At 43.7% G+C, this 72,089-nt stretch overlaps 1 non-coding gene across 1 annotated transcript; it reads left to right on the top strand.

Moving 5' to 3' along the window:
- The first annotated feature begins 51,945 nt into the window (after positions 1-51,945).
- Trnak-cuu lies at positions 51,946-52,018 on the top strand. Its single transcript has one exon. It is a non-coding gene; the product is annotated as a tRNA-Lys (tRNA).
- Positions 52,019-72,089: the final 20,071 nt, after the last annotated feature.

The following is a 72,089-nucleotide window of genomic DNA, read 5'->3' as shown; positions in this document are numbered from 1 at the left end:
ATCAATTTCTAAAGCTCGAATGCGAGCTCTAAACAAGGTAGCCCATTTTACCAGATTCGCAGTTTTGAAGAGGTCCATTCTGTGTAAGAGAAAAATAATCAATCTTGTGCAAGTTAACTGCACTCGCGCTCTATAAATTTATTATAGGTTCTACACATATTTTCCAACTTAACGAGGACGTTGCGTATATCTGATGGCATTATTATAAGGAGATGAATATGCAGAAATATACAAATACCAGATCTATCCCAGAAAGCTTACATACGTTGAGCTCTTGAGCAATGCACATAACACATTTAAATATGTTTTCTGGTCCCAGATGCCACCCACTGACAAAATAGTTAATCTGGAATAAAAAGATAGGTTTCATTTTGAGTTATCTTAAACTAAATATTTCCGTTCACAAGTTACGTGCTTCACTATAGAAGTTCTAGCCTCAGCTTACTGCTTTGTTCAAGCGACCACTTGTTGAAAGAACACACTTGCTAAAACAAATATTTTTTCACCGTGCATTTCCTTTTAGTTTTAGTTCGTACAGTGGGAAGATATAGAAACATTATCAATGTCTGCTCTCAGTAATACTGCAACGCCCTCAGGTGCATTTACGAAAAAAATGCTAATTTAAGGTACGAGTAATGTGTTTCTTTCAACTTTATTGCATCGTCGTCTGAATTCTACTGGCAAACACTTTGATGCATGCGGGGTGAAATTTTGGCGGATATCCTAAAAATATCGTGCCGACATATTTAGACGTAATTTTGTCAATTTTACGACGTCCAGAGAAAATTATAAAAAAGAGAGAAAGAGGTGAAAAGAGAAAGAAAGAAAGACAACAGAGTAACGCTGATCAATATCGATTACCCAGGAATTTCTTCTAAGTCGCCCCGGCACTATTTCCGCTAATAAATAATAGCCACGACCAAATCCAAGCTGAATTCCTTTGCATGGGGACCCGAGTCTGATCTCATTAAAAGTGCAGGTCCTTGGCACCGCATTCTGAAAAAGGATCGTATATTTGGAGCGGGCGATCGCACCGATCCTACCAAGCCTTCAGCAATATTCTCATGCAATGCGGCCACCTCCATTTGCACGCCAGAGGGAATATCAATATATAAATACGTGACTACGGAACGTGCCCGGATTGGGAAAGAGGCTGTTTTCGCCCACCGAACTTCGAATTCCATCCACCTGCCTTCCGATGCTACCCTCTCTCTCTCTCCTTCAAAGGCAGATTTGTGTGCAGGATCGATGAGAGGAGAAAAGAAGAAGGGCAGAAAGAAAGGATCCCCGTGGACAGCCTGAGAGGACGTTTCCGCGGATTATTGCCCGTACGTGTTGATGCTAATGACCGTGGCGATTTTCCCGCTCGAGCATTAATATCCGCCGATAACACGAGGACGCCGTCCGACCCACGTCATCGCCGCGCGGCCGTTCGGCGAAGGTGGCTGCGCTTGACGCGTTGCCCGCCCCCCCGCTGCAATTAAGGGAGAGGCTTCGGGTATTTTTCGAGCCCGTACCGCTCGTTTCTAAGGCTCGGCTCTGGAATATACGGCGAGCGGTGCTAGGGAATTGGGAGATCGTTTGCGAGAGGTGTCGTCGTTCCGCGCGACGACAAGCCGAGTCCCCGTGGGCGATTGTGCATCGCACGGTCGAGACAATGGGTGTCGGCGTTGCCCAGAACGACCCGAGACGGGTTGAATGTCGAGGAAATTAGGGGCAGGAACTTCCCGAGTCGTGTCATTGTGCGTGTGCGAGGCGTTCTGTCGTTTCACTGGGCTCGGGTGCTAGGATGTGGACCGGCCGGCTTGGACAAAATGGCCTTGGGGGACGAAGGTGTTGAAATCCTCACTCCGGCTTTATGTGTGCACTGATTAAGGAGGAATTCTTCGTGTGATATGGGTGGCATGCAAGTGCATCATCCGTCAAGGTTCATGTTTCGTTCCTGCTGCGTGTTTCTGCCTTACAAAAGTTGATGCTTACAGCAAGTGCAAGAAAAAACAGGACGCGTACCATAGGCGCGAGGGTAGGCAAGTGTTAGTATTGTGATATACGAGTTAAGAATGTGCCAGAAGGTCATTCCACACCCTCATGACCGCCAACCTGCGCAATCAGATCGCCACGGAGGCGCAGGTCGCGCTGGCGTCACTCATCTCGTCTTGGTTGCTGGCTTTTCTGATTGGTCCACGGAACGATTCACTGCCGCGTCTTGTACGTGGTTTTGCTTAATTGGCGTATTATTGACCTGCATTCGAGTATCGTGGAATATTACTGGTCAAAGAAAAAAAACAAAAAAAAACTGAATACGTCTTCCTGGGGTCACCTGTGCCATCTCGATGGCAGTGAAGTTTTTTTTAATTATTTTTAATATGTTTTCCTTAGGTGATGCAAACTGGTTGATGCTGCCACAAAGCTCAAATGATTCAGTAATGCTGACACCTCAACGATTTTGGGAAAACAATGTGGCGGAACTTACTAATATAGAACACAGATATGTCAGAATAAATACAGCTCTTTATTCATGATTCATTACCAGCATGAAACACGCTGGTGGCAACACATGACCCTGGCACACAAAGGAAACCAAAAATGTAACTGATCAGGAGGAGGAGGAGAAGGGGAGGGTCCTCCGTAGCTCCCCACTTCCTCCCCCTTTCCCCTCCCACTCTTTCCCACCTCCTCCTTCCCTCATTCTCGTCCTCCCTCAACTCCTTCTGCCCTCTTCCTTCTCCCCTCCCTTTCCCCTCCTCGTCCTCCTCCTGCTCCCCTCCTCCTACTGCTCCTCCATGGCATCCCCTTCTGCTCCTGCGTACCCTCCCGTCACGGCATATTGCAAAATCAAAATACCTCTAGAGCTGCGCTCCGATTTCGCTTTACATAAATTTGTAAACCTCTTTATTTTTTTATTTATTTATGCATTAGTCTCTGAATGAAGTAACAGAACGGTTGTCCTCCATAACTTCATAATCCGTAATCGTAAACAACCTGGTCGTTATCCCAACGAGCTAGATGGGTAACCTCATGTGTCTGAATATGAAAAGCTCATGTACCAAACGCACGCCACGCCATCTCCAGAGCTTGGACTCCTCTTTGGAGTAGACAGGCCCTTGTTTTTTAGAACAGTAGGGTAAAAGCCCCAATTAAAGATTGTTAAAAAATCTAGCAAAATATGGGCAAAATGTTTACAAAATAGCAAAGAAACGAAAAGAGTTTCACATCTTGATCTGGCGGCATGGCTTTCCCATGAAAGCTTCAAGAGACACCGAAGTAAACTGCAGTACGATAAAAAATTCTGGCGAGTGAGTTATCATTAAACAGTATAAAGCAGATGTCTGCTTTCAAAACTGTTTTATCACGCAAAAAAACGCCCGTCATCTTTTATCGTTTGCTTCAAGGTTGCTCTCCTTGGTCTCTTTCGTCAGGTGCCTCCTTAGTTACCTTCTTTCCTACATTATAACGCCAAAACGCCAAAAATGGCTCTGATTATGAAAATAATCCCTGGAGAAGGGAAACAAGAGGGACAAAAAACAAACACAAAAAAAATGGCTCGTTTGTTTTGGGTGTACCTTTTTTTTTCGTGTCGCACTTTCGCAGTCTGTTAAAAAAATGTACTCGGCACAAGAGTGCATTTACATTATACATTCATGTGAAAACGCTAGAACAAAAATAAAAATAAGTATTATGATCCTGTATTAATCTTATCCTCTATCTAACGAGCTTTGTTCGGTGATGGGGATTCATGAAAGTGAACGCTTGTCTTTTAACGCATTTTCGCTCGTACGAACGAAACCTTTTATTGCTGCTATGCTCTTGACCTTTTTGTTTGATGGCACCACACCATCTAACCGCTGGCCCACCAGACTGCAATAAAACCTCTTGAAATATTTCGTGTTTTGTGTTTCCAACAACTACAAACAAGCAATATTTTCCACGTCTCTGTTATGACCGAGCTCTATAAACACACGCAAAACGTGGCGCATTGATTCAGGGCCTTAAAAGGCCATACGCGGGAGTGCCTTAACATCATGTTTACGGGCATTGCAAAGGCCATCGGCAAACCAGTGCATGCCGTTAGGACAGTGCGGTTTGCGAGTTGATTTTCTGCTTTAGTAAAGGCCTTTCATCTCCAGGACTTCTAGGTACGCGACGTAGAGGAGTATAATATTGATAAGCTTCCACAAATGTTTGACGCATTATTCGCCGTTTCTAAGTAATAAAACCTCCCTAAAACTGCTCATCGTTTTACCTACTGTCCTTGTGAAACTACGCGTTGCTGTTCAAGGTTCATTGGTTTCATTGTAATGACATTAATATTTGTGTTTCACGTAGTCTGGGAAACTTTATAAAGGAAAAACAAATTGAAGCCGTTTACAACTCCCTGTAACACCGAATTGAAGCTCAGCTCTTGAGTAAGAGGAGGAAAGGGTACTGAGGGGAGGGTATACCCCTCCTCCTCCGTCGTGATCCTGCCTGCTACTCCTCCTCCCCTCCTCCCCTCATCCTCCTCCTCCACCCCCTCCTTCTCCTTCTGGTTCTCCTCATCCTCCGGGGGTCACGTGACCCCCTCCCCTCCCCCGAGATCACGTGACCGCCGGACCCGGGCGGGGGGTCACGTAACCTTGCGGGTGTCACGTGACCTGGGGGGGGGGGGGGGTTACGTGACATGGGGGTCACATGTCGTGGGGGGTCACGTGACCTTACGGTTACGCCGACGCCGCTCAAGCCGGAAGCGGGCGCCTAAGAGCTGCGCTCTAAAAAAAGCTTCCTTGGCGTAGACGTAACTGCGCTTATAGCAGTCAGCAGGAACAAAATACGAACCATAAACATGAGCCAAATAAGCTTTTAAACTCTGCAAAAAATTAAAAACAAACACACCAAAGGTGATCTTCCTAGAGCGCAGCTCTTGTGCCCCCGTTTCCGGGTTAAGCGGCACCGGCGTCGGTGTCGGCGTAACCGCGCGTTGCATTATGGGACGTTTCCCCGCTAAAGTTAGTGGGGAAATTTTTCCACTACATTTAGGGGAGAAAAAATTCCGCTAACCCTAGCGGGGAAATGTTTCCGGTAAAACTACTGGGAAAATTTTTCCGCTAAATTTAGCGGAAAACATTCCCCGCTAAATTTAACGCAAAACATTTCCCGCTACATAGAACGGAGAATTTTTCTCTAAACTTTGGAAGAAATTTCGCGAAGAGTTTTCGCTAAATGGGAGGGGAGCAAAAGAGAAGGGGAGTGTACGTAGGGGGAGGAGGGGCAAACCCACCCCTCCGTACCCTCTCCTCCTCCTTCTTAAAGCTGCGCTCTAATTCGGCATTACATAGAATTGTAGACGTCTTCATTTTTCTTACTTAGCCATCACCCATCCATCTCCCTTTAAAATGTGTAAAAAGAAGAAAGTACAAAATGCCAACATTAACTAAACATAAAAATGCCAAAAAATGTATATTAAAAGATACTATGAACTTTTAAAATGTTTCTTAAGAGTGTATAATATTAGGCACATGTATGGACAAGTTGGATTTTCGCCCAATGCACATATCACTGCCGTTTGTCGTCCACTATAAGAAAACATTTTCAAAATTCTTCCTAAACATGTGGAGCATGCTACCCTGCTGAGCTCTGTCGACTGTTTGAGTATTCATTTAGTCACTCAGGATTTTTAGAATTTAGTCAGGAACCTATAGCGTTCTCTAACATTTGATTTAGAGCATATATGTAACTGACGGTGTATTCCGGATGATTATGCAGAGGCAGGTGGTAAAAAAACACGTGTTTCCTTATGTTTTCTTTCATAAGAAAAAAAGATTGTTTTCTGAATTCAAATCAAGACCATGCTTAAAGGATTATACCTCGTATCTCATACACGAGGTTTCTGTATGTTGAATAGCGTGGGCAGTAGTAGTATTCCTATTTGATAAATTATATTCCATATTTATTTTTCATGCTTCGACTCATCTTGACACAGATTAACCTGATGGCTATAAAGGCGAGCTTCGTGTATTTGATTGCATTGCGCGGCGCGAACGCTCGCGAAATGGGAGCAGCATCTAAAGTTCCCCGCTCAAGTTCGTAGCTTTTTCGATTAGTCTGCATGCGTTAGCGAGAGACAAGTTAGAGTCCAGATGCCCAAAGTATATCCGTATTACAGCATGATTCTTATATACTCTGTCTGTATGCGAACTACGGCTGTATCTGCGATAAAGTGTTTGCAAACACCGCACTGACTTTCTACTAAAACGTTGTACTTTTCAGATTCCTATAGTGTCTGTCTTCAAACGAGCGTCTCAGATAGCGACAAATGTATTTGATAGAGCTGTTTGTCCCGTTAAGATATGATTTTGGGTAGTTAGGTTTTTTCAGTAACTCAAATCACGGCCAGCATTGTAAGCTTCAGATGAGTCTCATCAAAGCCATTGGGCTTCCACTTCAAGCGTTTCATATACATTTGTTTTACATCCTCCACCACCCGAGTAAATATTTTGTGAAATGTGCAGAATTTTTCGCGCGCTATAGTTTATGTCCGAACAAAAAACTGTCTGGATTACTGTTCTTAGAGGTGAATGCAACTCCATGTACGCAGACTATTGCGTGACTTGAAGCCACCACGTGAATTTGGTATTCAGTTCGTTTATAAAAGTTGCCGGTTGTGCTATTGCCGGGCTTGTTAAACATTTATGAAACCCCACCGATTCGATGGGCAATGGAAATTGTTAGTGATAAAATATGCCTGCCATAAATTTCGCTGGTGCATATATTGCTCACTTGTCTAGGTTTATCTATTAATATTACATGATGTACGTGGCAAACGCTTTTGTCGGGAGGCAATGATCATCTCGTAATCGGTGTGCTCAGGGCCAGACATGGTTTCTTATTCACGAGCCCTCTTCTTTCTGTGGTCCAAAACAGCGAGTGAAATGCCAGAAATTCTGGAACAGACCCACAAGCAAACGCTATAACTGATTTTCGTATACAATCGTTGCATGCTTTGTTACCTGCATATTGGGATACTTTATCTCATCATATTTCAATTGGTTCATTTCATTGTAACATGCAAAGACGAGTTTACTGAATGGCAATGCTCTGACGGCAGATTTGTACTCAAGCGAGAGCTGGCGTGCTAATATTTGACTTCGCTTTCTTAAAAAAGAAAGATAGAAATATCTTGACAAAAAAAAAAAACAAAGACGAGTTAGAGGTGAGCTTTAGCGTATCTTTAGATTGTGAATTGGAATATCACAAGCATTCGGCCCGATCAATAGAAGCGAGAAAATCCGAAATATCAACCGCTGACTTTGACGTCATACCCAGAAGTTTCAACAGCGCCTAGCGCGTGCCGCTTTCGAGGGAACGGGTGTGGCGCTTTGGACTGCTTGGGTAAAGCTTTCGAAAACGCGGAACTGCTTAGATCTCTGTATATTACGTCGTGATTCCGTCCTTGCATCAAACGCGACGGCAGGTGTGGCTTCAGCGCTATTTCGAAAGTGCTTTCTTGCTAATTGGCGCATCAATCTGAAGTATAATTTTTATACTTGTAAACCTGGAGGCCGTAATCCTGAGGCAATGAAACGAACAGGAAACATCGTTTCCTGTTCATACACTTTTACAAGTAGAATATTTACATGAGCAGAAAATTAACCACCCTTTTTCAGATTTGCGCACAAGTTCTCCCGTGGGTGATGCATGATCTTCCTAAAAGCTCATATACACAAGGATACTTGTCTCTTCATTTTGATTGCATTTACAATGCTGGCTCTCGTACTCATTTGTTGTCCAGATGCGTACTGTTCGATTTGAGTTTTGCGAAATAGAAAGTAAGAAAACAATCTTTTTGGTGAACAGCAAAAACACTGTACTTCTTAGGAAGGAAGCAACAACCCCTCAGCGCTCTCAGCCGTTCATTTTCATGCGGAAATATAGCCCCAAAGAACAGCAAAGGATGTGAAACTTAAACTTCTGAGCTGCCGTCACCAACGGAAGCGGTAAGAAAGCGCGTGCAGAAAATCAAAACACATTAAAAAAATATTAAAAGACAAGTTCTCGGAAGAGATGGGTTTGAGAAACCGCCACGTGTCCTTCATTTGCATCCATTTGCATACCGAGCTCTCTCTGTTCCTGGTGCTCCTTCGATACCGGCGATATTCAAAACTCAGGGCTGAGTAAGTTTCATTCTCGTTGTTCTGTTTGCCTTCTCGAGCCCTCCATCGACCTAACGCGCATGCGCCACGGTGCGAGCCAGCCAAAGCTTTTGCAGACACGACGGGCGATTGTCGTAAATGACTAGAGCGTTTCAAGAAGCCGAGCACCTGATCATAGTGAAAATAGGACAGACATTAAAGTCGAATAAGTAATTAGATGACAGTTAGATAACTCGATAAACAGGTCTTGGGGATCTACTTTTGTCTCTTAAATTTTATTTCCCTTCGAGCCTAAGATTTTGGTATTTTTGCGTCGTTCTGAAAACTGATTTTCAAGTGAAGTATTAGAACATTACATGGTGATTCATGAAATATTAAAAACAAATTTGCATGAAACATGGCAGACCGGAAAGTGAACCATCTTGTTAAAAGTGCGATTTGGTCTTACTAATATCGTTACACAGCATGGATATCCATGATTTTCAATCACGTCTGGATATGGCAACCTTATACTGAGTAGTCCGCATTCGGCGGCTACTTTTAATATTAGAATTTGTCACATACGAACCATATCATTTTAAATCGCAATGAAAAGAAAGGTAATATCTCAAAATCGTTCGAAAAATATATTCTGGGGCATTTCTTTGCAAGGACGAAACTGAAAGCCGTTTTTGCGTCGCATTTTTATATCTCGAGTTTTTTTGCTACTAAGGACCAAGGCGATTGTTTTGCGTTTGGGCGATAATCCCAGGTCGGGTAATTGGGAGCTGCGCACAACAAATAATCCTTTTACAGAACATTTTATACTACATTAAAAGCAAAATGTGCAAATAACATTTTTTATGTTTGCAAGAACATCCAGAGCCTTGCTTCTTTGACGGTAATTTACCAGGAGCCGCAAATTATAACTTTTGTGACTTAAACCTTTATGTCTAATTTTATATAAAATTCAAGCATAAGCAAATACCCATTCAACACGTAAAATATGGTTAAAGGCAAAAATGTAATATCAGCTAAATACATGTTTTGAATATAAAAGGAAACTATAAATTTTAAAATTTTAACATAATCTTTTTGCAAAGGCCATTTTTAAATATCTTCACTTTTTGTGTGAATTGCCGTCGGAATGGTTAAAAATATCAAATGAAAATCAGGTGTGATATATGGTTTGGATCTATAAATCCGTACCTTCGAAAGGACTATATATCTGAAGTTATGTTTTTAGATGCATACCTAGTTTGTAGACATCTGTTTTCGCCAAATTTTTAATTATTTTCTGGCACTTACTCGGTTACCTTCAATTCAGCTTGTAATTAAGCGTGTTATATTATATCAAGGTTTTCATACACGAGTCAAGCTTGTATGTTTGAACATCGAAGAAATCGCATGTGAACAGAAAACGTTTTACTAAATTGAGTAAGGAAAATAAACTCTTCACAAATATTACCCTGGTAAAATCTCCTTCGGGATGCTATGGCACTCGGAACACAACAAGTATTATTACTGGCGCGCCAAGAATCTCAGCGCGATATTTAGCTCAGTCACAACGGCCGCTTTGCCACGAAAAACAAATGTAATGAGAAGCCGAAATCGTGTAACAATTTTTATCTTCGTTCCCTTTTTCTGTTGTTTTGTTCAGAGAAAAAAGTATCTTGCGCAGACCGTGGGAAAGTACAGTGTTTCCCGAATCTTAGGCCGTTATGATATGGTTCATTGTGGTCACTTTCTGGGCTATTGCGGGACCTACCAGCCGTGTCATTTCGATTTCCCATCGCAACCAAGGTTTGAAGGCATTCCAGCGGCTGCAGTGACCAATTTACCTTTGAGTAGCCGCCAATAGATCAATATTTGGGTAACCGAGGGGCGGCGTTATATTTGAAAAGCACTGCGCATTCAAATACATAAAATAGCTGATAAGGCTAGTTGATAAGAACGTGCATTGTGACCACAAGGAAACGTTAAAATTGGTTAAAGGCTCACACTTCAGGCTCCCCAAACTCCCACCATTCCCCAAACCAAATTTTTATTTTCAAATGAAAATGAAAACCCCTCTTTCGAGTTTTCGTCCAGAAGCCGCGTACCGAATGTTATTGACGAGTACGAAAGCAGCATTGTGCCACATGTGCCGCATCACTTTTCCTGAAGAATACTTCCAGGCTTCATGTGCGACTATCTAAAAAAATTCATCAGCACGTCCAGTTTATTTACGTCATGTCAGTCTGCCGTTGTGCAAGGAGGCTTGAAACTTGAGTGGTCTCCACCCGCCGCGACACGTATATGTGGCGATTCCGGCATGGCTTCCCAGCACGTACGGCTCACTACTTCGACACCAAGAAAAAGGAACGAAATGGTGTAAGGTTTGTCAAGAACATTCGGTCATGCCAATTATGGACCAAGGCTCAAAACAAGGGCGGGTTCTTGAGTGTCATGCTAAACATATAGCTAAGCAACGAGAGTAATCTTGTAACACGAGTTAGCGGCGCTTTCCGTTCACATAAAAAGTTCTGTACACTTGCGTTACCAAATACATTATAATATTGTATGAATTTCCCCCAAATCCATGAAAGGTTTCACCTAAAAAGAAAGAAAGAAACAGATACTAGTGTGTTGAAACAAGTCTACCTTTATACAACTCTTTGTGTACGTGGATTACCGAGTTTTAAAAGGCTGAAATTTTGTGCTAGTGCTGTCGGTACATTAAAATATTTCGTTTTACCCAATTACTACAGCCTTGAACATACAACTTTATAAAGAAAGTATCTGTATGTTTGTAATTCTTATAATAAAATTAAAAAAAATATTATTGAATTGTGACTTCAATATGTTCTTTTTTCAATTTAATAAATAGTACCTGTGTACACACACCCTCATATATTATACGCAACATCTCATCTAGGCATCAGTTTTAGTTTACCTAATTGTGTCTAAAATCGTAGCCAACAGAAACTCTGACAAGGTGCCAAGAATTGTTTAATTAATAAGCATACATATATGACGACACCAAGCTTCGGGTCTTTAAGTATAACTAGAAATATTTTGTCTTTTTAAACGTAGGGATCTATATGTCTAAACCGCATATTACATTAAATTATTATTAGACTTTCTTGACCATACCGAAGGCGCTTGAGAAAAAAAAATCATAAAAATAATTCCTTTTTTTAAGAATTACGACGTTTAAATTTCTACTTTTAGAGTTTCCTCTTGTTTAAAAGCATTTTTCGCTAAGTTAACCTAATAAGGTTACAGCGTCGTTGTGGTTATTGAATAGGTATTTGTTCATGCTTTCAATTGATGTATAATTTATGTCATGAGATTGATTGATGTAAATGGTATCATCCTAACCTTGTAAATTATCGCAAAGGGGCCAGGTTCTGGAATTATCTAAAAATATAAATAAATAAAACAATTATGAACATTTTGCGGTTTTAATGAGGTCCGAAAAGCCATGTAAAACGTTTCTTAGTAGTCGAGAAGGTACCCCAGCCTGGAGCAGCTCCCGAATACGGGACTCACAATCGCGCAACTCCCCCAACCGTCTTTGGTCCTTTAGAAGCCAAAAACCTCGAAAACTAAAAGTATAACTCCAAAACGGTTCTTAGTTTCGTTCTAGTGGAAAGCCTTCCCAGTACATAATGATCTTCAAAACATTTTAGACATTATTTTTATTTCGTGCCAGATTCGAAATGAAGAAGTACATAAATAAACCACCAATATTACGTTTCTTAGGTGCATTAGAAATAATAATCATTACAAGATACGAAGACTAGAAAAATGAAGAATAAAAATAAAGAAATTGGTTGCTAAAATTTCTTGTACAATAATCTTGTCAAACTGAGGCCGATTAAAATGTCCACGGTACGCAAATTGCCCGCCAAACAGTGATCAGTGATAGATTTTCATATTCTTTGGATACACGCGAAGCATTTCCGCGCTACCTGTTTCAAGTATCGCATGGAAAAAAAAAAGCTCCTTCCTGAACAGTTCCTTAAAAACTCCTTTCAAAATGTACATAACAAGATAGTGAGATATCTCCTCGGGTCTGTTTTGTTTTAATTACTTTTACCTCGCTCTTTAAAACTTTGCAGGATCGTAGCCTCTCACGCATCACTAATCTTCTTCCGCATCGAAATGTAACACCAGAGTTCATGCCTCTAGTGTTTGTAAGCTCAAGCTAAACAACACCTTTACGCGAACACATAATACACAAGCGGCAGGATACTGATACGGCAAACTGATAAAATATGCCACTCCCTAAAAAAACAAATTAAAAAAAAAACATGAAGGAATGACAAAAGGTTTCCGTTTGCTCAACACTGGCACAAATCCGAACAAGCACTAACGCATATGCTGCTTTACTGCGCACAGAGCCTCAGAAAGGGTAGTATAAAAGCTGAAGTAAGATATATATCTATATATACACACCCACGCTCGCACGCGCACGCACTCACACGCGCAAACACGCGTGCGATCCGGCAATTCTAAGAGGCATCGATTTTAAGATCGCATCAAACATTTACTTTACGGGGTCTGACGAACGAGGCAGTGCACTTTGCGTTGCCTCGTGAAGCTCGAGCCGTGGCCATATTCGAGAAGGCTAGCGAGCGACTGCACAAAAGCGTGCCGCTAAGCAATTCCGAGATCGGAATTCAAATGACAGCTTCCTCAATATTCCACGCGTGAGTCCATAAATGGACTGTTTGGGCAGCCCAGCGGAAACATAGGAATCGTAGTTATGCGTTGCGGAGCCTGGAAACTCCATCTATTATTGAAATCACGGCGTGAGGTTTTATTTGACTTCCGCTACCCGGAAAGGAATGCGAGCAATTTTGTGGTGAAACTGAAACTATTCGCGAGTCTGCCGTAGCGGGGAGCGTTTTTGGTTTGCTATAGCATCGTTTCTTACAATTTCGGAATATAGAGTAATTCCGTGGCCTTCCATGTTGGCTTTATGTAGTAAATTAGTAAATTATGTTATGTACGACTATTTTCATGGCACGGGAGGAAGGGCAACCACGTATTCTTTTATATTCTTATGGTAGAGATATCGCTGGGCTCGCTTCGCGCAGTACAACAGCATAACGTTACGTATAGATATACGTATCCGAAATTTAATATAAATTATTTTTGTGCATGTCCTTGCAAACTGCGTTTTATTTATGCATACGGTGGTCTATTTGAAATGCTTCTGTGAACAGACAGAGAAAGCTAGGAAGTTGTGTATTATTTTAAATATTTATAAAAAAAAAAACGATCAGGTCACTAAAAGGAAAGCGAGGTTACAATTTTTGCTCCAATAAACAGCTAAGTTGATCAGTGTGGGCTACGAAACGCGAAGGAAACAAAATAAAAGAGTCATTGGGAGAAATAAGTCGCAATGAAAGATCGTTTGCCATAAGAACTAAGATTTTGATGGCACTTGTCTAAAAAGAGAAATACTCTCTCACCGGAGGGTAATGATAGCTGTATATGTAGAGGTATTTCAATTTTCTCCTGATCTTAATCCCCGTTTAGTTCTTTTTATGCATTGTTTTCAGATTATAAAAAAATACCAGAGGTTTAAATATGCATGTACTTATTTATTTATGAACAATGCCAGTCCATTCGGGCTAAAGCACGAGTGAATGATACAGGAAAAATTCACATTTTTTACTGAAAGAAAAGAGTTTGTATTTGTATAAGAATTTGTTTGTTGTTTTGTTTCTTGCGAACCGATTGTCGAGATGTACATACGGGAATAGATCAAGTGTTTTTGTTTCTGAAGTATCGGACACAATAAGTAGAAAACGCTTGGAATCAAAATGCCGACCATAGCTATTTTGATTGATGTGTCCAATATATGTTTGAGTAATACTTTTCAGAGCCATTGACGATTTTGCATTGATTAACTGAAAGAAAAAGATACTCTAGTGATCATACTTTGAAAATTGACTCTTTTGAAAAAGACGCATGCGAGAAAAGTAGTGCCGGTAGATGGAGTACGCCACGTGGAGGGAGCGCCGGCCGATTCTGATTTATTTGTTACATCGTCTGCTATCAACCGGAATCGGCCGGCGCTTCCTCGACCTCGACGCGGCGCACGCCATCTGTCGGCAGCACTTTTGTCTACTCGTGCATCGTCTGCCAAGTTGCTGCGCAGAATGCCCAAAACAGGGATTTGCTTTTTCTTTGGTGAAGGAGATAATTTTTTTTTTTTAATTGTTTCCCTGTCAACCTCCACTACCTGCTTGCCCCCGTGCAGTAAATTGCAACGCGATACTCTGAGAAAACGATTTGTGCATGCCGTCTAAATTGCGTTAAAGGGAAACTGAACCAAGATTCGAGTTCACAAAACAGGGCTCGAGCGTGAGGCAGGACTCTGCAGAACCCCCTCTCTATCCCCCGCCCCTACCTAAACAAAAACAAAAAAAGATATAAAAGAAATGGCCGTATTTTTCGAAAAGAAATCCGCGATTGAACACGGCCGAGACATGTGAGTAGCTATGTGGCGTCACGATTCTCCTTTCCTCTCGTCCTCGCTTTGTCCCGTCGAGCCGGTGAACCGAAACGAGGATGAGAGAATCAAGGACGCTTGCCCCCCTTATCAACTGTTCCAGGAGGATCGTGACGTCATAGTCCTCGCTTGATCGCGGCCTTCTTTTCCAGGCATACGGCCATCCTTTTGAAATATCGATAAATGAGTGAGTTTTGGAAGTTCGTAGCGTCCCGTTTAACGTTTCTGTGGCCTCATTTCGCGAATTTCGAATCTCAGTTCATTATCCCTTTAAAATCATTAGTTTACCTTAAATATACTGGGCTAACTCTTGGAATTTGCCATTTTTTTCGGGACTATTACTGTCTCTAACACGGCATTCGCTATGGGAGATAGGATGTGGTACAGGTATGTAAGACGTAGTTCACTGGAACTGACTTAATTATGTCAATACCTGTTGCAACGTTATTCTGTAATGTTGTAATCAATACATCTATTTTGATAGACTAAACTTGGTTAAATGTAAAAAAAAAAAAACATCAAAGGTTATACTCCGTTCATAACAAAATTTCCCGAATTATCAATTTCCTCATAATTACCGAGATTAACAAAATTTGCGTTCATAATGTTTGTGAAATCTTTTCTGTAATCCTTTTTACTTTCCGACATATTATTATTTATACAAACGAGGCATTTTTACCTCTAATATGATTAACCACGTCCAAAATTCTCCTCAACTCGTTTTTTTTTTTTTTTTTTTTTGTATGGCTGAGCAAAGTTTTGATTACATTCCGGTTGATATGTTCTTATATATGCTGTAAATGTATTCGTAACTTTTTGAAACAAGTTTAGAAATTGCTCGTCTCACGTTTTTACACCGTCATTGTATCTTTTTTTTTCATTTATTCCCTTATAAAAAGAAAGTCATCCACTAGTTCTTTTTTTATCTTTTTCGTCATATTTTTCCATTATCGTGCAGGTATTGAAAACCTTCGAGAGATTGCCTGATGGAACGTCAGGATTCGTTTCCTCGATACTCTGCTCCAGTCAGCACTGGCAATAAAAACTGAGGAGCTCTAAAGTGTTTTTTCGTTTATTTTACGATAGGAGAAGCTTTGTTTTCTATCCTAACCTTTCCTTATTCGGTGCATTTAAGCAAAAGTTATGGGGAGGTAGTCGCTGATATCACTTGCGAGGGCAAGCAGTTTTAATGTGTGTCATCTATAATTCTTTTACATGAGTCGAGTGACGAGACGCAATTCGAAGAGGTACTGGTAGGTGTAGTGCCCTGGCATTCGAACACCCGTAGGCTGCTTTATTATTGCATAGTTCTGTGCTAGAAACGCCGACTAAAGTTGAGATCAAGCGTAAAGGCGTGCTAGTCTGACTGCTCTTTGGGCACCTAGTGGGTCTGTTTACCCCCTCAAATTGCTCCCACGTGCTTTTGTTTTCCCCCACGACTTCAGCCAATTCAGCCAATAGCGGCGCCGGCTGGATACCTCACCGTCCAGCGTTCCCTGCGGGTTGACTTTGTGGTCCTGCGACGGGCGTTCTCTCCCTTGCTTTCCCATGCGCCAAAGCATAGCCTCCTCTATACTCACAAAGCCTGGCAGTTCAATGACAGAGCCATGGAGTGCCTGGCTCCAGATTTGGAGCGCGAGGATCAGGTAGCACGGAGTGTCAAAGAGTAATTTTTCGGGAAGCCTGCACGTCAGCGCATACCTTTTGCAGTGGCAAGAACCCGAAACACAGTTTTTCGCTCGGGAGAAGTGTGTTTCAGCGTCTCGCCGCAGCGCGGCTCGTCACGTGGCCCGCGTCTCATCCGTTGTCTGCTGCTCCACCTTTTCCCTTTCGGCGGCCGCTTCTCCTGGCGATGTGCCAGGCATTTTCAGTATATAGGAAGCTATGGCCAAAGACGTATTTCGGAATACTTGCTCGTCGTGTAGGAAGGCGGCGCTACCGTCGACGGATGGAAGCGAAATAGCAAAAAATAAAGATAAAAAGAAGTGCCAGGGACCATTACCTTTGGAGTCCTTTTAATATGCATGAAATCCATTATAGAAAATTGGCGCGTGAATTAGTGCGGGAATTGGTGTCATGTGACGTATATATTGCCGGCTAAATTTAGCGGGGAAGTTGAATGGTTGTATGGGTCACGTGATGTCAAGTGACGTGGCGTCGATTTCCCCCGCCAAATTTACCAGCAATCTATACCGGCGTCTAGGTCGGAAGGCGTGAATTTTTCCGCTAAATTTAGTGGGTAACTGAATCGGTGTGCTGGTTACGTGACGTCGGTTCCTCGCTACATTTAGCGGGGAAGCTTTTTTTTTTTGACGCAAGACGTTAATTTTCTCGCTCAATTTAACGGGGAAACTGAGTTGACAGATACGTCACGTGGCATCAATTTCCCCAGGGTGCATAGGCCACGCGACGTCAGGTGACGTCACTTCCCGCCGAAATTAGCGGAAAAGCTAAATTGGTGTATTGGTCTCGTGATGCCGATTTCCCCGCTAAAATTACTGCAGATTGCACGGATGGACGGACGGACGGAAAGATAGACAGGCAAACAAAAAATTTGAGATTGGGCGGTAGGGTCCAAAAGCATTTCATGCTTTCAAAGTGTACGCTCCGGAAGAAGAGAAAAAAATTGTGCGACCTTTCTTGTTCGCGGGCCTCAGCCACTACGAATGAACCTTAATAAGAAAGGTAGCGACATTATCCTCTTCTCTTTTGGCTCGCACACATTTCTTTAATTCTGATGCGTTATTTTTGCACACTCACCCATTTAAGGTAGCGCCACCTGCTTCACTGCAAGAGGGCAGGCGGCTTTACTACACCTCGTTTCAACATAGTCAACGGGCAGTCGTAGGCTAAAAGACATACAAACACGTACAGACGGGCTAAAACCGTACTGTCGCGGTTCACCTTCAACGTTAAGTTGGATCAGCCGCAAAAAAATGTTCATAGAAAGGCCATGAAGGCCGCGACGTTCCGCTTTCTGTGTTACTTGACTGGTTATGTGGACTTCTGCGTGCGCCACGCTCTGACAGCATAGGGATTCCTGTGCTGTACCTTCCTCTCCGCGCGAACATTGTTTTATAATCGGTAACACCGCTTGGGTTGCTTCAAATAGCAGGTGGCATGCTTCAAAGGATGTCGTTACTTTCACTAGTAGAAACACTACGGCCTTGGTAGGTAGAAGGTATTGGTCAAGAGGTTTGTGCGAGCTTATCATTCGCTCAAGGGGCATTCAATCAGTCAATGCGGTGTTTGGTCAGTCTTGTCTTTTCCGAGGCAGTAGATGGCGTCTCTTAATAATTGTTGAAACGTATCTTTTGGAAGCACTGCCGTACAAAAAAAATTATGACAAAAAAACTTTGTTGTATTTGCAATTAAGTGCTTAGCAATGGGCCTTGAAATGTATTGAGCTCTTCAACTCAAATATGTCTTTACAACACGCCACTGTGGAATATTTATTTATTTATTTATTTCATATGCCCTTCAGCGCCCAAAAGCATTACAGACCGGGGGGGGGGGGGGGGGGGGGGGGAGACAAAAAGAGAGAGAATAACAATAAACGAACTCTAGGTTCGTGACATAAAGATTGCTAGTGGCAAGAACGCTAAGAATAGTAAGCTTTATACAATTATAAACCCATTTGACACATCAGGAGATAAGTTTCAAGGACTCTGCAATAAGTCTGAAAAAAAAACACATTGTTGGATGATATCATGAAGTGTGAGTCGGGTAGACAGTTCGATTGATGAGTGGTAAGAGGAAAAAAAGAGTGTTTGAAGATATTAGTGCGGCATAAATATTCGCGAACCTTATTCTGATGATCTGCCCTCCGTGATGTGAAGTGAGGTAGCTGAAGAAACGATCCCCTGTTGATGCCCATTTTGTTATTATAAATCCTATGAAAGATTTTTAAACGTAAAGCGAATCTTCGGCATTTTAGCGGCTGCCAACCAAGACAGTCTTTTAGAAACTCGACCTTGCAGTATAATCATAATTTCTGGTCACGTATCTTGCTGCTCCGTTTTGAACCCTTTCAAGGGCGTCACAAAGATACTGGATCTGGGGGTCTAGAGTACACAAGCATACTGAAGAATAGGCCTTATATTTATCGAATACAATGTCTCCATAACTTTGTGAGGGCAGTTTCTAAAGTGGCGCCCAAAAAAAGAAAATACAACATACCAGTCGCTTTAGCGGTTATTTTGTTAATATGGGACAGCCAAGATAACCGTTCTGTAAATGTTATCGCAAAATATTTTACCTCTGGAGTTACGGTCAGTGTAGTGCCATTTAGGCTGTATGAGAAAAGCAGTGATTTAGTTTTTTTTTTTTTTTTTTTTTTTTTTTGTGAAGCGCACAAGATGACATTTATCAATGTTGAGATTCATATGCCCAATTTCACGCCAGTCTGAATGCAGTCTACATCCCGTTGCAAAGCGGTGCTATCAACATAGTTCTGAACAGATCGATATATCACGGAGTCGTCGGCATAAAGACGAATACTTGACTCTATGCCCATGGTAACGTCATAAATGAAAATGAGAAATAAAAGGGGAATTAGAACGGATCCCTGGGATACCCCCGAAGTGACATCCACATGTGTATATTCTTAACTGTTTACTACAACGCCCTGCTTTCGCTCAGTAATCTGTTAGGCACAATAACACCTTAACTGGAATATTTATTGAGGATAATTTAAGTAAGATTAATTCGTGTAAAACAGAGTTGAACGTTTTTGTTGTTGTTTTTTAATAAAGAAAAGCACAATCCTTCTCATGACCTTTATCATACGAGGACGCCACAACATGAAACAATTCGAGTAACTGCGGTTCGCACGAGAAGCCGCTTCTGACCCATGCTGGAAGGTAGAAAAATGTTTTTTCCTGTTTAGATGATAGACTAGAGTGCTAAATAAGATGTGCTCAAACTCTTTTGAGCATGCTGGTAGAAGGGATATAGGCTGGTAGTTATCTACTTTACTCTTAGATCCACCTTTATGCACAGGCACAACGCTCGCTACCTTCCATTTTGCTGGCAGCTTTGAGGATGACAAGGATTTTGTGAAGAGAATAGAGGGATAAGGAGGAAACCACGTCAGCGCACTCCTTTAAAACGCGATTTGGGATTTCGTCAGGTCCAGTAGCCTTACTTATGTTCAAGTTGGGAAGGAGGCTCCGAATTCCGTTATCATTTATTTGTAAGTTGCACATTGGAGAGAGTGACTCAGCCAAAAAATGATCGGGCACGTCAGTTACTCGTATGAAAAAAATTGATTGCAAGTAATTAGTGAAGCATAATGCTTTCTCACTATCATGAGGTACCATTGTACTACCCTATTGAAAATTCCATCAAGGTACGTAATTTGGGACACTGACTGCCAGTCAGCAGCCTTGGTGGAACGTGATGGACCATCAGACGTCATCTGATGGTCCATCAGATGACGTCTGACTGCCACTGCCAAGGGAATTTCATCAACAAGGGCAGCATTTATATAAGAGTAAAGCTATAAGCACTCATAAATATCGCCAAATGCCTCGATAAAACAAAAAGTTCGAGAAAAAAAAAAAAGATAAAAAAAGCAGGACAACCGCGGCTTCGAACCCGCGACCACTTGCGTACAAATCGCACACGTTAACCGCTATGCCATGGAACCGCTTTTGAAACTCGATTTCACTAATCGTTTTATACGAGATGCTTCGGCTGCAAATGCAGTTAAGCCGTCAGCATGTTATGCAAAGCACTCGTACATCACTCGCCGTACTTCAGTTCCACTCACCTGCCATGTAGAGTACTTTCGCGTCGTGGCACGATCCTTTTGTTCGCGCGTCACCGGCCCAGTAGACCTGGTACACCTTGTCGTCTTCAACTACACCGCTAAAGTCCCTTACATCGTCGGAACTCACAACAGGCTGGGTCTTGTCGGGTAGAAATTCTACTAAAACATAAGTCATTGTAGAACCCTGGCAGGATCGACAGGTTGGAGCAAGCGGGCAAACAAAACGAGTCGAGAGCGATCGTTCATGAAAGCTCGGCGAAGCGGCGAAGCCTCTATGGGCGAAGCGAAGTGTCGTTTTCGGCGCTTCGGCGGGCTTCTGATCAAGGTTGTCGGTCGGTTGCGTGTCAAATATCTAACGTCAGCGGTTTTATGGGCTCACGTCCCGAAATCGTTTTCTCCTGCATAGATTGCTTTTCGTATTCATAGATTTGACGAAATACTGGTGTCCGAACGAGCTTTACGTCCTTTGACCGTACGGCTGTCTGCACGTCAAAGCTTTTTGACGTACAGTCAGAGACAATCGATGTACAGTCAGAATCGCCGCCAAGACATCCTGATGGAATTTCGCGGCGGCCGACTGCCACCAGGAAACCATCAGAAAGCCGACAAGCAGAGTCTGACTGGAGTTTGACTGTCGGTCAGAGTAACTTGTTGGCCAATCAGACATGTTTGACGTACAGTCAGGCACAGTCAGCGGTCCACTAGAAAACATTGACTGCCAAGCAGGGTTACATTGATGGATGTTTCCTTCGGGTATTACTGTCAATGGGTGGTATTCCAGTATCATCTTTTCTGTTACTACCACTATATTTCCATACAACTTTGGGATTTGTTTTTAAACGTTGTTCCAGAAAATGATGGAAGCTTTGTTTCGCCATTTTTAGCTGCTGTTTGTAGAGACTATTTACTTGTTGTAGTTGCCTAATACTCTTAGTGATTTGTTTTTTTATGATACTGTAAAAAAGCACGCCTTTTTTCTTTATGATGGACCGCAGCTCTCCGTTTATCCAGGGCTTATTTTGCGCTGCCTTGACCGTAGTATTTTTGATGGCACATAAATATAAATTAAATGCTTTAATTTGCATGAGAACGTACCCCAGAGATCGTCCATATTTAAAGATAAACAAAGTTCCTCAAACTCCAAAGAGAGGAAAATATATCTTCCGTCAGGCTAGAGTAAGCAGCACCCTGGCAAAGAAGTAAAACCTTCTGGGAACGCACTCGGAAGGTTCAGCTTGAGGGCATTTCAAATTACCAACAACGACGTCGTGGTCGCTGATTCCTGGCAGAACCGATATAGAAGACATAACAGCTTTTTGATTAGTAAAAGAACATCTAGCACACTGGCCCGTTGGACACCAATTCTTGTTGTCGATAATACGTTTTGATGAAGATTGCAACTTGAAATAAAATTGATGATGAGGAATAAAGGAAAGACGGGTTAGGTGGTTCGAGGAAGACCTGATTCCCATTGCATATTGGGAAAGTTGAAATCACCTCTTAGCATCAAATATTCAAGGCAAACAGACAGCAGCGTGTCTGATATTTCTAGCAGCGGCTGACTTCAAGAACCCGGAAGTCTGTAAAAAGAACTAACCGTCAAAAACGCACCGTTTTGAAGTGCTACCCTACACTATACGGACTAAGCCCTGTTATTAGTATTGATTCAAGTACTTTGAAAGCTGTGATGAAACAAGATAAAGACACTACCGCCATGCGTGTTTCTGTCTTTGCGATAGACACAAAATTCAGATGGAAACACCTCGGCGTTAGTAATAGAAGCATCCAACCAAAATTCAGTGCCAATTACAAGGCTAGCTTTTATTGATACAAGAAAAGAGGAGAAGTCGTCGACCTTATTTTTTATGCTGCGAGAGTACAAAAACAGAACAAGAATATCCCTCACTGGAGATACAGGTTAACAATGCCGATTACAGGATTGTTATAATTGAGCTCTAACAGACTGTTTATAGTAGTCATAGAAAAAGGTAGAGTCATCGATAGTAAGCCTGTTAAAAAGTAGTTTAAACCTATCTCCTTGCGATTTCCCGAATTGCAAAAGCTTCCTTCGTTCGTAATGCACATTTTCGGAAAAATCCTCGCTAATTGCAACTCCAGCATCCTTGAGCTTAAATCCCAAAGATAGAAGGTATTGTTTTGCTTAAAAAGACAAAAAAATCTACAATGATGGCCCTTGGCTTGTCAGATCTGAAGCGTCCCAGCCCATGGGAACGCTCTATGTCTGATTCGGAATGTTTTGTTCCGAGTTTATTTTCACATATTTCCATAACTTTGGTTTGTGCTTGGGACCAAGTTTATTTTTGGTCATCATCAATTCCGTAAAGGATAAGATTGCAACGCCTCGATCTATTTTCCAAGTCATTCGGTAGTGCTCAGAGATGATCGACCTGTTTAGTAAGTTCTGAGAATACATCCTCTATTTCTTGCATTTCTACTTCAACAGTACTTAACGACGCCAGTTATGTTTCTAGTATTGTCATTTTGCCCGACAGGGTATCCAGTTTTGTGTTAACAATAAACTGGTATTGTTTTATAACTCTTCATTCGCTTAAAAGAGAATCTTGCCCTTTTTCTAGTTTCGGCAGGATCGTAATAGTCCTGTGCACCTGTTCCGCTTGTTGCTTTGTGAATGGCTCAGGGTTGGACTCGACGTCTCCGAACATCATTAGTAACAGCATAATTACGTACGCTTCAACAGCACATTGAAATAGCAAGGTGTCACAGATGGCATGGATGCACACATACACGATGGTGCTAGAGCACGGCACCGACAAGTAACTTTGTTTTTAAGGGTAGTTACCGTCATAATAAGAGAGACCAACCTGTAGTACAAAAAAGCGTAAGCGATCGATGTACTTCATGCCGGCACCGAGAACCGTCCAGGCAGTGACCGGAGGCTCCTTTTTTAGGTTGTATTCATAGGCCGTGCCCGCTTTTGGTACCCTGACGTCGGAGTGTCTGTCAATAGGCATCGGATGTTGGCAGTCGCAAAAAGTCGAGTGGTGGGGGAATGCCGATGTCATTCAGGTTGCCGATAATGCCGATGTCATCCAAGTGTGTTGTGGTCCGAAGGCTTTCTGTGCCGTCTTGTATGTTCGTGGTAGCGAAAAAAACTTGCAGTACAAGGAAGCGTAAGCGATCGAAGTACTTCTTGTCGGCACCGAGCCCAGTACAGGCAATGACCAGAGGCTCCTTTTGTAGGTTGTAGTCAATGGCCTTGCCCGCTTTTGGTCCCCTGGCGTCGAAGTTCATCGCAATCAGCGGCAGCTGATATACATCATATGTAGGCAATCCTAGAAAGTCGAGTGGTGGGGGAATACCGATGTCATCCAGGTTGCCGAAAATGCCGGTGTCATCCAAGTCTGTCGTGGTCCCAAAGAATGCTGCGCTGTCTTGCATGTCCCAGGCAGCAAAGAAAACCTGAAGTACAAGGAAGCGTAAGCGATCGAAGCACTTAATTTCGGCACCAAGCCCCTTATGTGTAGTCCAGGCAGAGGAGCGCGTGATTTTCGAAGGGCTCGCTGGAAAGGCAGTGTCGTATTTTGTTGCGAAGTCAGGTATATTTCTCGGAAACAAAACGTGATAAAACTGTTGGAGTTTACCACGAGGGCGTCGCAAAATATGTTCGTTTCTTTTAAATCACTGAAAAGCAGGGGCTTTTCAGTGACGTAATGGCAATAATAAATCAAGGATGTTTTCATGAGAATAAAAAAAGAAATAACAACGAGAGCAACCGCATAATAAAGAGAGACGCGGGTTAATTGAACCATTCCATTCCGTCGCCTCTGACAGAAGCTAAATCATCGGGCATCCTTCCTGATTCACACATACACAGAGTCCTAGAAAAAAAAAAATGTCCTCCAGGAAGCAACCAAGCGCGCACTGCCATATCCCTATCCCCATGTCCGTGCGGCATAAAAAGCTCATTACCAGTAAGGAAGACAATTCCTCCATCCTCCTTCGCTTCTCTTTTATTTTTTTTTTTATTTGCGTATCCATTTTTTTTTTTGCCCCCGCGCTCTTTTTGTTACCCTTGCCCTATTACAGGATGAGATAGAGAAATGTATCCTGGTATCTTTTCGCGTGTTTTTTTTTTCATTTTTGTTAATATTACAACTGGAAAGTAGCTTCCACGATCCGGTTAGTTCTATCCGGGTTTCGAAGCAAACACCAACAATAAAATAACAACAAGCTTGAAAAGTAAACGACGATGAATAAAAAAAAAAGTGGGGATTTGAAACGGAAGAACAGTTACGTCTCTAGGAGGAACAAATTTCCGCTTCCTGTGGCGCGAAACCGTTTCGAGAGATGGAGTGAAGCGAGAACGGCGGAATCACCGGCGCAGATTTCTTTCGCGGAGCAGCACACGGGTGAGGTCGCCAGGGATGGGCCGGGCCAGGCCCTGCGACTCTCGGGGAAGCCCCCGGAATCGAAAGATAGGGGAATGCGGGAAGGGAAAGGGGAAAAAAGGGTTAGCGGGCGGGCGTCCCTGGCGGTAGCAGCGGCGAGGGAAGCGAGGCGCACGGAATCTATTTTACCTCCACCCCGAGGGCATCATTTGCGTCGGGGGATAGCAGTGGGAAGGGGAAAGGGGGGGGGGGGGGGGTGCAGGGGAGCGCTTGCTCGTATGGAAACTTTTCAACGCCAGCTTTTTTTCCTTTCTCACTTCCCCCCCCCCCCACGCTACCTTCGGCTTTGCCCAATCGTGAGTTTGTTTGCTCCTCCAGGTAAGAGGTTGTTCCCCCGATTTGTTGCTTCTAGCTGAAAATCTGGATGGTCTCCCCGGGATAGCGGTCGGTTGAAGTTTTCAAATATACGCGAGCTAGGTTATGTCGAGATTGTTGAACAGGCATCGCAGTTGAATTTAACGGTTTTACGGTGTTACGAAAGGTGTTTATATTATCTGTGTGTGTGTTATCAAAAACGTGAGCTCAAGGACGTTTGTCTCCCTGGCCTGAAAACGTTCGGAAATAGCGGTGAAAGTAGAAAATCGTACTTCCTTCTAGAAAATACAACAACAACAAAATTTTGGGAAGAGGCGACTGATACGAAAATACGAAAATGTCTCGGCTTGAGTAGCGGTCTTATCGGCTAGGTTTATGATTTAAAAAAAAAAAAATGCTCCTAAAGCCTTTATTTATTTATTTTTTTTTTTGTGGCGCGCGCGGAGATAAAATTGCGAGAAAATTTTTAATTGAGTAGTAAAGGGGAGTTAGTCTGGCCGATATGAACGAAAGGGTAGATAACAGCCTTACTTCAAAAATTTATAAGCTATTCGATGCTGTAAAATAAATGTTATCCTAATAGTCATTACTTAGTTACAGCTTCTCAGAAGAAGAGAGAACAAAGCAAGCAATTTGTCACTGAGTGTGCACAATTTCGATGTTTCTTTATGGGTAGTCGCTCGCGTACGCACATGTGTGGAGGAAGGTATGGATTTGGAATTCGTTTCTTCCTTCCTTTACGCCGCCGTCGCACTTGTGATACGTCGTACAAGAAACTGTGTGTTCGCTACTGACATGACAACATAGTTATCTACCCACAAGCCTTACTAATGTTCCAAAAGCGTCTGCTTCATTCGCAGGTGTGCTTCCAACTTGTCTGCATTCGATTTTTTATGACGAATGTGAAAGAAACGTCATACAAGGAACAAACATGAGAGGGTCTGCCGAGTGTAGTTTGTGTGATGTATTATTACTTGACGTGTACAGGTGTTCGTATCTTATCGCGGGTTTCATGTGTGTGTTGGTGTATGTGCGCGCGCGTATATTTGTATGTGCGTGTGTTTTCGTGTGTGTGTGATTATATGTGCGGGCGTGTTTTTATGCGTATGTGTGCTCGTGTATGTGCGTTTGTCTTTGTGCGCTTCTGTGCTTTCGCGCGTGCGTGTGTGTCTGCGTGTGTGTGTGCGTGTATGTTCGTATGCGTGTGTGTGTGCGTGTTTGGGCACTTCCATGGCTACTTACAATTTTCTGTGTGTAAAGCCATGTCAGTCCTTGGAAAATTTGTGAGGAATGGAGAGAACAAGTGATTTACCAAATTTCGCGTCCACATATCGCTGCTTCAGTTCACTCACATACACCTATTGATAAACCCATATAGTGTAATAATCCGTTTTTAAATAAAAGTGGCGCAAAAACGTATTGTACGTATAGCTTATAATAAATATTTTAACTGAATGAGGTGTTATGAATGCGACTGTTTCTTTTTTTCGAGCAACTGTGTAGAGAATCACTGATAGTCTTTCGCGCGATGCTTTATTCCTACAACGAGCACTGGAAATTTTCCAGACATAAACGACGCGAAGCGGAGGGCTCACGAACTGCCTGATGGAGGTAATCACGCGACTCGCTTTATGGGAATCAACGGCTTCCGAGTACCCTAAAGGAACTGCCGACCGTAGGGCCATAGTCACTGAAACAATGAGTTAATGTAGCGATGCAGGCAAGGTGGCTAATGATTACAAACTGGTAGCAGTGCGCAAAGAATACACAAAGAATGGAGGAACGGACCGGCAAAACGTGCCTTTTGAGACGTCAGGAGTCCAGCACGTGCTGCTTGCTTTCCTCCTTTTTTTGCCTACGCGCCCGCGCTCGAGGTGCACGTGACGCCGAATCGTTGTCGATGGTAGAAATCTCGTGCTGGAGGAGGAGGGGCAACTGAAGCTTCTTTCTACCGTCCTCGTCCTGTCAGTGAATGTAAGCGGTTCTCGGAGAAGAGCTCTCCGTGCGCGCGGTTTCGTGAGCTTCACGCGTTCATCCAACTTTCCTTTTTACGCAAAGTGGTCAGGTATTCTGAAGATGCCTTTTTTCGCCTCGTTATTTAAACTTAGCGGTTCTCTTCAAATCGATACACAGAAAAGGCGCAGGCCTCTATTGTTTGGAACTCGGTTCCTCTGGACACGAATAATGCTCGTTGCGAGGGAGGAAATGTGCCGTGACGCCACCATAATAGCTCTTAACGCGCAATGATTTCCATACGAATTGCCAAGGTGTCATCTAGCGTTGCCTTTAAGTTTCCTCTTGATGAGTTGGCGCACGCGTAGAACTTTTCTCAGCAAATGTCCTTTTACGTCCACTTCGATGATGCCGCCCTTGGGAATCGTGATGCTTCCCCTCAACGTTAGTGTGATTGTGGCAAAGCCAACTTTAGGCCAACGTTTCATTCAAAGAACAGCATGTTCCCCCTCAAAACCAAACAATCATAATGTTAAAATTGTAAGGGTGCAGGCGAGCTGGTGGAAGTTAACCATAGCTTTGTTTAACCCGAGACTGGGGTATTTCGGAAAAGGGACGAGAAGAAAAGAGGCCACAAGGAGGCGACGTCTCAAAATTGAGACGTCGCCTCCTTGTGGCCTCTTTTCTTCTCGTCCCTTTTCCGAAATACCCCAGTCTCGGGTTAAAAAAAACTATAATCATAATGTTCTTTTCACCGCACGAATAATTAAAAAGAACATTATTCTTCTCGACTCAATCCAGGCTAAAACTTTCAGGCTTATTTACAATAGGTATTATCGGCATTTCTCACGCTCGTCCGCTATGGCATTGCTGGGAATCGAATATCTGTTTCAGGGCAACTTTCGAGTAGCTGAAAATATTTAATAAAAATGTTAATGGAAATTGTGGCACATAGCGCACGAACTACATTCATATCATGGATATAACCCGCACCAGAGTGTCTCATATGTTCAACATCGTCACATTTCGATCTCATATCAATTATTTTATTTTTATTTCTTCGCACCTGTGATTTGTGGAGCAGTGCTGACGAATCTATACAATGCTTCCATATAAAGACTTTACGTTAGAAATATGAAAACTTACCTTGTTTTGATGTATAATTGTTAAATCGATATTTCTAGCATTTTGTTTTTGTTTGTTTTTTAATAATGGGTTATTTTAAACACGTTTTCCGCTCCTGCATTGACCTCAATTGAGTCCTCAGTATCTAGAAATACTGTAATTATATAAATAAACAATTCATTGCGAAGCTCTCATTATCTGCTCAAATGTTGCGCTAAAGGTCCAGTCCAGAGGCCAAAGCTTCAGCATTAATCGTTTTTTTATTAAAACGTTATAAGTAATTATTCGAAATTTTCAAAGAAAAAATGAAATCCGCTTACAACTCCCTGTAACGCCGAATTAGAGCGCAGCTCTTGAGGAGGAGGAGGGAAGGGCACGGGGGGGGGGGGGTAAACTAACCAGGGGGGGGGTCACGTGACCTTGGGGGTCACGTGACCCCCAATGCCGATGATGTCATCACTGACGTCACTGATGACGTCATCCGTGACGATGACGATGCGGGTACCGATGACGTCATTAGTGACGTCACTGATGGCTTCACCAGTGATGATGACGATGACGATGCGAATGTCGGTGACGTCATCAGTGACGTCGCTGATGACGTCATCAGTGATGATGACGATGACGATGCGGATGCCGGTGACGACATCAGTGACGTCACTGATGACGTCATCAGTGATGATGACGATGACGATGCGGATGCCGGTGACGTCGTCAGTGATGATGACGATGACGATGTGGATGCCGGTGACGTCATCAGTGATGATGACGATGACAATGTGGATGCCGGTGACGTCATCAGTGATGATGACGATGACGATGTGGATGCCGGTGACATCAGTGATGATGACGATGACGATGGGGATGCCGGTGACGTCATCAGTGATGATGACGATGACGATGCGGATGCCGGTGACGTCATCAGTGATGATGACGATGACGATGTGGATGCCGGTGACGTCATCAGTGATGATGACGATGACGATGTGGATGCCGGTGACGTCATCAGTGATGATGACGATGACGATGGGGATGCCGGTGACGTCATCAGTGATGATGACGATGACGATGTGGATGCCGGTGACGTCATCAGTAATGATGACGATGACGATGCGGATGCCGGTGACGTCATCAGTGATGATGACGATGACGATGTGGATGCCGGTGACGTCATCAGTGATGATGACGATGACGATGTGGATGCTGGTGACGTCATCAGTGATGATGACGATGACGATGCCGGTGACGTCATCAGTGACGATGACGTCATCGGGGGGTCACGCGACATCGGCGGGGGTCACGTGACCTCGGGGGGTCACGTGACCTCGAGGAGGGGGTCACGTGACCTTGAGGAGGGGGTCACGTGACCTTGAGGAGGGGGTCACGTGACCTCAGGGGAGTCACGTGACCTCGGGGGGGTCACGTGACCCCCCACGAGGTCACGTGACCCCGGTGGGGGGGCTCGCGCGGTGCATTATGGGACATTTCCCATGATGCACCGCGTGGTTACGCCGACGGCGACGGCGACGGCGACGGCGACGGCGACGCCGCTCAAGCCGGAAACGGGCCCCTAAGAGCTGCGCTCTAAAAAATGTGGCCCATTTACACCGGTTTTCGTTAACTATCGCCATAGAGTTTCATGCATTTGAGAGCTCTGTTGGCCCCCATTCCGCCAAACAAGCTTTCAAAAACAACTAAGACTATATATAAACCGCCCTAACCCTCGTGGAACTGCGAGATACAAATCACCATCGTGTAACGATTCCTTTTGGTGACTCTTAAATTGCATAATGGTTCATCGAACAGGCTTACTTAAAAATAAAACAAACAAACAAAAAGGTATAAGAACAGTTTATCGCGACAGTCAGCGCGTCACCACTCACGTCGCGACGCTGACCTTTGACCATTAGGCCTGAAGCTCCGCGAAAACGGTAATTCTTGCGTGGCAGTCGCCCGCGCGCCCAGCAGTCCGGAATGAAACTGTTTTATCAGGAAGGCGTGGAACGGCCACTTAAAATTACAGGGCCGGCTACCGTTTGGCCCCGGAAGTGGCCAACACGAGCTCATCTCGCTCAACGTTGCTCCTGCGTGCCGACTTGCGTGCATAAGGGCACGTGTGTCCCTGAGGCTCTGTGCGTGTGTATGTTGGCGCGCGTGCTAGGCGAAGACCTCCGCTGACAAAGATTGCTCATCAGGTTTGGTTCCGACGTAACTGCAGCCTCCATTTCCGTCGTCGCGCTCTTCTGAGTTGGATTGATTGCGACGTCAAACGTCAAGTGGCGTCACTCTGGGTGGTCAAAAAGCGAATCCTGGGATTCCTCCAAGATATAACGCTGAGTCGGGAAACGAAACGCTACAGATTGTCTCTAGACTCTCCACATAATTTTTAAAAGCCATGATTTGTGATATATTATGGTATTTTAAGAAGAGAACGGCGTGAGTGTTAATAATGCGATACTTTAATATTACATTGCCATGCTTTTATCTTCTATGTACCGATGATGGTTATGTGACTAGTGAATGAGAGCGCGGAAAAGACAAGGTTATTTGGTAATATATGGGTACCGTTAATTAAAAGTAGCAAGAACTGTGGAAGCTATTAAGGAGGCTGCTCCACAAAGTCCACGATGAAGCCCACGGCTGCCCATATTTTCTCTTAGCTATCGAAGCATCATACTTGCATTCCTATAACTGAAGCGCGAAACGTGTCTCGCACGTGCTAATAACCATTATTGATTGTAAGTAATCTGACTTTAGTAGGCACCTATACAGCGCCTAGAGCCGGGTAAGTGCTTTAGAAGGGGGTATCTTTTCAACGTAATGCTATTTTGCGCACGGACAAAATGCTCCGGTAGCTTCCGTTAATGAAGAAAGTACTAAAGCGACTTAATTTAGAAACTCGAGTGTCGAGTAGCTTCTCATTAAAAGGCCCCTGAAAATAATATAAATTAACAGTCTGGTTGGGACACGTGTGTCGAGAAATTATTTTACGTGAAAAAAAATTGTTATTGACGGCGCGAGACGCGATTTAGTCAATAGTCACCTGCTTTCCACTTGTTTTCTTTCTCAGCATTCGCGGCGCGTGGAGGAGAAGTGGATCGACTTGGCCATCACGTTGAGGCGGAAAGAGCATACGACCATCTCGTTGATGTGTAAGGAGCGTCTGACCATTCCGTGACGTCATATACTTTAATTTTAAAGTAAATCCGGCGCCGTCAATATTGATCTCTTTTTCCGCGTAATATTAATTTTTTGACACGCGTGTCCCAACCGGACTCTTTAAAAAAAAAGAGTTTTTTTTAGGACCTTTTAAGATACTGCAATATTAATAGAGGCAGTGCAAACATGTTGATAGCTCCGTGTCTAACGCGGCACTAATGGACGTCTAATTCACGTGGGCTTGTGTGGGCTGTTTTTCGCGTTCGAACGTGGCTGTGGTTATTCTATCAAACATGTCCCGACAGGCTTTAGAAATTTACACAGATTCAGTTCAGTGTGTCCTTTTTACGGAGTTAGCTTAACCTGTTTATAGTTTAAGAGTCTTTTCAAAGTGTGCCGCTTCTTGCCAACTAAATACACACTCCAGAACAACCGCCTAAAATAGCCTCGTCAAAGCAGTCTTGCGCTTTGCTCGATACCGTATTATCTTGCGCGGGCTGGATTCACACTACAAGAAAGTGACTGAAAGGCGGGCACCACCGCGTGCCATATTTCTCCGCAAAAAAGTGTCGTGCTCTTTTCCTAAAATCTCTACCCAGACCTCGCATAGCGCCAACTGAGCCGCCCGGTCGCAGCAACCGGTGCCGGTCCGAATCCAGTGAGTGCCCTCGTCGATTTTCCGGGTCCGCTAGTAGCGGTGGTCTCTCATCACCATTTGCGTCGGGGGCTGCCGGCGGCTCGCGCCCTGCCCGGACCTCGCTGCATTGCCGACAGCTGGCCCTCATGTTTCCAGACTCGTTTTGAAAATGCGCTTATAGCCGGCATAAACTTTTTCTTCGCTAGAAAAGGACCATTCTTTATGGCTTGGGTCGCCGCCATGCGTCAATTTTGTTTTTTCTGTTTCCCGAATGCGAGTCTTTTTTTTTTCACTTCTTTATCTCTCTCTATCCTGCTTGTTTTTCTTTTGACCGCTCGGGCTACCAACGGTTTCCTGATTTCTTCTTTTTCTCGCGAAAGTGTATATCCTTCGGGCTGCGAAGTTTCTTTCTGCGCTCGCTTACACATGCACGTATATAATATATAAAATCAATTTTGGTCGTACTATTCGCGCCGGCTCTATTAAAAAAAGAAAAAGAAGAAAGTTCGCTAAAAATGTAGGGTCAGTAAAAGAAGAAAAGTGTTCTAATGCATCGGTATAAACGTCATTTCGTGTATAGGACACCCGTAACAAAAAAAAAAAAAAAATCGCGACCAAAGAAACTGTTTTTATTCTCAATTTTTTTTTTTGCATTTTTTATTTTTTATTTTTAGCGCACATTTTTTGGACGAAATCTGCAGTGCGGCTCTTCGGTAAAAACTCAGAGAGCGCTCCTTTTCTTCGGCAACGCTTCTGACAAAAAAAAAATAAAAAGCAAAGTGACACAACTTCAATGACACACGGGGCTGGAGGCGGGCTTTTGTAAAAACGAGTGCCCCGGTTCCGTCTTCGTCCCATCCTTTCTAATTTCGACTGTTGACGGGGATGTCGGGCACTCTTGGCTGCCCCCTTTACCTCCTACCAGCTTCCGCTTTGTCTTTAGGCTCTCCATTTTTAGCTTCTTCCTCCGTCTCTGGCAGTGTCCCTTTCGGTTTTCCAAAAAAAGAAGACGTGGGGCGGCGTCTTCGGGCTGCACTCTTGGGCGCCACACGCTGCAGGCCGCTTCCTTTTGTTTGATGCTCCTGTCGAAGAAGCGTTCCCACTCCGGAAGGAGAACGCAGGGGACATATAAATATACTCTCGGGGACGTTCGCATTCACCTTCCCGACTTTATACTCTTATATATGGGGGCCACGCACCAGTCTCCTGCGAGGGAACCAAGAGCCCGTGCCCTTTCTTACAGCCACCCCGTCGACGTTCGATCTGTTCCGGATTAAATAAGGAAACAGGCCTTCCCCTTTCCTCCGGGAAAGATAGAGGTGTCCCGCTGGGGTTTCGGATACCCCTTCGGCACGACGTCGAGACCGATGTTTTGGGCTCTCTAATTCGAAGTTGTCTCGGTTTTTGTTTATTAAGACAAGTGGGCTGCGGACGCGGACGAATGACCGTCTGTTCCTTGGAGTCGCCTGTTGCCGGGCACTGAAAACAAAAGCAAAGATATTGGGTGTTTTTCTTCTTGCCGAGCGCGCGAAAAGAAGGTTTAATTTCCTTTTACAACAGAGTCGTTGTTGGACTCAAATTAGGTTCCCTTATTGGTTTGCGTTTCATTCGTCAGCGAGATATCTATTTAGGTCTTGGTTCTTATATGAGGAAGCGCACTTCTGCTGCTTTTGTGCGATTTTTTTTTAATAGACTCCTTATTCATGTTTTCGTTTGAAACTGCGTGTTGGTGGAGTCAAGGAAAGCGCCTTACACAACCAGCGTTCAAATTCAATTCGAAACGAAAATATTGATTACATACTCTTATCCAGTCTTGTACACGTTACTTGAAAAAAGTAATCGATTACAATTACAATTACTATAGGCTAAAAAGTATTCGATTAAAATACTTGATTACTCGACGGCAAAAGTAATTGGACATTACTTAAAGAAGTAATCGTTACTTTTCCGATTACTTTATTGTGTGAACACACATCTTTAGCGCTCATAACAATGAACTACTTCCAACCTATATTTCACATTTGCACAAGTACTGAAGAAGAAAAACTGGCTCCCTCTTCGTGGTCGTTGCACTTTCACAATGCGGACACAAGCATAGAATTCGTTTGAAGACGTTTAATGATTTGGGCGTTCGCCAGTGTGTGTGTGTGTGGGGTGGGTGGGGGGGAGCTAAGGGGGTTCGCTTGAGCAAGGGTTCTCGCTCAAAGTTTGCGTCGCTCATTTTATTACTCACATGTGGATGAGCTCGCATGTCATACAAAAGAGCAGCAGCTCCAGGATTTGAAACGGATCATGTGTTGTATCCATTGGCGGAAGAGATAGCCCCGACCACTTCTCAACCCGAAACATTGCTTGTCACAAAGACCACGTAGGGGTAATGGGGAAATATTTTAACTGCCTTTGTTATATTTTGCATCCGCTTTAGGCATTTTTCGGTTCTGGTTCTCCTACGGGCTGCGAGTAGGTACCCTAAGCAGGATTTTTTAATTTTTTTATTTCCGTGTGTGTGTGCGTGAGGGGGCTAGTTTGAACGAAAGACTCACAAAGCTACATTCTGCTTTCTCAAACTTCGCCGTGAAAGGCCTTTGTCACGCACTGTGGCTCCCCTGGGGCTTCCCACTCCCAGTCCCAGCTCGAAAAAAAAAAAAAAACTGACATTTTACAGAAACTTTACATAGCAAGAGATTGACCTCGTTTCCAACAGCTCCGCAAAAATCTTTATTTTTTTCCGATCGAAAAAAAAAAACGCAAATTTTATTTTTGTCAATTCATAAAAAAACAAAGTGTGTGCCGGAGGATGGGGGGAGGGGGGGGAAGGGTCCCGTGGACAAATTGTAACGGTTACAAGTAATTTTATTACTTCGAAAAGTAATCAGATTACTCTTGTGATTACTGCCTAATAAAAGTAATCAACTGATTACAAAATTACTCCCAAAAGTAATCGATTACAAGTAATTTGATTACTTGTAACGCGTACGGTACAAGTCTGCACTTATCCCTCTTTCAGTGAAATAAAAACAATTTCCTTTTATGTCATCTGGCTCATCATAACTTTCTGCGGATCCACACGTCTCTTCTTTGTACTTCTCTTTTGCGAAAACAATACTCAACCTCTAACCAACGTGGGCTTTTGTAAGCTCTTCTTTATTGTAGCATCCGCCCCCTTTCCCCCTTCCCCTTCCCCGCCTCCCAATATAGGCCAACAGGGCTGAATGACGATGTGCCTTAATTTGTGGAGCCCTGCGGCATAACCTTGCGCAACGCGTCGCGAGTGATAGTCGTCCACGTCGTTCGATCACAAAAGATTCCCCCGGGCAATTATTCATCCGCGCCCTATTGTTCGGCGCGCACGAGGCGTCATTCTCATCGGCGAGTAATAACTTTTGGGGAGTTCAGCGCGCCATTGTCGTAATCAGCTACTCCGCCAGGTCGTGTCTCGAAACGAGGCGTCGGGATCGTGCCTTCGCATAAGGGCCGGTCCGCGTTTGCGACTCAGACCCCGCGGTAAAATGCTCGGACTACATTAAACACGCACTAAACACACACCTAAACGTCTGCTTGCTTGTGTTCGGCCTCCGACGCATGCGTAAACTTGATTTCAAAGTATGAAACAAATACTATTGAAAAAAGTCAAATAGCTCCGACAAGTTGTCGTAGTATGGAAATTATGTACCAATAGAATAAAGCTTGCTGTATTGGATCCCAATATTCTAAATGCATTGGGTCCCGGTAACCCCAACTTTATTGCAACCCAATATATTTAATAATATTGAGGACATTAGAAGTAAATAAATGTGTTATTGTATCGGGATTCAATAAAACTTCTCTGGGATGAAATCTCACACAGTAGCAGATCTCTTGGCCATGACAAGCTTTTGGTATGTTCTTCCGAAGACTGATGGCACCTAAAATACTTTTTATGTTTTTAATATTATTTTTGATTGCGAAATTTTTTTTTTAGGCCTTCGCAGAATCATTTTACTGTCTATCGTTGAGAACAAAAATATGCAAAGAAAAGCGACTTTGCGTGAGTTCGTGATTACGGAAAAAAGTCTACCGGAATGTTTCTTGATTTCACGCAGACATTTCACGCTGCCATACCGTCCGCCATGTCAAACAACAAAGGTCTTATGGAAAATAGTTGACCACACAACATATCCAAAAAGGCAGGGTTGAGACCCCTTTCGAAATTCCTTCAATTGTGAAATCCCTCCCATTGTGTAGGGATTCCACAACTTTCCTGTGTTGGCAGTTGTGGAATCCCTGCACAATTTCGGACTTAAACCCCAAGGTAACGGTACACGTTTTGCATTTGGTTGGACTGGAAGGCGAAAACTCCTGTACAATAAAGGTGATATCCGCAGTGACGTTGCACTTCCGACGCTGTTTCGTTGACTCGTCGGCTCCTATCGTTGCCCACGCTGCGCCGTTTGGCATCTTATAGAATGACTTGAACGTTCCACAATGTCAGTGGTTCCTCCATTGTGTAGCGGTTTTGACCGTCTAACAATAGGCACGTGACTCCCCACTCGCAGCATGAAATTACAGAAGTGTTGTGAATGGAAAGACCTGTCGTACGTAGCGCACGGTGATGGATTATCCGAACAGCGTTTATTTGAGATCTGAAGTAAAACAATATATCCAATTTAAAGTGTCAACAAAAGTCACATAACAATATCGGACGCAATACAGACTTGTTTAGTACACGTTTTTAGATAAATATTCTTTTTGCGCAGGAAGGAAGCAAAGAAACAGACGCAACTGTTTCAATTCCTACCGCTCACCTGATCAGCTATGTTTCCCGAAGACCGCAAGGGCTTTCCGGAAGTTATCTCAGGAAAGATAATATTCGAAGAATGTCGAATGGCCTACGTCACACGCTGTTTGACATCCGCTTTCGCTATTTGTTTGGCGTGAATGCCGAGCAGGCTACGCGCCCTGGTGTTTTCTGGTTATCACAGTGGAAGATAAGGCGAAAGGGCAGGCAGCCTGAATAGCAAATAAAGTAAACCCTTTTAAGAAAGGACGGTAAATTCCGAATGCACGACGCAAATAGAGAGTCGCACTGACTAGGTACCCAAAGTAGCAGCAGGTGGCAGAAAATTTTAGGCAACGAAGATTGCGAGACACATAAAATAGCGGTGGCCAAAGAGCTCTTCTTTAAACAGTCTACGAACACCTGCATTACATTAGGCAAGACAAACGACTTCCCAAAAAACAAGATTGCAGAAGGTTTGTGTCACTAGGGCCAGAAGAAACATACACATAAATATCCAAATCAACTGCAGCAGAGATTAAAAAAGAAAAAAAGAAACATTTTGAATAAATCTTTTGTAGTGTCCACAAATATGCTATCGCTACAGTTCCGGTATGTTACAGTAATATATAATACATTAAGTTCTTACCTTTCAACTCGATGGCGACAAGTTCTTGCTCTCGGTGGAGCCTTGAAAGCTGCGAAGAGAGTTTGCAATTAGGTTCTCTGCAAGAGGTCGAGCTTTTTGTAACTAAACGTTTGCATTACATTTCCGTAGACAGGTCCTAAACACAAATTTTCCGAAAACTCCCGTCACTTATGGTAGAATGCACAGGTCAATAAATATGGTGATAAAATGAACAAAAATAAAAAAAGTTAAACGAAAATGCTGTGCAGCAATTCTTTCATATCGTGTGTATCATTACCATGCTGGCCCACTAAAAGAGGCCTGTGGTCTCTTTGATTGGGCCCCCTTGAGCAACGCAACCTGCGCTCCGATGTAGGTTTGGATTAGCTTTTACGTGTAGAGCACTGTTTTGTCTTGTTATAACACCTTTTGACGCCGTGTGAAAAGTATTGTTTAGGGGACTTCTACCTCTGTTTGCACCTTCGTTATTCTAGAAAGGAGAATCTACGTCTTTTAACCTCGCGCTTTTTAGCAAACGCTGCGATGTCAAAATTACTAATGAAGTAATTTAGTAATAGACTAATTAAGAGAGTGTCGCATCTGAATAAAAAGAAATGGCGGTTAGAGGGCAACTTTGGCCAAAAACGAAACCAAAATAAATTACTGATATTGCTTTATGTAACGAAATATGATCTCAACCGAAATATTAAGGCAGAGTGAATCCTCGTACGCCATTAAAATCGATTTTAAAGATTCGACCAGCTGCTCTTTAGTGGGTGGCGAGCGGGTTAGGTTTTAGTCAAGCTTCACTGGGAGACGTGTACCGCAGGACCTCCGTGACATCACGTCGCCGTGGTGCTGCGGTAGAGTACGCGGTGGTGCTGTTATAACAGCACCACCGTGATGTCACGTCGCGGCCGTATCAAACTTGAGATCGGTGTTGTTATTCCTCTCTCCCAGACAGCTCTGGTTTTGCTGTAGACACCCGAAACCAAACTTCGAGCGGGGATATAACACTACTCAAAATATCGTGAAAAAAGAAGTTGTACCTTATAATTCAGAGACACTAACTAAATTGAAAACCGTCAAAATCTCTAGTTCGAAAATGTTGACCGGAGCTGGCCTTTAAAATACATATTCAAAGAGAAAAAAAAAAAACATTATCTTCAACAGTTGTGACGGAAAAAAAATGTTGTAAATTGAACTTACAACACAGAAACAAAAAATGCAGAGCTATATTTACGACGCCAAACGAATTTCTAGTTGGCGCCCGCAGAAGCCACCACTTGTCACGTGGTAGACCTGCGCGCCGCCGCCGTAGCAAGTTACGCCGGAGCCGCTGAGCTTGGCTCGCCGCCAGTTGAACGCGTTTCTCCCCGCCGCCGCCGCCACCGCCGGAAGGGAACACTTCGGCGCTCCACCGCCGTCTATGTATCTCTGACCGGCGCGCAGGTATGTCACGTGGTGCTCGCACTCTTTCTGGAACGTCCTATCAGCTCTAAATGTTACTTATTAATCTTCGTTTTGTTTTCCGTTGCATTTTAAGCGAAGATTAATAAGTACATTTTACAGCCCATATGAAGCTCTTGAAGGAGCGCAAGCACCACGGGACCATAGCGGCCAGCCACGTGACCATAGCGGTCAGGTTTCAGCTTGTTCCCGCGGGCGTCAACTACAGAGCACAAAAAACAATATTTCGTTTTAAATTCGTGTTATCACATCCATTTTCCAGCTAAGTTGTTAGAAAAAAATAACATTTTCCCCTTTACATACGTATATTAAACCAACTTGAAAAGTGGGACCTAGGGGTGCGAGGCTGGGGTGCTACTTTGCGTGGCACCGTCTGGAAAACTGTAGTTCAAGAAAAATATCCTAGATTGGAGGCATGCAGACATAAATTCATTTTTTTCTCGTAAAGCAGGGTCCCTTTGGTAAATAAATATAAGTCATAAAGCATGCTAGGATTTCTGCATGGAACTAAACTTTGCGTTCGACGCGTAAGAAGTAAGCTCGAAACTTCAAGCGTGAACCTGCACCAACTATAAATGTGAATATGGCTTGTTCTCAAAATGTAGATTTGGTTGTTGAAGTTTGACCAGTTACATGAGGGAATATAATTGATTAACGTAGAAGTTTGGGCTTGTTGGTAAGTAGACATGATAAAAACAAAACAGCGTAAAAACAAGGACGAAGTAGAAGAAACCACAAGACACAGCGCTGACTTTAAACTGAAGATTTATTCGTGTATAAGGAGCGGCAGTTCATAGAACTATGAGGGCAAAGCAGTGACAGTGTTGTATCGAAAACGTGACATGTTATATATATTTTGTGTTTTTTCCTTGATTTTTTGGGGTGGCATGTTTGCTATTTATAACAGACGCCTACACGAATAAATCTTCAGTTGAATGTCAGCACTGTGTTCTGTGGTTTCTTCTACTTCGTCCTTGCCTTTGCGCTGTTTTGTTTTTATCATGTGGAAATACTCAATGTTAGGCATTGCGCTTGCCACAAAATTGAGGAATCTACACTAATGTTGTTTTCAAACAGTGAAACCCCATATGCCACATTCTTTTCTTCAAGAATGTTAATCTGTGCATCAATCGAGAAAGCGTCCCTGCACTATTATTTGCCTCGGTGTTATTTGCATAAATATTCCCTGGTGACTGTTGCTTTGAGAAAGGGTACGTATCGTGTTTGTGTTTATGGCTTGCATTTCCGCTAGATAGTTATGTTAATTTTTGAGTGTATTCTCTCCCTTAGGCTAGAACCTTCGAAGACGTAAGGTAAAGTAATAAAGATAAAGAAGCTCTTTGTTTGGATGTAAAACAGCATTAAAAAGAAAAATGTTGGCTTGTGCGAGTAGTTTGGGGACCAACAACACAAACTGACAAATTTATATTTTCCCCTTTGATTACTAATTTTTTCAAAACTTTTGTGTTTAGCACTCGCCGTTGTTTTAAGTAGTATTCTGCATATGCAATTCTACAAATGTTTCAGAGCAATATACAGGTCATGAAATTTTTACCTTTCAACACCAGGACGGCCCCAAGCTCTCTAGTGGCATCACAGAAAGTGCGAAAAAAATAGCAGTTACAATAATTGCTAGAATAATTGCTAGCAATTATGTTAAACGTTTCCTACCTAAAAACTCATTATAACTCTTCACCATCTAGATTATGGAAAAAGAAAATTGGCTGGAAGTGTTTCTGGACAAACTGAAATCCAGATTGCAGATTAAATAATTTCTGACAAACTGAAATCCAGACGGAATCCCGACAAATTTCCAGTTCCATAATACAGGTAGCGAAAGGTTACACTGGGCTATTCGATAGGGTCGTGATCTGTATTACTAGTCACCTGTAATACATTAGAGCAAAAAAGCTTCTATATAATTGCAGCAAATTGTTCATCTATGGGAGACAAGGAAAATACTTGAAACATATTATATGTATCAAAAATTTTTTGGTTCAATAAACGCATATTAATAAATAAGATCACATAAGAGCGCACTAAACTTTGTAATAACATATAAGAAAAATAATATTGTATAAGCAGCTATAAGAAACTGATAATCAGTTCCTTAAAGCTTTCTATATAATCCTATTTCGTTCTTATATGTCCTTATAATGATGTTGTATGCTCTTATATGTTCTTATTTAATCATATGCGTTTATTATACCAATAAACTGAGAGTGAACGTGCTTCACTTGAATGAAAGCTCAATGCTTAGATTTGTAGGTGAGTTTTTCTCCCCATCCGTCATAAGGCCGGACAACTTTTCCCCGCGTCGGGCAGGTTTGCGGTGAGCTTTCCTCAGGTGAGCTTTTTTCCGCCACCCATATTATGTGTGCCATAATTTCAGAAAAACATATCTTACCTGAGTAAGGAGTAAACGAAATAAGAGCATGAATTCGCTACTTACGGCAGCCGTCTTCTAACGAAGCGTGTCTGCGTCTCCTAACGAGGCGTGCCACTGCCGAGAGATGCATACTGCATGAGAATAAATCTCATGTCCCTTACGCCATTCAGCAGAACAAGCTAGCATCATGGCACCCAAAAGTTCGTCAAAGGACGAACTGGGGTCAGTTGCGCCCGGGCAGAACAACGTGAGAAGACGCGCGAACAGAAAGTATACTGGGATGTGCTTTATGCAGCTTAGTACTACGAAATGTAGGGACAGTGATGCTTACTGCTCCGCATCTTTATATGTTCGACTTGGCTTGCGAGTTGTGACTTGAAAGTTGAGATCCCATATTAAGCTCGTCTAACAGCATGAAAAGAACTTTTAAATGACGCCTCCTTCCCTGCAAGCGGCAATGACTAACATCAGCGTAAACCGTCAGCCATGCAGGAACAGCAGGAGGAAGAATGTGGGCAGGACCGGCAGGACGGCAGAATCGTTTTTGAGCGCGAGTCGAGAGCAGAGCACGATCACACTGTTTAAAGGACGTGCGTGGCACGTTACCCTGTATGCAGCGACGCCAGTAATACCAGTTCCAGGAAACATTTGCCGCTTTTTTCTGTTTTGTTTGTGTCGTCATGTATTTTCATTCCCGTGGCTCTCCGAGTTCTTTAACGGAAGGTGTTCGGAGTGGATGGGGGTGGGGGGGGGGGGGGGGGGCGATCAGTCGGCGCAGTTCTGCTGATTCAGCTCTCGTGTAACGGCAGTTCAATTGCAAAGTTTATTTTGTTGGAGGATAAGAGCATATTATGCCTCGTCTTGGATTGTTGGTCAGATTACCCGAAAAGGCTTGTCGTGGGAACGGGCACGGGGCGGGCGAAACGGGCACACAGTTTGGATTTTCTTCGTTCTAGATGCCCAGACTGTCACCGCCCGAAACAACGAAACTCACTCCTGAAAGCAGAAACTCGCTAGTTTCTCGAAATGATTTGTGATATAAATCCAGACAATGAATACATTTATTAGAATTCAGATTTGTTGGTGTCGATAAATATTTATGTGTGAGCGCATCGAGATATGTACGAAGAAATACAGAAATATGTCCACTTTGATATCTGTCTCGTGCAACCGACACTGTCGCGCAATACAAGAAGCAGATGGGTGCCTAAGACATATCGTATTTTATATTTCCGCTCAACACCGAAAACCTCGTATTGTTTTGGGTTCAATTCTGAATCAAAAATGAATCGTATCAGGTTTATTGGGATTATCGGATGACAATTAACTTTTGTTTTACAATAATAACTCTAATAAACCTATATTGGGATGCCGTAACTCTAATCAGTAATTTGTTATTGGACCTTTTTGTAGCAAGAAATAATCTGGATACTAATTTGCATTGCGCAGAAGTCGAAAGGCTTCTAATTATTAAAACTATGATTATAATATGAATGAAGTTCGCAAGGATGGACATAAAATCAGCCTAGATCCAAATAATACAAATTGTGCGCTAAATTTTTAAGGAATAATTTGATTACATTTTATTTTTCTGGGCTGTTTCGATTAACAAAAATATATTATCAAGCAGAAATTTGAGAATAAAGCATAAGGACTGCACTCTGAAGTTGAAGTGCCTGACACCTCTCACTTTGATACTTCACAGATTTTGTGTTACCGTGTCCGTACCCTGATTATGGTGCCGTTTGACCTAAATATATGACTTACCATTCACAGAATAACGGCACGGTGGCAAAAACCTGAAGGGTGTATTCTGCAAACGTATATCATTCGATGTATTTTCTATCAGGGCATATGTCATTATACTTCCTTGTTTAAACGCCGTTGCTTGTACGGGTTCCGAGACACTCTCAAGTATCAAGCTGTCTGTGACAGTCTTGTCCTCTGGGAGCCCTCAACACTGTCACCTCGGGATCAGTGACCTGGACATCTGCATTTCAGATACAATGCACCAAGCTTCTCATTGAACTGGTCGCCATGCTTAATAAAAAACAGCCGCTTGAAAGGTGTAAATGCTCATTTTCACAGTAAAGTTAAGCAACGTCGGACTTCTTTTTATTTTACGTCGTGATAAGACCGAAAATTATCGAGTGAGCACTCGGCTGGCGCTCGTGAAAGACTTTGACTTCAGGTTTATGCCAAAACTAATATTAGAAGAAAAAAAAGCGCAGGGCGATATGGATAACCATGCTCTTTCGAGCAGTGGGTATTTGTTTACAAAGAGACCAGACATTACCTTACACTTGATATATTGGCATACTCTTGTAGTCGGACGCCGGGCTTTTTTTCCTATAGACTAGGATAGATTGAAGGTCTGGCTATGCGAGCTCGTTTTTTAAAGGGCGATTCAAAGGGATCGATGGCTGTTTGAACGAACCTCGCTTAAATGGGCTTGTAAACGTTTTGAGGTGATTTTTTTTTTTTTTTTTTAGTTTGCGGGCGAAAAAGGTGAATTAAAGGTATGCATATTTTCTGTACATATTGGAGCGAGTGAAAAGTTTTGAAACGAAAAACGTGAAATCCTTTCCTACGGCGGCCCTCTGATGAAGAAAGTCCCGAATGGCGCAGAAACCGACAGATGGAGGCACGTAAGGTCGCAGCCGGCACGCGTCCGAAGGGGGCTGCAGATTCGCACATTCCAGGTGCCTCACCCCCCCTCCCCCTCCCAACGAAATGAATTCCTGGCTACACCGCTGCATTCCGGCGATACAGACGACCAGATGTTTTCGGTGGCGTGCTCTTAGGCGGCGGTCGCATTGCTCATACGTCAATCAAAATACAGTCTTCAGACGCTGTCTGAGACGTGCTTCTTCCTTTTATAACAGTCCTCGACCACGATGATACCAGACAACACCTCTGAGAGGGGACGCACCCTTCGTCTTCAGAAATTGTCGGGGCGCGGTTTTTTATTCTACCAATAAAACTAACAAAAAATGAACATAAAACGAAAACAACAAAGCTGACGTGTTCTCTCGCTTTTTTTTTTTTCTACAATTATTGTTTGGGGTTCGTGTTGGTTTCGGCCTCGCACTCCCTGGATCCAACTGCGCCTCTTTTAATGTTTACAAATTGTGCTGTTTTGGGGTGTCTTCCTGGTGCGCTTTGCACCCAACGAGCCGCTAAAAGTTAATTGTTCTCGGTTAGACCCTGAGGTGCGGCAGAGGACGAAACAAGTTCGCCAACGTTTTCGGGTGGAGTTTCGGCGGCGACCACCGGGCTTCGCTATAATTCCACACTGTGTGAGGCACACGGGAAGGAGGAGTGAGCCTTAAAATAAGCCGCCGACATCAGTGGTGTCGTCACCGAAGCTGACGTTCAAGAATGGGGTACTCAAAGCGCCTTCACTGCCGACCGCCGACCTCCCCCCTCCCCTTGTCGACGCGGAGAGCACTGCCCATAGCTATAACGGCTGTTGTCCCAACCAGACGCCTCTGGTTAACGTTTCTGAACGTGTCGAGCTGAATTTTTTTACAGAGGCGTAATTTTTTCATTTCTAAATTTTTTCTCGTAACTTTCTTGATTTAAGTAAGTATAACCCTAATTCGCGTTCTTCGGCCACCTCTGTAAAAAAATTCAGCTCGACACGTTCAGAAACCAATGTATGCCACCCTTTGAAACAGCCGTTGATACATTTGACTCACCATGTATATTGACAGCCTGCATCTGAAGTCAGACCGGTATGATATTTGTTCAGTTACTAGACCTTTTTTCTTATTTTTGGGTTTCAATAAATTTGTTTACACAAAGTACACGAGCGTAAATCTTCAAGAATTTATAGAAATTATTTCGTACCAAAGAGTTTCGATAAGGTCATTTCCTGGCATGGTTCGTACGTTGTAAAATTACGCTAATTAGCCGACTCAATTAGAGCCTCACAAACTGGACGCCGTCAACACTGAACAAGCCTGGCATTCCATCTCTATTTTTCGATGTTGCTGCATTTTTAGAACAGAGAGATACTTTGAGTAATCCGCTTATGTAGAACGCGTTCTTGAATGATGGTGCTTATTTTGTTCTGTTTCGGACGTCATTTAGCGAAAAACCACAATAACAAACACTTGTAGCCTTTGTCACTAGTGCACAACATCTGTATACTTTGAATCTATATTTTGGATGTATATTTTGCACATATCTTTCTGTGGCGATATTGGGCCCCAAAATGTTGCATTTTTAATATCTAAAACGTGGAACATTGTAGTATGCGTTTGATTCATTAGCCTGTTTTACCCTGCCACCTAAGCTCTGGTAATCCGCCGTGCAGAGAAGCTTACCGGTCCATATAAAACACATCATTGCTTGCAGCTTAAAACTTATGCCGCAAGATATTTTTTTATTGATTTATACTTATTTTGTTTTATATTCCTGTAACATTCAACGCGTGGTAACTGACCTGATTTTATGTTCATTAATTATATTTCTCGTTTTCTTTATAATTTATGTTTCACAACAAACACAAACAAAAAAGTAAAAAAAAAATAAACTTTTTTTTGTAACACGAACAGTAAGTTTTAACGTTTTATTCCATTTTGCTTTCCATTATATGCAAAAACATCTACAACTTTTGTATTACAAAGTGCAATGAAGGATTCTGTTAAGGTGCTCAAGTTAGTTCTTTCTTCTTTCAAATAATTCGTATCCCTCAAAAATTATGTTATCATTTTTGAAAACTGTTTAAGAGAGACTATCAATGAGCGGTCCCTGTGAAGATTATAAAACACGAAACACAACAAAGTAAAAGAAATTTGAGAAAAGCTTAGCGGTAGATCAACTTATTAGTGCTGAAATATATCAACCCAGTTATAATCTGGTGCATAATCCTCCACCGACAGTGACCAAAAAATGTATACAAACACTACGCCAGATTATATTGATATTTCAGAAGCAGTAACTTCGTGCAAAAAAAAAAAAAAAAAGAACCCTTCACTTTTTTTTTAACGGAACATGAACTTTAATATTTAACAACGTGAAAATATCGTCGGCGTGGAATGCTTAAAACAAAAATTAAAATATTCTACAACGTGAATTGAAACCGTATGAACTAAATTAATTAGTCGCACGGTATTCTGAAATGTACCTAAACAACTCAATGTGTCATCACCCGCTTCGATCGCATATCCCCCTTTTTCGAGTCGCGAGATAAGCTACACTTTTTCGGAGACACCTTGTTCCTGGTGAGCCGGTCGATGATGCGGCTTGATTATCGACGACGACGCCTCACCCCGCGCTCGTGCCCGATAGGACCGCGACGTTCGGTGACCGCCCTAGAACGCTGGACGTTGAAAGCTCCATTGATGGTCGAAGGGAGCCACCATATCGATCAAGCCTAGTACCATGCGAGAACTGCCAGTAGATTGTTTTATGGAAGTTACTGTTTCGCCCAACATTGTCACCTCCACCATATTGACCCGGCATTTCCTCGGTGCACCTTCTGCTGTCACTTATGCCATTTTTTAATGTGCGCCTGTTTCTTATATATATATATATATATATATATATATATATATATATTTCACGATTCAACTAGGCCATGACCTAAACTTTAAAAAAAAAAGGTTTTGTTTGTTCGTAGCAAAGAAGGTGTGGCGGAGGAAACTTGGTGGACAGAGCAGAGCGTAGAACCGAAGGAATTGATTTTTGTCGGACCGTTCCACTGCCCGGTTGGTTGGTTGGCTCGCCCGCGCCACCCGGCCCTCTCTTTGCTGTGCCGACAGTACCGCAAAATGCTGATACGCGCACTTCGTAGATAATTAAAACGAGAGCCCCCTCCTCACTTTCCCTATTCTTTCAGTCCATGTTTCCTTTTCCTGTATACGCCGCAATCTCCCGACAAGGCAATAATCAATTTCGTGTGGGACGCCTGTTTTGCGGGGTTTTCCTTGAACATTTACACTTCACTGCTTCTTTTTATTTTATTTTTTCTTCCTCACGTTCTGCATATTATGATCTGCATATTATCTTTGTTGACCAATTTTTTGTGTGTGTCGTCGGCTGCGATTGAGGGTGAACAATTTCCCGGAGTGCTTGTTGAACGCCCGCGTACGTGTATGTCTGTTGTACCCGCTGCGTATTAGCTAGGCTGGTACGGACGTTTGCGAAGCCTACACAAATCATGATTTTTTTTGCTATAGGGTATACATGGTCTCTTTTTTAAGCTTTACAAATTGCTTAAAAAAAAACCTCGAAAGTTACATAAATTTGGTATGTGCAGGCGCGTATACGGGCAGGGGTACATATCATAGGGGTTCATCATCACGATAAGGCGAATCATTGTAATTTTTTTATTAATCTTTTATCAAGAGAGAATAAACACAGGGCTCTAATCATAAACTTGCATGGCGTAACTGAAAAGCACTAATCAGCACATTTCAGATATAGCTAAAATACGTGAGAAGAGCGGTGGTACACTCAAGTAACCACTCGTGGGAAGTGCTCAAGGCTGGTGGCGTGAAAACGTGACTGATACGCGCGTGGTGGTGTCCATGCATCCTTGCGCCTGTTGGTGAGTGGGAACTTCAGGTCCCCACCGTGCTTCGCACACCCTCCAAATACTTTTCAAATGCAGTAACTTAGTGGTTTTAATTAATACGCAGATTTTATTTATTTATTCGACTTGCCGTGACAATTATACCCTACAATATATCACCTTTGTTGTAAAACTCATGCGTAGAGATCCGATTAGTGTAGCATTCACGGCCTTTAATAAGAAATCTGTAAATAAAAAAAATAAAATAATCAATTTTTTTATTTTTTTGTTTTGTTTTAGGACGTGAACTTCTGATTGCTTGATAAATGAACAGGATGCTTGTATAATTTGAATTGATTTAATAGAGAAAGTTATTACATTATCACCTTTATGACTGTTTATATATTGATGAAATAATTACTAAGATTAGTTTTCTAATAAACTACAAACTCTTAATTCACATTATAATTATTTTATGGTTCGTGTTGCATTTGCAGCTTGAAAGTCAGTCAGTAACAGGCACCTTTCAGGATCTCCACAGCGTCTAGAATGCGCTCCTACAAAGATGCTGGTCACGACATAACGTCGAATGACAGTCACTTGGTCATAATCGAAGGAAACAAAAGCCACAAAGCAAGTGTCAGACGAAACGAGTTAAAAATAACTCGTGCACGCATCGACAGCAATAGCTTTTAGTGTTTTTTTTTCTAATTACTAAAGCATACTTTTTAAAATAATCTTGACTAATCTTTGCGCAGTCATTGCAGGGTGCCACCCTCCCTGACGACCGCAATGTGTAAATATTTGTTCCGGTGCACAAATCTGATGAAGTCCGTAGCCCCAAATAAGTACAGACATATTTCTTTGAGATTCGTTCCACGCAAAATCCCCCCCCCCCCCCCTCCCTCGGAACATATTATTTTCATCACACTCGTTAGTTTTCCTGAGTCAAATACTTTCTTTACAACTTACTAGCACGGTTTGCGTAAAACATCATTCATGTGAGACTCAACTAGTAACCTTTACTAACGACTTGTTTTTTTGTATCGGACCATTAATTCATCAGCAGTTGGTTTTGTTATCATTTCCTTTGCTAAGGCTTTTGATATCATGTCGCATTCAGAGTACTCGGTTTTATATTGCCATGACTGAGAGGAGCAGAAGCTCCGGAACTCTTGTTCCAAATTGAGAATTTACTGGGCGAATTTTCGCCAAACAAAATAACAAACGAGCGCCGAGGCAGCAGAAAAGCGGTCGGCGGTTTGGCGGCGTAACAGTAGGCGAGAGCGACAGTGACTCGACAAGGTCCCTCAAAGCTCCTTATCTAGTGTGCGTCGGTAACTAGAAAATTCGCCCCAAAAGGTTCGAGCGTCAAGTGTTCGGAATGTGATACTTTGATATAGCCAACCAGCAACGGCCAGGCGGCGCCAGCAGCGTGAGAGCGCAGGGTTATAGACTTTTTCGTTGTAACTTGGCAAAGGGTGAGCGATAAGCCCCACATTGCGTGCCGAAGGCTTCGAAATGCGCGACGTATACGAGCACAACGCAAACATATTGGAGCATGACACAGCGAAAAGCCTGGTACTTCTTCGGAGTTGAGGCGCGCTCCGGTGATACGCAGTCACGTTCCGATTGGCCCGCCAGGGCCGTAGCTTCCGCTCTACTGGCACGTTACGCGATCACGGCTTCCTGGGATACCCAGTATTTCTTGCTTCAGACACTAGGCTAAGCGGCGCCACCAGAGTAAAGCTCACGTTTGAACAATACAGCCGCCACTCCCAGGGGTACCCAATATTTCTTGTTTCAGTCGCTAGATGGCGCCAAACCAAACAGCATTGCAGGTTGCCTATTGAAACTAAATATTAATAAGAGTAAATGAATAAGATTTACAAAATCGACCAACCGACCCCACCCAGATACTTATTTTCTTAGGTGTCCCCCTTTTTCTTTTTTTACTTCGCATAAGTGAATTGGCGATCATGTCATGAGTGTCGTTTTCTGAAAAACACACATTGCATATATTGCCAAGAATGATTACCGCCCATGATCGGTTTCCTTCCTTATAATTTTTCCCTTGCTCCGACCTTATTAAACGTTTGATTGTACAATATTAACGCGCACTCTAGAATTGTGTATCCTGCATCCGCATGGGATTATCATACTAACTGCTCATCCTCTCTCTTGAATTCATTCAGAACCGCTCTGCTCCTTTTATTCTGACTAACGATTCTAGCTTAGCCAGTGAATAGCAAATGAAATAAAAAAAGCTAAATTTACGCGATTTTTTAATACGACGTCGAATCTCTAGGTTATGCATTTTCAACAAAATATATTCCAGCAACAACTATATATTGCCATGCGTGTCGCTGAGCGAACGCGTGCGTGTCGCTGAGCGAAGGCGTGCGTTTCGCTGAGCGAACGCGTGCGTGTCGCTGAGCGAAAGCGTGCGTGTCGCTGAGCGAAAGCGTGCGTTTCGCTAAGCGAACGCGTGCGTTTCGCTGAGCGAACGCGTGCGTGTCGCTGAGCGAAAGCGTGCGTGTCGCTGAGCGAACGCGTGCGTGTCGCTGAGCGAACGCGTGCGTGTCGCTGAGCGAAAGCGTGCGTGGCGGAATGGTCGCCGCGCTTGACTGTCTGTCGCGCGAAAGGTCTAGGTTCGATTCCTTCAGTGGAATGCTCTTTCATTTATTGTTTCAACTTGGTGTTCGACGCCGACTGTTCCAGAAACCCACGCTCGAACATAAGAGACTCCGTATGGCGAGCGAAGTCAGTCTCGCCCCAGCGTTCGATCCTGTTCCTGCGCCGCCATCGACGATAGCCTTTTCCTATTTTGTTTTGTACGCAAGTTAGTCCCATTAAACGTTTAGTTTGATTCGGTTTTCATCTCCACATCAATTGTCATTCGTGACAACATAGCAGTTGCTCTGTGCAATTGCCACATATGTATTAACCAGTATCGAGGACAACACAAATATGGTGTAGTAAAATTAAGAACCAACTTGTGCTTTGACCTTTTTGTCCCCAAAACATCTTGGACTGTGTGGTCGGTTTGCCTTGCTGCATACCCGACCCGCAGGAACAACACGGAGCCAACGGTTTCAACAACAAGAAACTACATTTAATTGGACATGGACAAGACGATTAACATTGCTACCGGCGCTGCCGGAGTCCAGGCAGCGACTCCCCGTGCGCCGCCTCTGATCCGCCTTATCAAGGCGGCGCATCCGATGTGCGCGTGGCTGGCGTGACGTCGCCGCCACGCGGGAAAAGTTCGGCTTGAGCCTCGCAGTCGGGCAACTTGGCTTGGGAGCCGCCAGGGTGCCCACACTTCCCCCCCCTCAAGCTTCGTCCGGCATGTCGATGACGGAGACGTTGTGGGCGTCAGGGGGTGGATGGCGCTGTTGGGCGGACTGACGTTTTAAGTCCGGCCGGCGCCTGCTGGACGAGCGCGGCGGCTGCTGACGAGCGCGGCGGCTCGGTCAGCTCCAGCTTGTCGCTTGTTCGGGATCAGGGCTCCACCAGGTGGCTGCTTTGCCCGTGGTCCTGTAGAGGGTGGCCGCGGTCCACGATGAGACCGGCCGCCGTGTCGTTCAGATGGCGGGTGTGGCGACGGTTTTGTCCATGAGTCAGCTTCGTAGAAAACATGGAAGCAGACGACATGGGACTCAGTTGAGGGCTGAGCCTGACGTTATCTTCGGACCCCTTCCAGAAAGTTTGAAGATTGTGTGCCCACCTCAGATCCGTTATTTCAAACTTTCTGGAAGGGGTCCGAAGATAACGTCAGGCTCAGCCCTCAACTGAGTCCCATGTCGTCTGCTTCCATGTTTTCTACGAAGCTGACTCATGGACAAAACCGTCGCCACACCCGCCATCTGAACGACACGGCGGCCGGTCTCATCGTGGACCGCGGCCACCCTCTACAGGACCACGGGCAAAGCAGCCACCTGGTGGAGCCCTGATCCCGAACAAGCGACAAGCTGGAGCTGACCGAGCCGCCGCGCTCGTCAGCAGCCGCCGCGCTCGTCCAGCAGGCGCCGGCCGGACTTAAAACGTCAGTCCGCCCAACAGCGCCATCCACCCCCTGACGCCCACAACGTCTCCGTCATCGACATGCCGGACGAAGCTTGAGGGGGGGGAAGTGTGGGCACCCTGGCGGCTCCCAAGCCAAGTTGCCCGGCTAGCTCAGTCGGTAGAGCATGAGACTCTTAATCTCAGGGTCGTGGGTTCGAGCCCCACGTTGGGCGCCATTGTGGTCGGTTCGCCTTGCTGCATACCCGACCCGCAGGAACAACACGGAGCCAACGGTTTCAACAACAAGAAACTACATTTAATTGGACATGGACAAGACGATTAACATTGCTACCGGCGCTGCCGGAGTCCAGGCAGCGACTCCCCGTGCGCCGCCTCTGATCCGCCTTATCAAGGCGGCGCATCCGATGTGCGCGTGGCTGGCGTGACGTCGCCGCCACGCGGGAAAAGTTCGGCTTGAGCCTCGCAGTCGGGCAACTTGGCTTGGGAGCCGCCAGGGTGCCCACAACTGTTACCACCTTGCCGCCATCTTTGCCTCCATCACCGTTCATTTTGCTTTCAAATATACAGTGTCCAATCGCCTCTTGTAAACGCTCCTTGTGGATATTAGTTTTCAAGCTTTGTTTCTCTCACTGCCTTCTCTAACGTCTAACGGCCATGATTATGAATATATGAAAGATTAATTAAAGGAATGTAGCACAGCTAACCTACTAACAATTTTCATGTTAAACTATTTTCCAAATTTCAGTCTTTGTCCCATTAGTCGAAACGCAGGACAAGAAATGGATGCGACACTATGCTGCAATGCAAAACTAATTAAGGAGCAAACTGAATAAGTAAACTTCAAGGCGGGAGGACTTCCGTTTTGCAGTACCAAAGTTTACGCACGACCAGACTATAATGTTTCTTCTTCAGTAACGTCTGATATCCCCACCGCCGCTGATATCCTTACCGCCGGACCTTTTATCAGAGTCTGTGCCAGCATGCCTGCTTACGAGGAATGTCATGTCATTGCATTTCCACAAACTCCGAACACTGAGCATTCGCGGCACCTGCGGGTCTGATGTCACGAGTGAGACATTTCATGCCACCAACGCCGGAATTAAAATTATTCGCCGTATCCTCGTGCGACGAGCGTTCTTTGGCTGTCTGTCACCCGCAGCGGAAAATCGGTTTCTAATAGACTGTGCGATGTGCGTCGGATGGACGTAATGTGAACATTCCCCGAAGGTTTAATTAAACTATTATCCAACTCCCTTCAACCCGCTTCTAAACATCGCCTGCGACCGTTGCAATGAGAGCCGGTTTTCAAAGTCCTAAACTTTCGTGGAAGGGGCTTTCAAATTTTTGCCAAACGCTACTGACATCCTCATTGATGGGGTTGGGGGAAGGGGGGGAGGGGGAGAAGGTGTAATGAAAAGTAAAGTGAGGAGACCGGACTATTGCATTGGCAACATTATTTTAATATTGAGACGTTCGGCACTGCACTTTCTAATTTCAGCGGACTTATATTCTTTTATCTGAAGCATTCGTTCGGAAATTGCATGCGTTTTTAACATCGAAGTAATAATTCACCACTCCTAAAAACAAAATAAAAAACAAAATAACGACCCAAGGGCTGGTATCTATCACACAAAAATTTGGAATATGCTTTGAACGAACCTCTGCCTTTCATTTTTGTGCAGTAAATGTACTGGTGTTTTGACAATAGCATGAAACATTTTACGCTTATCATGCATTGCCTGCGATTATTGGTGTGTCATTGACCATACTTTCGTCTTAGCCTAAAGATGGTGTCTGTTATTTCCCCTTTAAGTACCCGATTTGAACACTGTACTACGACGGTAAACCTGGAACCACCCATTTGCACCTAGCATTAGTGGTTGCACGATGCTTACGCCTGCATGACGCTTATCTTTATCAAAATTGGCGAACGAGACGATCCAGCCTTGGACTTAAAGCCACGATCTGCAGCGCGAGCTTACTTTCTATGGTAGCCTTCGAGCTGGTTCTCAGTAGCTAAAAAGCACGTCAGATAGAAAAAAAAAATATTAAATGAAGATTCTTTGGTGGATCCTTGCAATATGCGTTAGCATGACCCCTCAGAAACACCACAGCATTCCCTTTTGGGAAACACTAGCGCTGACCACTTCACTTCTCTTTGTTAGTTTTCTTTTTTTACTTTAACTTTTGCCTCCTCTATATTTTTCTGTCCCAAAGAGGTGTGTGTGTGGCTTTTCCTAGGGTGCCTTCAAGCGCATATGAAGGCTCCCTAGCTTCTCCTAAGTGTCATGCCGATAAATTCTCTAAGGATCCACCAATGGATCTTCTTTGCATGTTTTTAGGCGAAGCGGGCTCGCCAAGCCTTCTTTGCCCCAGCCTCTGTCACACGCGGACCTGCGTCGATTTGCCGCATTTTGCGCAGCATTTCGGCCAGACGAGCTAGGCGCTGCTTTCTTTCCTCTGTCTCGTTCGGCCGCCTTGGATGCTTAGCGGCGACATACGCTGCCTGACGCTGCTTTCGCTGCTCGCTGGTTTCCCGCGCGAGCCTTGGCTTCCGCCCCGTAACGTCGCCGCCCTCTCGCCTTTGTCCTTCACTGCTCTCTTCCTTTGTACGCGGAGCGCTTCCCTTTGCACTTTTTGTATCCACAGACGGACGCTGTGAGCCTTTTCTTGTCATGTAGGCTTTAACGATGACGCAATAATGATGGCCTAAATATTCGAGCAGATTAGTCCGTAATCTAAAGCAAATGTTCATCGACTCTGGTTGACACTTAAAAAAATAGTTACACGCTGCATTACTTAGTATGTCCCGGAAGGGGTAAGAAGAAACCATAGTAACAATCCGTAGATTAGCAGAGAAATATTACATATAAAACGAAAAGTTACGCGGTGTATAAAACGATTGCGCGTTTCGCAGGTTACGTCACTGCGTCATAATTTAAGATGTTTGAATAAAGATATGAAAACAATGATACAGAAGGACAAGTAGAAGTTCTGAATGTAATCATGTTAAGGTTTCTTAGGCATTCTTCGAAAACGTTTTCGAAGCACTTTCACCACAAAAATTTAGAGTGTCTACACTTGTAGTTAATGACCAGGTTTTTGTCGGAAAGGTCAACATAGCAAACGTGTTTAATAGCTTTTTTTCTCTAGTATTTTCTGGCATTGGTGGCGAGGTACGCGCATCCAATGAATTCACCGCTATAGCACGAATTGAATATGTGAAACTATCCGTTGAAAGAAATTTTGCCATTGCTTCTTGATATCGATCCAACTAAGGCCGAAGGACCTGACCTTTTATGCATTATCTGATAAAGGACAAACCTGTGCAAGAAAGGTTCTTTGCAGATGATTGTATTTTGTACAGCAATATCATATCTGCGTCTGACCAAATAAATATAAGCGCGTCTCTACATAAAATTTAGGAATGGTGTAGGAAATGAAAAATGTTTCTTAATATGGGACAACGGTCTGTTTGTCTATCACACACAAGCTTAAATCACTAACATACCCTTACTGTCTTGATGGTGTTCGTTTGAAAAAGTTGATATTTACAAATATCTTAGCGTTACATTTACCAGTGATGTTCGATGGAACGTGCATGTAACCAATATCGGTAAAAGGGCTAAGGCAAGACTGGCCTTCTCACGGCGGTCTTTAACACTGGCCACCACTGAAACGAAACTGCTCCTGGTTATAGCTGAGCTAGTTGGATCCTATTCTTGGGTGGTGCCAGCTGAACAGCAATGAACACAGAAAATTTACAACCGCTGGAGTGTCAAATATATTACAGCCTTCTTCTTGCTTCACTATTATCAGTATTTGCAACTTAGATCGAAGCCCTCTTCTTTCTTATTTACAACCTGCATTAACGCCTTCCGCCTTTCCTTCTATATGTATGCGTCCAAGGTATGGAAACCCCACACGAAAAACCTTATCATTCATCTGGAACACGTGCAACAATTAACCTTGCGTTTTTTTTGTTTTTTTTTTCAGGGTATTTTAAATTAAATTTACTAAAGAGTTGTACGTTCTGCCTAATCTCTTCTTCCTGGAGTCTAGACGAAAAACAAGCGCTTGAATTTCTTTTTTGTTATTCTTTCTGAGCCACTGCTCATAGACCCATCAACTTACGTGATATTTTATAAGTCGCGTATAATTCGGAAGAAGTACTCGCGTTACTTGCATAACTTTTCGTTTAATAAAGATTTCTTTCAAATTTTTGCTTTCGCCCACGCACAGTGAGAGAATGGAATGTACTATCGGATAGTGTTGTTTCACTCCCCGATTCTGAGTTGTTTTCGTCTTATTTAGACACAACATAAGTATTGCATATGCCCATATATATACTCGTTTGTTCATTGGATGCAGCTTATTGTTTATATTATTTCTATTCTTTGTTAGCCGTTTCCGCCGGTTCTTCTCTTGCTGTTTATATTTATTTGCAAAATTTATTTATAATAACCACTCCTATTGAAGTCCCTAACTTAGACTAATAGTATGTCAAACAAGTAAAAAATAATAATAATCTGCACAAATGCGATTCATTTTCAAGTGAGCAAAAATAGTCATGGCTTGTTAGGTTCATAAGTTTTTGTATAGCAGCTCAGAAGTAATGCCGACCAGCATGTGAATAGGGCGTTACCCTCCCAGATGATGTCAGAACAAAAATCATATGGTAAAAATCGCTTGACTCCAAAAATATGAGTTGAATGGGCATGTGGCCGAGTATACAGTTGCATCGCTTGTCCTGTGCATCTTTTTTTTTTCTTTTGTCCTCGTCTTAGTTGTTTGGTGTTTTTCTATACAATACGCGAAAAATGCAGTCGTAGGGCGTTGACGCAGGTTTCTGGTCTCGAATACTAATGACAAATAATCATTGTGAGTCTCGTGCGGTAAATTGTTATCTACGAAATTTTCCAAGGCTATAATCCCCCCCTCCTTTGCAATCCACCTTTTACAAGCTTTACTCCGTCTCACCTATGATGGGCTACGGCCTAAAGGCTAGCGGGCGGAGCGCTGCCTCAGGACAGCTTGCATCCGCATTGCGAAAGAGTGCGCGAAAAAAATATTGATACGCAGACTACGAAAAGCATTAAGCTAACGAATATGGTTCTCTGCTATGATAGAAGCTATTTTATATTGATGAAATAAGGGTACATGATATTTAGATGCACAAACATTCTTGCCATATTTCGTAAGCATGTCAACTGATGGGAGATGTTCGACGGCGCGCAGGCAAGACTGACATAAATTCGTTCCGTCTTAGCCATAGCAATCCAGTCTAACTTTTGCGTACGTAAGATGTTCCCTGACCCGCATCTCCCTTCCACACGCGGTCCGTATATACGACTCCGTGTCGAACACATTATCCGGCTCATCTTAATTTCTTGTCGGCTACTGTATCTGACCACGGATTATATTCGCCCCATCGCTTCCAGGGGGTATTTAATCTCTTCAGTAGTCTTCAGTAGTAGCAAGCAGACAGAACCGCCGCGAGGGCTCGATAAGAAGACAAAAAACTCGCCTCCGCGTGACGCGTCTTGGCGCACTGACACGCACGACGGAGCAAATACACCACGTGGTTTCTAACAGGGTCGTGATTGGACCCGGCGGCCTGCGGCATCGGGCTTTAGTCCACCGTAGGATGAGACAGAGTATAGTGTGTTCCATTCTTTGGAAGTTGATGGCTTACTGCACCAGTACTTTTTGGCTTCTGAGTCGATCTTTAGGGTTCTTATTGGGTGGCAGCGCAATCGCGATGGCTTTGGAGTAACAATGTTATTGTCACGGATGAAAGGAACGAGAGGATGAAGAGTGAGTTGAAAATAAAGGTTTAATGCGCGAACTTGTGCTAAACAAAATAAAAGAATGAGTGTTGAGGCAGCAGAAAAGCGGGCGCCGATTTGGCGGCGTAACAGCAAGCAAGAGTGAAACTGACTCGACAAGGTTGCGGGCTGCTCCTTATCTAGAGTACTTCGGCATCGCGAAAAGTCGGCCCAGTAGGTCTGCGGATCGAGCGTTTGGGGTGAGAATTATCAGGCGCTTTTGAGGACAAAAAATTAGGGCGAAATGATAAAAGCTTCTTCACAAATAAAAATTAATGCCAATCTCCAGGAACACCATCACCGGGCGCAGCTTCCTTGGTCCTGCGCGCGGCAATATGCTCCGAAGTCGTCGCACTCGCTGTTTCCTAAGCTGGAACTGGCTAGAGTAGCTTGCTATCGGCCATACTAAAGCGCGCAGGAAGGGCGACACAGTTCATCTCTCGTTGTTTGTTCCTGTCAATGATATTCATGACGAATTACTCAAACACAGTGTTATTCAATTACTAAATGCATTGCATTTATGCGGCCAGTTCTTAGCAATGTCGTGTCATTGACATGTCGCGTCGATGGTGACGTCAGCTCATGGCGTCATGGTGTTTACGTCAGGGACTCAAACCGAAAAATATAACGTTTCGGTTACGGTTACGGTTACCGCGTCCTGTTGATAACGGTTTCGTTTCGGTTTTTTACGGTTTTAATTTTTACGGTTTCGGTTACCGGTTACACGTTCATAAAAACCGGTTTTATTTCGGTTTTTCCAATAATTTGTCTAATTGAAATGCTAGACAGCCATTTTAGAAAAAACTGTTTAAAGTAGTCTCAGATATCCAATAACGTGAAATACAAGGAACCTAGAAACGTCTTAATACTTCTAATTGGTCAGAAGTTGCACACGTTCCTAGCTCTAACTCTTGTTCACTACATCTACTTACATTATTTAGTTTGATGCCCGAGCATACATGTTACTTCTAGTACTCGGGGATCATCGAGTTCTATATAATAAAAATTAAAATAAATACCGCTACTCTGTTGTTTGGCACCATTTATAAACAATTACCCTAAGAAAGTTCCCACTTGATGCTGGAAGAACCATTCGCACTTTCTCGTCGCTACAGTTGATTTCAAACTTATACATGCAGGCGAGTCTTCGCTTCACTGAAGGAAGGAACAGAACTACAGCCATCCACTAGTAAAATACTGCTAAGTGGAATGAAGTAATAAAATTGAGAGCTGGACTGGGCGGGCCGTGAGGCAAGAAGCCTTCGTGCAGCGAATGGAAAGTCCGCCGTAGTCGGGCGACCCGTGAAAACTACTTGCCTCACTAAACACTGCCCAGTCGACTTCAGGTGCCTGCTGGGTCGAGTGGACTGGCGGTGTAGGTCCCGTCGCTTTTGACTTGTAGGCAGTGCTACCCAGGTCCGACTGAGAGTCTTCGACGACGCTTTGTTTGTCTGTAGTGTGTTCCTTTGTGTTGGTGTGGTTTTCCTCCTTGCCATCGTACGTGTCGAAGGAGCCGTCATCGGTGTGGGGCTCTATGAATGTCGGTCCTGCTGGGCCACTCCAGGATTCGCTCGGTGGCGGTGGTTGTCGAGTCGGGATCCATTGGGTCGTTTTCTTCCATCCAAGACCAAGCTCGGGCACAATTGGCCGAGACGCCAGCCTCGCAAAGAGCATGGGCGGGAATGTCCTCGACAGGAAAAACGCACAGGAGCGTCGAGGAGACGACTGTGCCGTCGATGACGGTACTGGTGGGTTTCGAAGACTCAGCGTAGCTGCCGGACTCACGATTAGGGGGCCTCTTCGACTTGGTGTCTGGGCGGTAGCTGGTGTGCGCGGGAGCACGAGGCGTGTGGCGTCCGCGTCGAGGCTGGTTGGGTAGCTGGTCGGGGAGCTCTCTGAAAACCTCAGACTCGAATCCTCGACGTCTGGGATAGGACTGCCGTCCTACAGTTCCCTCTCGCGACGACGTGGAAGAGTTCCAGTCTATCGAAAATGAGGTGCTGGTGTTCGGGGAGCATGTCATCCCAGTAGAACCGATGGCGGGGGAGATGCCTGATCTCATGGACATCTCTCATGGAGAAACTTATGGTGTCCTGGGCGAGGTCGCTCAGAATGTCGTAGGCATGACGGACCCTCGCTCCGGCATGGGTGGTGGGGGCTCTATCAGAGGTAGTTGGATTGCGCTGGTGGCTCTGGTAGAAATGATTCTCGTAGAAGCCATACCTCCGGCGGTGGCAGGGGGAGGCCTCCGGCGATGCTGGAAGCGATCTCTCGGCGCGTCTGTGGATGTTCGAGCTCACCGTGCCGACGTTCAAATAGCCCGCGTTCACAGTTTTGCGAGAGAGACTGTTGAGACTGCTGGCCGTGTGGGGCGAGATTGGCCAGGCCATCGACGATTGGAAGCAGGGCAGCTCCCAAGGTTCAGGCGAAGGAGGCAGAAATTGCATCCCATGTCTGTTGGACGAGGGTGGCGCGTTGGCGCGTTTGACGAGGAGGCATCCTTCTCCTTGGCTTTTCTTTTGTCATGTTGAGAAGCTGAGAGGCGTGGCAGTGCCGGCGACGGTAAAGCCCCTCTATCCTGGGAAAAGTTGCGCCGTTCATTGTTGTTAAATGCTCGAGGCACGTGCGACGCGCTACTTCTGGGAAATTCATGCCGTCTGAAATAGCTAAGTGTTGCGCTGTGCCGCCATGATCTTCCCAGAGCCTTTTGATCTTCCCAAGGGCTGCACGTTGCACGTGCCTTGTGCATCGACGAACATTGCGCTACTTTTGAAACATGAAGGGGCTTTAGGCGGCGGGTGCCACTCGGTTTGAAGAAGGGTCTCGGCGCGGGAAGGAAAAGAAAAAAACTCGGACACCCTTCTGACGTTTCCTCGCTCCTTCCACCACTCTCAGCCCGAGCATATATATACATATATTGTATATATAATACAAAACGCCAATGTCAAACCCCTGACTTTTTTTTTTTCTTTCTGTGTTGTTTCAAAATCGTCACTCGCGACACGTTTCACACTAAATGAACAACATAAACATTATTAATGAACAGCAGGGCCCATTAAAGCCCCTTCATGTTTCAAAAGTAGCGCAAAGTGCGTCGATGCACGAGGCACGTGCAACGTGCATCCCTTGGGAAGGTCATGGCGGCACAGCGCAGCACTGAGCTAGATTTCAGACGCCATGTTCTTTCCAGAAGTGGCGCGCTGAACGTGTCTCGCGCGTTTCCACAACAATGAAGGCGCCACTTTTCCCAGGATAAAGGGGCTTTAGGGCCCGTTTGCTCGAAGCGCTAACCGCGGCTAAAGTTAGCCGCAGTACCTAGGAGAGGGATTCTGAGATCATGTGACAGGGATCGGTAGGGATGCGGGAAAACATGGCGGTGCCCCGCAAAGTGAGCGCCGCTCGCTTCGGAACTAATATGTCGTTGTAGCTGCAATTACGCGCGCGTTAGTCAGTAACTAATGGTGCAGGAGGCTTTCGCTTTGCCTTACCTCACTTAAATCGCAAAACATGAGCAATGACCTCGCCGCATTTTTTAGATAGTATTTCGATTCTGGCCATTCTTAAGCCTAAATGAACACGATAATTGTCGGCATGCATGGAAACGTCTTTGGAAAGTGGATTGCCTTGACTCAATCGGCCTTGTATTGATAGCACACAAATTTCCCAAGCACCGAGGTGCATGCTACGAGTGTAGTTGCAGGCATTGCGCGTGCTGGCGTATGCAGTAGTAATATACCCGTTGCTCTGGGCAGGGGGCGCGAGCGCGTCCGGAAGACTTACGCATGACGCGACCAAGTTATGCTGGCTGCATCATCCGTGTGGCGCTGTAACGTTCGATTTTGCACGTGCCACGTTCGAATACAAGCCGCTGTCAGCATCTGTAGATGTGCGGTAACAAAACGTCTAAAAAAAGTTTAAAAAAAAAGAACATAATTTTGCTGCTTGCGGCCGCAGCGTTCCATTAAACATTCCTTTCATATACGAGGGGGGACCCAAAAGAAACCGAACTAATTCTTTTCTAAGCAGAGCTTTTGCAGTACCGCGTTTTGCCGCCAGGAGTTGATAAAGCGAACATTGCTGAGTCATTAGGCCTAATTCCGTCCTCGAAGAAGGTTAGGACTAGTTGCGGCTGGGTTTATAGTGACAAGTGTTTCGTGTGGGCGTCGTTTTTGCAATGTCTGATTTCTGTGAACAGCGTGCGGCGGTTAAATTCTGTTTTTTGCTCGGAAAAAGTGGAACAGAAACTATTGAACTGTTGAAAACGGCGTACAAGGACGATTCCATGGGGAAAACTCAAGTGTTTGAGTGGTTTTCCCGTTTCAAGATTGGCGACATGTCAATTGATGACAAACCTCGTTCCGGTCGTCCTTCCACGGCACGAACACATGAAAACGTTGAAAAAATTCGTGCAATCATCAACGAAGATCGACGACGGACCATTGACGAAATTGTGGAGCTGTCGGGAGTGAGTTGGAGTTCATTGCAGCGAATTCTAACAGAAGATTTGGGAATGAAAAGGGTGGCTGCCAAATTCGTGCCACGATTGCTGACTGCTGAACAAAAGCAAGGTCGCGTGGAAGCATGCTGTGCTTTGAAAGAAGAGTCCCGAAGTGACCCAAACTTTTTTTCAAAAGTTATTACAGGTGAAGAAACTTGGTGCTATCGTTACGATCCTGAATCAAAGCAACAATCAAGCCAGTGGAAGACTTCAGGTTCGCCTCGCCCCAAGAAAGCTCGTCAGGTGAAATCAAACATCAAAACAATGCTGATTAGTTTTTTCGATGTGAAAGAAGTCGTCCATTCAGAGTTTGTTCCGCAGGGTCAGACAGTTAACCAGGCTTTCTACTTGGAGGTTTTGAAAAGATTGCCCAACAGTGTGCGGCGGAAGCGGCCCGATTTGTGGAAGTCGGGTGACTGGTTTTTTCATTATGACAATGCCCCGGCTCACACTGCCTTGTCTGTACGACAATTCTTGACCAAAAATGGTATGACCCCTGTTCCTCACCCCCCATACTCACCCGACCTTGCCCCGTGCGACTTTTTTTTGTTTCCTAGAATGAAAAGAGTAATGAAAGGAAAGCGTTTTGCTGACGTTGCTGAGGTGAAGAAAAAAACGACGGAGGCGCTGTCAAGCATCACAAAACATGAATTTAAACAATGTTTCGACACATGGATTAAAAGATTAGACAAGTGTATTAGTGCAAGTGGACAGTACTTTGAAGGAGATTGAACGTTTGTACTTGAAATGGGAATAAATAAGTGCAAAACAATTTAGTTCGGTTTCTTTTGGGTCCCCCCTCGTATGCTTTCTTTCACAGCTTCCGCGAGCACGTATATTTCACTTCACGTGATAGTGAAGCCGAAGTTACTCGGAAAAGCGCGTGATCCTGAACGATGCTCGCACTGCACGAGCGCGCGTGCTTGGCAGGGACGCGGAAAGCTCGCAGCTCGCTCTTGTAGCCTACGCTGGAACTTAGAATGGAACTGAGTAGAAAAAACTCTAGTGGGGAAGCGTATTGATGCATATTCGAAACGCGAGCCAAATATTCTATTTTGCTCGCCTGCAGCGCTGCTCAAAACTTGTGAGCTACGGGCCTATCGTTCTAAAGGAAAAAGTCTAAAACAAATTTTGCCTTGCACGCGCGTTCGTCCAAGTCTTATAATGATTATTTACTTCGAATCTTTTATAAGAGGAAGGACAGCGAGCGCGGACCATAGAATTAAACTTCCAGCGTTCTTCTCGATGCTTGGGTAATTTAGAAAAAGGTCTGTCGGGGCGGGACGCTGGTCTTCTTTTGTGTACTATTAATATCCGGTCGATTGAGTCAAGGCAATCCGCTTTCCAAAGACGTTGCCATGCCGACACTTATCGCGTTCATTTAGGCTTAGAAAGGCCAGAATCGAAAGACTGTGCAACAAATGCCGCGAAGTCATTGCTCGTGCTTTGCGATTTAAGCGAGGTAAGGCAGAGCGAAAGCCTCCTGCACCATTCGTTGCTGACTAACGCGCCCGATAGTGCAGCTACAACGACATATTAGTTACAAAGCGAGCGGCGCTCACGCACCGGGGCGCCGCCATGCTTCCCGGCATCCCAGCCCCCAGTCACGTGATTTCAAACTCCCTCTCCTAGGTACTGCTGCTAACTTTAGCCGCGGTGAGCGCTTCGAGCAAACGGGTCCAGGTTTTCTTTTCCGCCAGCTCTGCATGATGGCCAATTTACCTCGTTTCTTTATACTGGCTACTGCATGTCAGGAACATCGGTGGTTTTGATAGAACCGAGTTGGATGGACATCTGAGAATTCGAACTTATTAGTTAATACACTGAAAGCGACACGTACTGAATACATGTAGCGATGTAGCAGTGTGGCAGATTTAGAAATATAGAATTTTTTTAATTATAAGCTCGACCACTAATTCAATCTGAGTATTCTTAATCCTAAAGTCAGATTGAATGGAAATATGTAACCAGATGCACCACTCGCTGACAGTAACTCTGTCAAATTGCCACAACAATTTAAGATCCCTCCTCCAGGTCATACTTCAGAAAAACTAATAGTTTATTTTTCGGTTAATATTGGTTAAAACCGGTTACCGGTGAATAATTTACGGTTCCGGTTACGGTTACGGTTTTTATAAATATCAAATAACGGTTTCGTTCCGGTTACGGTTACAGAAAAAATTTCGTTCCTAAACGGTTTTCGGTTTCGGTTACGGTTACGGTTTGAGTCCCTGGTTTACGTGACACCACAAGTGTCCAAAAATGTTATATATTGACGTCACTTTGATGAGACCACATGAACACCGTGACGCGTTCACGGAGTTAACATGATGTCATCAACATGGCGGTCGTCACGGGACACCGTGGCGTCACGTTACACAATTATGTGATGTGACATTCTGACGTAGCGTTACCTGACCACTGGTCGCCACGTAAACTCAGGTGCCGTGACCAAGTGTTTACGTATCGTGACAGTGTTAAAACGATTGGCGCCGTGACGTCATGTGATACGAGACCGTCACGTGACGCGAAAGACAGTGACGGCAGTTGACACCATGTCGTCACTTAGAATTTGTAGATGCTATCTATGTAGAGCACTTTTGGGAAAGAGCAGAGGGAAAGGCAGTTCGTAGTCTTCGAAACTTTAATCATTCTAAAAAAAACCAGAGACAAAGAGCTAAAAAAAGAGAAACACACCATCTTAGATTGTTCAGTTCTTTTAGCTGCTTGTCTCTGTATTTTCTACTATGATTCGTCTCCATCTCGCCTGTGTCTTTACTTTGATTTCTTTAAAACTTTAATGCAGTTTTTACCAAAACTCCACAAGTGTAGTTATTCCTTAAGCTTTTACGAATCATTCGTTACTTTTATAACTGTTTTGCCAGAAGATAGGCTGCTGCCTTTTATTTACGTGTGGTATAAATAAAACTTGTTCCACAAAACCAAAAACAAAACGCCTCGAAAGAAAAAATTGACAACCGATGAACTTTTTTCCAACTGTGTGTACCTCGGGCTTGCTAAATGGAGCAGCAGTTTACGACGGCAAGTCGTCCGCCCGCGTAGAGTCAAGGGGGAGCGAACACCCAAGCAGATCTTGGCCGGGACGAAAGCCCAGAACGGGGAAAGGAACAAAAGCGAGAAACAATGGAGAAGGCGGAGAAGATGCGGAGCAAATGGAAACGACCCGAGGACTCCCTTTTCGTGCTCCTTTACCGTGAGATCTATCAGCGGTGTCGGCCGGGGGTGGGTTATCTGAGGTCGGCTTCAACAAGGCAGGAAACTACTTTCAGAATCCCATCAATCTTGAGGGAACGGAACAGAGACGCTTTGAGCCTCCCCTCATTCGTCCTCTTATCCATCTCCCGTCCCTATTTTTTTTAAGATTTTTTTTTTTGATAAAACGCCAAAAAAGGAGGAGAAGGGACTGCGTTTTGGTAGGTTCATTTCCTTCCCCATTCCCGTCTCGCGTCCTGTTTTCTAATCCCTACCTTTGCGACGCGCTCGTCGGCTCGCGGCACCGCGTCGCCACCCACGCGTGTCTTCGAACCCGTGTTCCAATCTCTCCTGTATTTGTGTGCATGCTTGTGTCCCGTTTCCCCCTACTCCCCTTTTCCTTGATGTTTTTACTCAGTCCACCTATCTCCCGATAACTCATCTTGTTTCCGCTTGGCGTTCCCCAGCCAATATCGGCGCGGGTAATTCTCCCGACCTAACCCCTCTTTGCTTCCACTTTCACGACCCACCAAGCCTTTTCCCCATACTTCCGCCCCATCCCCTTCTTCTTACAAACAGCTCTTAGCAAGCAGTTTGAGAGGAACGGGAAAAAATCGAGAATGGAAGTGTACGTCAAGGCCGACATGCGCCGAACCGTCCTTGAAGATGATGGAGCACGCGACACCTTGCGTGCTTTACGCGTTCTATCGATAGCTGCAGGATTCGTTATCTTGTGCTCCGTGACACGAAGAATGACGAATTAGGTTTTGCGGGCGTTCGCTTCCCTCGCCCTTTTTCCCTCGTGCATGAGCGAAACGTTCGCAATGGAGTCCTGATCGCGCGATGCACGATCGCGTTGTTTCTCCCCGGCGGCGAAATAGATTCAGCGCACCCCCACCTCCCCTCCCCACCACAGGTCGTTCGATTTTCCCGCTGCCGTGGCTGCGTTTCAGCGTGACATGTGCTCTGGCAAAACCGTTTCGGGGCGATTCAACGGGGAGGCCGGAATCTGAATAACAATGTTTTATGCCGCAGAGTGTCTATTGTATCGCCTCTGGCTGAAAGGGAAGAAGAGGAAATAAATACGAAAGAAAGTGAAACTTGAAATAAACTCTTCTCACTCTCCCCTCTATTTCTTATCTTGCTTTTTTTGTGTTTCATTTAAGAAGAGAGTTTTTTTCTTTTAATTTACGTTTTTGGGAGGAGAAGAAAGTGGAGTAATCGTCCCTATGAGATCAAAAATTCATTTCGTTTGCTCATGTACTACCCGCTCTTTCCTTGAGTCGCAAAGCAATATTCTTAACAGAATAACCTTGATATGAGAAGGTTCTAACTTCTCCATAAAATCTTCGTGAAAAAAATAGAAGCCTTCTATTAATATTTTATGACTCCCACAATATCAATCTCTGTGGGTTCAATTTCTCGCAGAACACGGAGGAATGCAGTCGCAGTGAACTATACAAGAACCTCAGCAAATGGCGGACCTCAGAATGCAATATGCGTGGAGACAGTGATTATGTGAAACGCCATGCACATTTTCGCTGCGCATAACGCGTTTCCTTTTTATTTATTTATTCAGGTTGTTTTTTGAGACGTATCATTCTCTGGAACCCTACTTTATCTCGCCGCGATTGGGTCTCTTCGCGTTCTGCGGAAAACTGCAACTCACTGGTGTTTTTAGAGCGCGTAGTGAGTAGCGCGATGCCGCATTGGTCTTCAGCGATTTTCCTAAGTAAAAAGTTGTTGCATGGGCATAAGAGATCCTAATCATCTTGGTGGAACTCAAATAAAATTTCAGGCTACGAATTCTCAGTCATCCATTTCAAAATGCAGTAGAAGTGGTTGCTCCCTACTGACGAGGCTTAGAGTGATAGGCGTCCTGTGTTTGTTGTGGAATAAACATTTTAATGTGATACAAATTTAAAATTGGATTTTCCATATCTGGGGCATCGTGGAAACTTTAGAATCTTTGTTACGAATAAAATATAACGTTCAACCACACTAAGAAACCCCTGTTATTGAAAAGTCACACCAGTTATTGTATTCTGTTATCAACCCTGTTTTTTTTTTGCATTCAATCGCGCGTGCATCAATAAAGTTTTGATTATGAAAATGCTAGGATAAGTTCAGGCTAAAAAATCTACTTGCCTGTATTGTTGAATGTGAGCTGCTCTCAGATAGAAATCTGAATAAAAATGGGCTTTCTTGTTTTTATTTAGTACTTACGGGGCAAGTCAAATAGCAAGTTTTTAACTGCTCTTAGGCAGGTGATCGGAAAAAATGGCCAAAGAAAATAAACGTTTTTGACAAATCGTACATTCCTAATAATGTACAAACGAAAATATATATTAGAGTACCTAAAATTACACTAATATACAGAAACAATTTTATAAAAAACGAAATCCAACAGCGAAAATCAATCAAATAAAAAATATGGTATAACCACCAATACTTAGAACCAAAATTATCTACCCTTCCAAATGTAATGCCGAAGACAGGTTCATAACAAATTACACTATAAGCGCGTATTATTTTAAGTTTATGGTGGAGTCTTCGATTGAAATGCGCCACAGCTTACTTCTGTTTGTATAAAATGAGAGTCACGTTGTCTTCATGTCGCACCCGCAGTACTCATAAGCTGACAAAATGGTGAGTCGATATCTGTAATCAGCATTTTTTTAATGCTGATTTTAAAGCTGATTTTAAAGCTCGGGCTGCACTAAAAGCTAGAATTAGTATCATATTTTTAGACATTCAGTTTAGGTGTTTCACTGAAATAATTTGTTAAAAAACTTTCCTGATGGTTTTATACAATAACCAAAGCATTGTGATATTTTTGTCTGCTTATTTCAGTAACATATTTGTGGTGTCCACTATCTCCAAGACGACAGTGCTCAATAGAAAACTACGACAATGAGATGTGCATAAATGTTTATGATGGAAACAGTTATATCTATTGCATACATTAGAGCGCGCACGCCGGCATAATTCTCTCCCGTACCAGCGACGCACTTGAGCATGTAATCCTATTTGTATTTTTTGATATACCCTCACTAAACAGCGACCTTAGAAGCAGGCAAACCACATAAAGAAATGTAAACATAGTGCTTCGTCGTTGTTTTTCTACGTAAACGCCGGCGCTCTTATGAAGTTAACACTGACTAGATTCTTATATGGGATGTCCGTTTTGAAAGGACCAGAGCTGAAAAGCTTACTTTATCCTAGCAGCCAAATAAAAAAAAAATAAAAACTCACGAGTCAGGGCGAGGTATATAATTCCATCGGCTCTTCTTGGGCCTCTTTCTGTAGTTTTATTATAGATTTATTTCTCCCCCGGAAGTCGGAGCGCCGTCTCAAACCGGAAATGGCACGCATGCCACGGGTCTTTCGTAAGCCCGTAGATCCGCATCAGTATTTTTCGGAACGCAAAAGGATTCATCCACCGAAGCCATTGGCCATTTAAAAGCGCTTAAAATATGCGCAGGCCTGTGTTTTCAGGCAAAAAAATACAAAAAGACAGACCTATGAAAAACCTTGAGCCAAAAGAAAGAGATAGCGATATTGAAAACTGCGTGTGAGAGAGGGGAACTAACGTCTGCAGTACGCGTTTGTGAATGCAGCACGAGTCCGGTTTCCCCTCCGCCAATTTTTGAGCCTGTGGTGGTTCGAATAGAGAGGCTTACGTCTCGTTTGGGGCATTCGATTCAGAATTTTTGAATGCTTCCGGGGTATTTATAGTTCTTTGCAAAATACCAGGTTGCTATGCTGCACGTGGGGTCTTCCGCTTTGCTTGGTGGGCTTATTATAGCGACTTGTTTTCCAGTTTATACACGGGAATCATTCAGCCAGTCCGTTTGAGAACAAGGGCTGTGGCTCGACTGAGCCTTTGAGATGAACTAAGTAACTCATAAAAGTCTGATTTCATTAGTCCTTGCCACAATACTTCTTCGGTTATGTGTGCGCTGCATTTAATTTACTTAAAGTTGCAAATCGTTATCGGCAGCGATCATTTTTGTCCCTGTTGTTTTGAGTGCAGTCGACGAAAGGCGGGAGATATAACTTAAAAATGAAGACTCTTTGCGGGTTTATATTTTGTGTCTAGTTTGACTTTTATGAGATACACCTAATGTACTTTGCAACTTAAGAACTAAATCAACATTTCAAAATCCAAGCGATCTTGTCCAGTACCAGTAGGACGTGAAGACATATTTTAGAAGCTCATTTGTGATGTTAAAATACTAACAATTCCTAAGAAAGTTCATCGACATCACTGCTATTCGCGCTTGCAGCATGTGGCTCAATTTAAGTCAATATTTGTTTTGTTATTTTTTCATGCGCTTACATAGGTAGTCATTAGTGTGAAGGTCCGTGGTGGCTTTGCGATACGTCGCTTTGACTGAATGTTTTTTTTGTGTGTGTCAAACTAGCAGCTCGGCAAACTCAGGAGCAGGACGTATACATTTGCACCTTTATTGCCGCAAATGCAGGTCGCACGACGAGAGCTCGACATTTCGGTTACATATGCATGTAACAGAAAAACACTTGGTGTTGTGCAGGTTTCGCAAAAGCAGAAACAAAGTACCGTTTCTCGAATACTCTTCCTTCCAGGAGGAGCTATCGTGACGAATGTCATCATTATTTTTAATTACTTATCAATATAGATTGAAGAGATTAATCTTTCGTTACGTATCGGTGCATGAACGGATTTTGAAGTGAACAGCTCTAAAAAAATCTATACTTTCCAAAGATTTGCACGTGAGTAAAAAAAACTACTTTTGCAATATTGAGCAACTTATGCCGACGGAATGTAGCCCTTATGTGGAAATTTAAAAAAAAAAGAAAAGAAAACTGGGTTGCTCTTTAAGATAGGGTTCTTCACTCCTGCTTTCAGGTGGAATTCATTACCTCAAGTTTTAGCTATGAAAATAATTTCAGAAGAAAATTTTAATTAAGAATATTGACACTCGAGCATTGGTGATGGCGCCATTATGAATGTATTGAAACATGTTTGAATTATTTCGCCGCCAATGCAAAATAACGCACAATCTATAATTGATACAAATTTGTTCAAAAGAAATATTTCCAGGACTTGATTTCTGTCTCCGATGGGTGTTTCTTGGGTGCAGTGGAAATTCTACAAAGGGATAACAGTTTTACACACACTACTGCGCACTATAGCAAATAACACTCACTACTTACACGCAAAAAATAAAGTGATATTCAAACAAACCGCGCTGACTAACAACTCGTTTTTATATATACTTTGTCTTCTTCTACCTCTTGCACTACCGAATTTCACGAATCACGCGCACCGATCTCCTAGACGCTTAACATATTTTTTTATCTTTTTCTGTCAGGTGTAAAGATGGTGTAGCAATACAGTTTTTATAATTCCTTTTGATATGGTCAGATTCGATCATTTTTCTAGTTAATTGGTTACTATTCCTACTTAAAATTGCACAGGATGGCAGGTAAACGTCGCACCCACAATCACGGCAGTGTATGCCTAGATGGCCAGAGTTAGCTGTGGTGCTGTTGTTTTTATGTTCACGGAGCCTATCATTAAGGCATCGTCCAGTCTGCCCTATGTACACTTTCCCGCACGAACGGGAAAATGAGTACACCAATTTCTCGGCGCACTTAACGAAGATGTTCTGATGTTGTTTGGTACAGCTTACTGTTCGGTGATAATTAGGCGAGTTGAATTGTTTGCACAAGTTGGCAAGCTTATTAGGTGCAGAGAAGACAACGTTGATGGTGAACTTGTTAGCGATTTTCTTGATGCCATGGGAGACCTGTGGAAGTAGCGAAGAACGACAGGTCTCGTGGTTCTATCTCTGACTCTTGGTGTGACAGATGTTCCCTTATTTTTTGTTCTCAAGGTGCTCTCTGCCATCGATGTTAATAACGAGATGGGATAAGCGGCGGATGTCAATCTTGAAATTTGCGCATCAAAGCTTACTGAATTAGATTCCTCGCAGGATTTTTGAAGAGAGTTGTTTAGACATAACTTTACGATTTCTCGTTTTACCAGCTTAGAATGTGCCGAATTTAACGGAAGTATTGGTTTTTTACCCCTTGGCTCATATTTCGAAAATCCTGAGAGCACTCTAATTCAGTAAGCTTTGATGCGCAAATTTCAAGATTGATATCCGCCGGATATCCCATCTCGTTATTAACATCGATTGCAGAGAGCATCTTGAAAACAATAAATAAGGGAACATCTGTCACATCAAGAGCCAGAGATAGAACCACGAGACCTGTCGTTCTTCCCTACTTCCACAAGTTCTCCCATGGCATCAAGAAAATCGCTAACAAGTTCAACGTCAACATCGTCTTCTCTGCACCTAATAAGCTTGCCAACTTGTGGAAACAAGTCAACTCGCCTTATTCTCACCGACCAGTAAGCTGTACTAAACAACATCAGAACAGATTCGTTTAGTGCGCCGAAGAAGTGGTGTACTCATTTCCCCTTTCGTGCGGGAAAGTGTACATAGGGCAGACTGAACGATGTCTTAAAGGGAAGATGGGGCACTTCAGCATTTGAGAAAAAACGCTTGAATTGCGTTCATTTGGCCTTTAGAATTACAGATATCGCAATTATATTTCAATGCGACGCGCCGGAGAGCCATAAGAAGAATTTCAAAATAGGACTGAAGCCCCGCCTCCCTAGCCTTGGGCAGCCAAAAGATCCGTCGATGACGTCACGTAGAGGGACTTTCTTTCGCATTTTCTCGCGCTTAA

The sequence above is a fragment of the Ixodes scapularis genome, unplaced genomic scaffold (genome assembly GCF_016920785.2).
Source record: "Ixodes scapularis isolate PalLabHiFi unplaced genomic scaffold, ASM1692078v2 PGA_scaffold0__279_contigs__length_252992795, whole genome shotgun sequence".
Classification (NCBI taxonomy): domain Eukaryota; kingdom Metazoa; phylum Arthropoda; class Arachnida; order Ixodida; family Ixodidae; genus Ixodes; species Ixodes scapularis.
Note: the sequence above shows the minus strand (reverse complement) of the source record. Positions and strands in the feature narration are given on the sequence as shown.